The sequence below is a fragment of the Akebia trifoliata genome, chromosome 3 (genome assembly GCF_017979445.1).
Source record: "Akebia trifoliata isolate Shusen 1 chromosome 3, ASM1797944v1, whole genome shotgun sequence".
In the NCBI taxonomy this organism is placed as follows: Eukaryota; Viridiplantae; Streptophyta; class Magnoliopsida; order Ranunculales; family Lardizabalaceae; genus Akebia; species Akebia trifoliata.
In genome coordinates, this window is record NC_141377.1 from 30346954 (window position 1) to 30419042 (window position 72089).

General features: G+C 33.7%; 2 protein-coding genes and 1 non-coding gene across 16 annotated transcripts; 1 reads left to right on the forward strand and 2 right to left on the reverse strand.

Moving 5' to 3' along the window:
• Window positions 1–11429: 11429 nt before the first annotated feature.
• Window positions 11430–27179, forward strand: LOC147406332 (putative UDP-3-O-acyl-N-acetylglucosamine deacetylase 1, mitochondrial). 13 transcript variants are annotated; one of them, XM_086434284.1, is made up of 8 exons: window positions 11430–11697; window positions 11828–12124; window positions 13727–13933; window positions 20924–21025; window positions 21640–21723; window positions 22374–22527; window positions 22956–23074; window positions 23351–23489. In XM_086434284.1, the coding sequence occupies exons 1-7, from the start codon at window positions 11638–11640 to the stop codon at window positions 23072–23074; spliced, it is 1023 nt and encodes a 340-aa protein (XP_086290410.1). In that variant the 5' UTR covers window positions 11430–11637; the 3' UTR covers window positions 23351–23489. The 13 variants fall into 13 exon arrangements, 6 of the variants coding, with proteins under 6 accessions (XP_086290410.1, XP_086290409.1, XP_086290412.1 ...); XM_086434283.1 differs by lacking the exons at window positions 22374–22527; window positions 22956–23074 and adding exons at window positions 21974–22116; window positions 26941–27179 and having other exon boundaries at window positions 11431–11697; window positions 23351–23495; XR_015176412.1 differs by lacking the exon at window positions 22956–23074 and adding an exon at window positions 26941–27179 and having other exon boundaries at window positions 11433–11697; window positions 23351–23495.
• TRNAF-GAA (transfer RNA phenylalanine (anticodon GAA)) lies at window positions 17418–17490 on the reverse strand. Its single transcript has one exon. It is a non-coding gene; the product is annotated as a tRNA-Phe (tRNA).
• Window positions 27180–32207: 5028 nt separating the features above from the next.
• LOC147406334 (E3 ubiquitin protein ligase RIE1-like) lies at window positions 32208–58536 on the reverse strand. 2 transcript variants are annotated; one of them, XM_086434290.1, is made up of 5 exons: window positions 57902–58536; window positions 50051–50172; window positions 36428–36560; window positions 36163–36324; window positions 32208–32751 (listed from the first exon to the last, which is right to left on the reverse strand). In XM_086434290.1, the coding sequence occupies exons 1-5, from the start codon at window positions 58373–58375 to the stop codon at window positions 32587–32589; spliced, it is 1056 nt and encodes a 351-aa protein (XP_086290416.1). In that variant the 5' UTR covers window positions 58376–58536; the 3' UTR covers window positions 32208–32586. The 2 variants fall into 2 exon arrangements, with proteins under 2 accessions (XP_086290416.1, XP_086290415.1); XM_086434289.1 differs by having other exon boundaries at window positions 50051–50169; window positions 57899–58536.
• Window positions 58537–72089: the final 13553 nt, after the last annotated feature.

Genomic DNA, 72089 nt, shown 5'->3' on the forward strand with positions numbered 1-72089 from the left:
TTTACATTTGAAAATTTTTATCTTCTAACAAATAAATTTCTCAACTAAAAATTATCACTACCCACAGTTACATGATGATGTCATCTTAAATTAACTATTCATATTGTCACTAAGAAAATATATTTTTTTTACAAATGTAGTGCAAGTTGAAACCCAACATTACATTTGAAGAAAAAACATTAAATGAGAAAATACCTAAAAATAAACAAAAACATATTATAAGAAGCCATAAATGAAAAGAAACTTGACAAGTGAAAAATTGCACATTACACATTACATAGACAAAAAAAAATTATATGGATAAAAAAATTTAGAATAAATTTTTAAAAAATTGATAAATCCCTATTTATAAAAAAAATACCCTAAACCCTAACCCATCTCACATATTCATCTACTTTACCTATCATTTTCAATGTTGAAACCCATCCAAATATAAAATAATTTTCACTTTTTAACCATTACAAATTAAAAGTTAATATAAATATTAGAAGTTAATACATATTACACAAAATATTGAAAAGAATAAAAAATTAGAGAAAAAATAAATCTCATACTCTATTAAGGAAGAAGCTAAATCTTACTTGATTTTGAGAAAAATGAAGTAAATCCACCTTTTACTTCGATTTCTTATTGAATCGGATGAAGAAGATAATTTTTTTTCCAAAACCTTGACTTTTTTTTTCTTCACTTGTTGGTGAAGATGAAGAAAAAATATAGGAAAATTGATTTGAGGGGTGAAATAATAGAGGATTGATGCTTAACTTAGTGGAGAAAATGAAGTTTTCTCCCAAAATCTTACATTCTTTTGTTCACTTGGTGGAGAAGATGAAGAAATAATGGAGGAAAATCAATTTGAGGGTGAAATAATTGAGGATTGAGGTAAAACTCGATTATCTCGGTTAAATCGAACGAGATTCTGAAAATCTCGTCCGATACAACTTGTTTGTCTCACGAGTTAACATAATATATGCATTGTATCATAAATCTCGTTCGTATCCCCTGAGTTTTGTGAAAATATCGTCCGAGACGACTCGTTTATCTCACGATTCGCGGTTGTCTCATGACATATTGTGAGTTGGTCTCGTTAGGCTGTGATACCGAGTTAACTCGGGCGATACGTCTCGGTCTCGGACGAGTTTAAAAATCATGTTTAGAAATGCCTATGTTTTCTTCAATATTAAATATACGTCCCTGTTTTGACAAAATTATGACAGTAAATTAATTTACATAATGCCCTCATTTTTCAATCTCTATAAGAAAACCCCATTGACAACTTTATGGTAAACTTCTTCAACCTCTAAACTTCAACAATAAAATATAATTTTTGAGAAATATAAGATGGATTTTCCCAGGACCCATTATAGTCAACCTCTTGGATAAAATATTTTACCCTTGTCTTTAACTTGAAAATTCCACCTTCTTCATTATATAAATCTCAATAATGAGATATGATTTTTTTAGTGAAGTAGAAAGCAATGACTAGTTTTTTATACAAATATGTTTAATAAAACATAATAGTGTAGAGCTTGAAGATTACTGGACTTTTTGTGTTGAGAGTTGAGTAGGTTGAGACGTTCTTTTTTTAAATTAGGAGAGATGAGACTTGAGAGAACTTTTAGAGTTAAGAAAGATGAGAGTTTAATGATGAGAGAATTGAAAGTTGATATGGGGTTCAAGTCTTAGGGGTTTGTGAGAATAGGGGGATTTATAGGATTTTTAGGTGACTTTTAGGGTAAGATAAGGTGAAAGTATGAATAATGAAGAATGGCATGAGACTTATGCGTGAGGTGTAGGAGATTTAAGATTAAGGGAGAGGTATATATGAAAAATAGTGTAAATGGATTATTTTTTACCCGAGTAAGTTGAATCTTTCAACCCATATGGGTTGAATGTTAAGTAGGATTAAGTGGTGTGCATATTGATTAGAATAATGGTTATGTAAGGGGGTAGTTATTGATATTTTTTTGAGGATGGGGGAGATGGTGAGACATGGCAAAAGTGGTATGAGTATGTGTATTAGGTGAGTTTATTAAACAGAAGGGTGAGGGGTATGAAAATAGCTTGCGGAGTGTTTTGAGGAGAATGTGATGGGGTTAGATGTAGGAATGATGATGATGATGGGGGTGATCTCTGTTAAGAAGTGGATTGTGGTGGTGACATATGTCATCTTTTATGAGCATGGAATTTTTAAGTTATGTGGACTTTAATTGGGTTCTTAGAATGATGATGGGCTTGGGTAGGTTTTTGTATCTGGGATTGGGTTTGAAATTAGGTAAGATATGTCTTAAAAAGGGTTTAGGGTTATAAAGTGATGAGAATGGGCATTAGATTAGTAAGGTTTTGAGTAGACATTGGACTCAGGGATTTTAGGTTTTGAGGGTTTTAGGTTAGGGATTGAATTTGAATGAAGGTGAGATCAAGATAGGATTTGGGTTTAGATTTAACGGGCTTAAGGTTTTGGTAGGCTTTTTAGGAAAGGGTTTGAATGATGATAGATTGATAAAATTATTAGGTTTAGGAATTAGGTAAGTCTTATTGTGGGTCCATATAACTATTGAGAGTCTTAGGACCTTTGATTTGAACAAAAGTATTGAATTTTGAAGATATGAGTCCTTAGGCCCGTTGATGATTTTTTGATAAAAATATCTTTTTGAGCAATTTTTTTTTTTTTTTTTTTTTGGGGGGGGGGGGGGGGCATTCAAATTGGAGTGCCTGCATGTGTCATGTGTAAACTCCCAAACTCTTCAATTCCATTTGAACAAAAAATTTTAATCTTATGATTCAAGAAATTATCAATATGAGATTTAAATGAATTAAACACATCATAAACATCAGAGTATTGAGTTAGAGGAAATAACTAGTAATAATATGAATAATCATTAATTATATAATACTTGAAATCACTTATTGAAGATTTTGTTAGTACCATGTTTTGTCAATTACAAGGATAGTCGTGTGATGTCATGATGTAACTTCTAGAAACATTGTTGTACGCTCATAACTCAACGACAAATCCAAAATATATCAAAACCAATCAAGGTCAAGGGACATCATCTCCCGTGGAGCATCAGAACAGGTATATCTCAAGGGGATCAGAAGCTGTCGGCAGGAGTAAAGGATCCACCGCCAGCCACCGACCGAATATTTCGAGATATCTTCTATCGGTGGCAGAAGCTCTAATCTGTCGGTCCCACCGATATAATATTCATCGGTCCCACCGATGAAGATCTTAACGGGTCCACCGTTAGCCACCGACAAATTAACATGGGATACCTTCTATCGGTGGCAGAAGAACAATCCTGCCGGTCCCACCGACATTTTAGGCATCGGTTCCACCGAAGAACACTTTATCGGTCCCACCGTCATCCACCGCTAGAACTAATGAAGGAGTTTTCATTCGGTGGCAGAAACATACTCTTGACGGTTCCACCGTAAAAGTACTCATCGGTCCCACCGATGAAGCTTAGAGGTTCCACCGTCAGTACTGCCAAAAATGCAAAACGGTAAGATTTTCGACCGTTATGATTGGTCGGTGCCACCGTTGGAATTTAGGTGCCACCGACAGAAAGCCGTTAAGAGCTCTTCCTATAAAAGAAAAGCACTCGGCCTCTTCTTATGTTGATCAACAACTTCGAAGTTCAGCCCAAGCCAATAAGCATACTTAAAAGGCTTAACGAAGGAAGAAGAGTCGTGAAGGGTAATCAAAACCATGCATACCAAACCATCACGTCTTAGTTGATCAAGCTCTACTTACTCCATCCTTCGAGAGTTGCAGTCTAACATCGAGCGAGGCAAGAAGCCATTGTTGAAGGGAGTAATGAAGAACCGAAGAACAACACACTCATTTCAATTGTCATAACTGTGAGTTTGATTGTTCGTATCTTAAATTCTGAAAATACACTTGTAATAGTTCACTTGATTTCTTCTTCAAAATCAAGCATTTGATTGAGTTGCAGACTCAAGTTGAGTGACAAAGGTTACTGAGTTCCTAAGTATAAAACTCAAGGATTGTGAGTGGATGTGGTCCATTCAATTGTAGGGTTGCGGAATTAACCCGAAAATTCTGTGTGCGGTTTAAGGTGAACCAAAAACCTCAGCATTAGTGAATACCAAGAACCATCAATTTGGGTTCTCTTGGGAGTGGATGTAGGCACGGGTGCTGAACCACTATAAATCGTGTGTATCATTTTTGTCTCAGATTCTCTTATCTTTATGTCAATTTGGATGCATATCATGACTGATCATATCTTGCATGAATATCTTGTTACATGAATGTTTTAGTGGATGCTCCCTGACATTAAAATTTATTCACATCCCAACATTCACATTCAGTAGAATTTTAAATTAGTCCTATTCACCCCCCTCTAGGTCATCATCTTGTCAAAGCTGGTAATTTCAGATTTAAGAGTCGATCCTTATACGTTACTATGAATTAATTCAAGTGGATGGGTAATAAATGCAGTATAAAGAGAAAATGACAACTTATCTTCTTTTTTCAAATTGACAAGAATGACATGGAAGGGTAGAAGTAGATAATCTATTATGTGGAAGAGTGGACTTTGAAAAAGTAGTACACAATACTAACGAAGAAATATGGTATGCCTTCGATTTACGATCTAAATTTCTCAAATCTTGAGTGTGAAAAAAAATTCAAATCTTCAAATTTTAAATATGATATGAATTTCTTCCAAATAATTTCGATAGAGTTTCTCTTAAAAATTGAACTTATGAAAAATTTTACTTGCATATAAATATTTGTATAATTAAAATTCATATATCCATCGCACATTAACATACATATATATATATACATCAACTACGCATATCCCACATTAGTTGTCGGCTACCTACATCATAAACACTGACTCTCACTCTTTGGACATATTCATGTAAGAAGACACATCACACATGGTTCAAATATATATCGAAGAAAACCCAAAAATATAAAAAATAGTTTTATCTAAACTCCAATTGCAACTCACATATAACAAAAGCAGTATCGATCATCCTGATTTGCGATCCCTTTATATATTATTCTTCGCAGGAACAAACATTTTGATAATTTTTTTTTTTTTTGTAACCGAGGGAGTATCCCATCAACACTCTCAAGTAAGCGTGACAGACTAATCTCCCTTGGGGGCCCCGCATGACCAACCCCATACGAGTTTTAAGGGGACGAACCCAAACCCATTAAGTGCCACACATGGTGGTGGGAAGGGGATTCGAAGACATCTATAATATTTTGTTGATAGGATGAGTAACATGAGTTATCTAATAGTAAACTCACAATTCAAATTAATAGTCTTGATATAAATAATTAAATAAGTTAATTTATTACAAATAATACATGTTTTTAAATAATACGAATAAAATTAGAAATATATTAATTATTAATGAATAATCTTTTATCTTATAATAAAATAAAATAAATATAAATATATCATAAGTATACTATCATGATAGTGCATTTTATAAGAACGACGAGGTACATGACTAATACAAAAGTATCGATATGTATGTTGAAGATACAATATTTAATTGATGTGGAACCTATTATTAATTCTTGATTTTATGATCAATTAGAGAATTTACTATAATTGGATGATCGTGTTATCCGACTCAAATTGACTGTTGATCCTAATAGAGATCAATCATTTGACTACTATACACTGTAAATGATTATTTGACAAATTAGTTTCATTGTATCATTGTGGTATGCATGTATTATCAATCAACCTAATGATCTACTAACTATATTTATCTTTACATTATAAATTGTTATGAACTTTTCGAATAGTAAATACAATAGTATTATCATATGGTATACCATATTATAGTAAAAAATAATCAAACCCCTATTATTTTAGATTAATTGATTACTTTCAGATAGAACTACCAATTAATCACGTAAGTATTAATTATTCTTTTAATGAATAACAAAAACAATAGTATAAATTTTCTCAAAATCCATTTGAAACAAATTAAGACAAACAACGAGTATGATAATCTTTCTAGTTATTATAGAATTTTAAATATATAACAAGATACGAAAAGTAGTAAATGTGCAGATATATTGTCCCATGACTACCAAAATAATTGCATTTTATGCATCTATTAAACAGTGCTTTTAAAACACTCTAAACTAGAAAATTCATTAACACAAGCACATACAACTGAAAATCTCATCCTTGATTTTAATCAGTTGAGATTTTCATTATCGATTTTAACTAAAATTTAAAATTTTCATTTATTATTTTTTAAATTATCATTCATTTAAAATACACTTTTAAAATAGAATGTCTTAATAATTTTTGAAATAAATATTATAAAAAATAATTTATCTTAAATTGATTTTCTAGTTAAACTCATCAAATTCATTTATTTTTATTCCACAATATTAATATATCATAAAAAATATATAAAACAAATTATTCTACAATTTATGCATAAATTTTAAATTTAAATTATAATAGAACTTGAAATTAATTATCAAAATTATAAATAAAATATATTTAATTGAAAATTATATTACGAAATTGAAATTACAAATTTTCTACCTTTGTAGTTAAGTTGTATGCGTCCTTATAAGATTATAATAATTTTTTTAACTAATTTTCTCGACAAATTGGTAAAATATTTTGATGACTTTCTAAACTTTGACGTCGTGAGTATTTTGTTATTCGATGTCAAGTCATAATTACATCATAAATATGTCAAAATTGAAGTTGAAGGTGATGTATACGTACCACTTACGTTTAAATCAAAATCAGATCATTTTTATTTCAATGCTCTCGACACAAATGGGTTTCAACCCATTAAATTAAAGACATTAATATATTATTATAAAATATAATATAATATCTATGTAATAAAACACAATTGAGTTAGAACAATTGTGTGGCACAAATATCCAATCATGTATAATGTTGTAGGAGACAAATCCAACTATAAACCTCTCATCATTTATAGTTTTTTGAGTTAAATATCCCATCAAGCTATAGTGTCATGAGACCCACTTTATTTTCTTTATTTTTCATCTCATTTAATTTTACTATATTTTCTCTTCTACCCCTTAGTCTTAATTTTTTTAATAATACATCTCTAATTATATTATTTTTCACTTTTACCCCTTTAACCTTAAAGAAATGCCTCATCCTCTAATTTTAATATATTTTCTCTTTTATCCCTTTAATCTACTTTATTATTTTTTTTATTTTTTACCATTTTAATCTCAATTTTTTTAATAATCTCCCTTCCATCAAACTATAGTTTCTTGAGACCTATTTTATTTCATTTATTATTCATACCTTAACTTTACTATATTTCTCTTTTACCCTTTAATCTCAACTTTTTTTTAATAATACAGCTTCCATCAAACTATAGTTTTTTGGGATCCACTTCATTTCATTTATTATTCACCCCCTAACTTTATTATATGTCCTATTTTACTCTTTTAATCCACTTTATTTTTTCACATTTTATCTCTTTAATCTCACTTTTTTTATTATAATTTTTTGTTTTTTTTTTTTTTGTTTTTACCCCCATTATCTCGAAAGGGGAGGCATTTGTGAACTCTAGTAATATAATAATATATTATATAAATGGTTAGACACATGAGTTGCCAACTTCCTCATACGTATTTATATACTACTAGTTAAGGCAGCACGTGCCCAATTTTGATTAAATTAAATTTGATTACTTTTTTTATTAAATTTTGTTCTTATTCTTATTTGCTGACCATTACAATTTAGTTGAATGAACCACTTATGTATAATATCAACTATGAATCATTCATATTGTCCAAAGGTTTTAATAGAAAATCGACATTTTTTTATAAAAATAAAAATCATGCCAAAGTTGTAGCATAGAAAAATAAAAATAAAAATAAATTTTTTTTAAATATACACTACAATAAAATTGTGAATTAAAAACAAAGGTCTAAAACAGTATTTAACCGTTTTAAAATAAAAACAGGCTTGGGCCATTTTATTGTTGAAAATCGTTTCTACATGTGATTTTATATTAATTTAATTTCTATTTTTAATTTTTAAGACATATGCGAGTTTATATCACACATTTCAAACGAGAACAAAAATATAAATGAGAATGAAAGCTCGAGAAATTCAATGAAACCCTTGTTCATCTTGATTTATTTCTTCTTACATCTTTGCTTTCTTCGATTACTAATCTTCATATAAACATCCTCATGAAACCCTACTCTTTATTTCATATTTGATCTTCTCAATTTTGAGAACAAATTGAATTTGAACATACCCTAAATATTCAATCTTAGAAAACCTATAGTATTAAATGAGCTTATAGTTTAAACGTTTGAAATCCAACTTCTTTAAAGGCGTGTCTTATTTAAACACTCGTAATCTGAAATCCGGTCTTATTTACCCTAATTTTTTTGCTCCAACTTACTCACATGAAAATCAAATCCTTCATTCCTCTCTATCTCACTAAAATAGAACATAAGATATCTTGAAATTTCGCTCTAATTATATTGATTTAATACAAAACAACTCAAATAAAAAATAATTGAGTTTTTGAATTTGGTCAATTTAAACTTTAGGGTTCTACATTAAGAATTGAGCTCAATAAGACTTTAAGAATCTGATCTTTCGGTGATTAAACGTCTAAACGTCTAAATTTTGTAAAATTCAATTTTATGATGAAAATATCTTTGTTTGAGGGTTTTATGATTTTTTTACGTTTTGACACATAAAAAATATATGATTATTGGTTATCTAATAATTTAATTTGAATATTTTGATACAAAAATAACTGAAAATTCTTCAGTCGAAAAAGACCATTCTGATTCGGAGTTTGTGAAGAACTGTGACACCCCGCCAAAAACTAACACAAATCCCAAGCCCACCTCGACAATTCAGACATGGCTTCCCCTATCTATGTTAGCGTTCCACGGAACTCGAAAACATCGTAATCTAATATACCATAAATTCTGACCATATATAAAGGCAACACAAAAATAATAGCGGAAGACTAACAATATCTTATACATGAGTATATCAGAGTGCGGAAGTTTAACAATATAAAAGATTTCCAAAATACTCTTACTCTAATACAAACCTAACCCTCACACCAAAATCTACATACATCTTGGACGAAACTGAAATCACTAAGGGATGTTGCCCTAGTGCTCACCAAGCAATAGACTCTGATCGTCGATCTGACCGACCAGTTACTCCTCACTTAACGACTCTGCGTTTGTCTCGATAACTACAAGTGCTGAAATTAAAAAAAAATAGGAAGGAAAGGGTGAGTAACGAGAGTTACCCAGTAAGTCCACAACCAATTCCTACTAATAACCTCCCATAAATATGATCGAGTAAGCATGCTGAACAGTTTAGCATATGCAAAGTTTTATAAGAGAAATTACGATTAATTGGTACATATAGGCAGGGATGAGCAGCTAAACTATTTAAAAGCTCATATCACATCAATCATCAGTACTCATTATACATTTCTATTTTTATATAAATCTAAATAACAACATTTGAACAGTAGACATGCTTTTCAATTTATAATTTAAAATAAAGCAACAGGTACATAATACAATTGGTGGAGTATTGGAATTAAAGAGTTGGGATCATGACTGGATCACTACCAGTCGGGACATGATATTCCTCAATAACATTGTAGTTCCTGATTTTGTGGCTGGTCGCTGTTTACCACGCTTGCGGGACCATTTATCCGGCTCAGGCTGGTCGTTTGACGTGACCGTAAGCAATGGGTCTCTTTTCGATGTGTCAGAACGTTCGACTACTACTAGATTGTTAGTGATCACTAACTAATCATTTTCGGCTATGCCTATCAGGCGTGCATGTGATTCCCAAAATAACACTCCACTCGTATACGACCACGTTTACAATACACGTTTACTAGTAAAGATAAGAAAGGAATGGACCCGGATTCCAATTGTGACTCCACTCTCATACGCGTCCCATACCACGTATGAGCTTGGTGGTCCCTACCGCAAATTTCAGGATAGTACATCTCTCTGGATGATGTGATGCACTATCCCTTCAAACATTCACAGACCCTTTAACAACTCACAAAATAGTTACATATATATTATTTTTCATTTAAAACAAAAGAGAAATTAACAGAATAGGGTTGAGAAGTGCAATAATAGATAAGCAGAGACAATAGGTAGCCTGTTGTAAAGACAATAACTTATTTTGTGATATTGTGAAAGCGATATTGAAGGAACTTCCTTTTTTAGATGGGAGAGATTGGGTTTGTTTTTTTTCTTTAACATTCAATATTACTGAGTGGATCACACTATTTTTATCGCGACTTTGGAGTGGTGGCTCCCGCAAATGCACACGTTACACTTTCTTGACATGAAGCTTAGGATCCAACCATCAAGTTTTGTTTCCATCATTGATCTTTCCATTAAGGGGACCCATTGGAGCTGCTGTTGATGATTGATATTGGTGAGCTGTTAGGTATGGACCCTATCACAGTGAGAGATGAGATGTCTTGATTTTTATTTGCTATAAATCTTTTTTTTCTTCCAAATATATGTTTTTCTAAAATATTGCTAGCGATGATGCACAATGCCCTGTGGTACTTCAAATGCTCATTTTTGTATATTTGGGGCTCGTTTCTTTATTGAGGACAATACTTTGATTTTGACCTTATTCCTTGTTACCATCTAGGCTCCTTCCATAGTTAACTCATGATTGGGTTGACCTCATATTCGGGACCATTCTCAAGAGGTATGATTCGGGCATCTATCAGGTGGTGAGCTCGGTTGGTCAATCTACTTTTGCTTGTTCTTCTACCCTTTTTTGGATGAGAGCCTATAATATTTATCATTTTTTTTCGCGTTCACGATCTTGCTTCTTATCTAATTATTTTGCATACTTGTGAGCTTTCCTTTATTCGTATTTCTGTTATTTTTTTTTCTACTATGCTCCCTTGCTAGATTGTCCCAACTAAACTTTAGGTAGCCGATTGTTTGTTCTTGTGGAGAAGAGGTGCCTGCTTATTGCCTAAACTCACCATGATCATATATTTTCCCCAAAAATAATTTTTTTTTTCTAAAATGATTTTTTTGTCTAAAATGATTTTTCCCTTAAATGGGAAAAATATTTTCCCATCTCCTGAAGTTTTCTATCCCTGTGAATCCCAAAATAAAAAACCAACAACTCTTGCTGACATTTTCCTACTGCAATCAAACATTATGATTCATTTTTTCAATGAAATTTTATTCCTATGACCATTTTTTCAAAGAATTCATTTTTCCTCAGAAAATTGTTTTGTCTACAATCGCACATATACAAATGACAAATACCTTCCGAAAAAATAAAAATAAATTACATAATACAAATACTCGGTATTAGGTGTATAGTGACTCTTTTACAATTGTACTACTATCGCCAACCGATCAAAATTTTATATTCAGCCCTGCTTGGTTTCCCGCAAAAAACAGGAAACTGCTAAACTTTGCATTTTCTATCTATCACAACTATTTGCGATTGAAGTGATGGTAAAATTTTGAAATTCCGGGTCTTTACGGTGATTTCCGTTGGTACCGGGGCCCCATTCTCTGTAGGCTGTAGTTGTGCGACATGTGACCGTTGTCATTTCGACCCTCTGTACAACATGTCTTCATCACGCTTCATCAACGCCCTTCGATCTTCATCTTTAGTCTCATGGAAACCTGTAATCACTCTCTCTCACACACACAGACACACACGAATCTTCAGTCTTCAATTCATGGAAATCTGTAATCTCTCTCTCTCACACACACACACACGATTATAAGTTTGATCGGTTTCGGATTCGATTGCAGACAGGTAGGCTTCAGCAAACCCTAGTGTCTGGAATCGAGAGGTCGGGAACAGGACTCCATTCGGGCACATCTTCTAGGGCAAAGCTGTTTCCAGCTATGGCGGGTGAAGGGAGATTCTTCGTTTGTGGTGATCAACGGTTGAGAATTCCTGCATCTATCGATTTCGTTAGTGAAACATTTCTCTGCACAACATTGTGCAGAGATGGAACTAGGGTTCGAACCGTAGAGCACTTACTTTCAGCTCTGGAGGCCTCTGGGGTTGATAATTGCCGAATTGAGATCATAGGAACCGACGAGGTAAGCAAAGCATTCTAATTTATTTGCTCTTGAATGCAATATAATCTCATCCATGGATGTGAACAAGAATTTTTATAAAATTATTTATCTTTATGTTCAAATAATTGTATTTTTATTTTTATTTTTAAATAAGGTGGATTCGAAGATGGTCGGTCATCTAGTCGCAAGTTCACATTTCTATTTAGATACAACTATTTAACTCATAAAAAATTAGTTATTTAATCAAAAAATACAAAAACCCAAATAAAATTCGGCTGATATTTTCTAAAGTTGGACAAATCATATTGGATCTCGGAAGAGTAAGTGTGAAGGATGATTTCACATTGAAAATCTCACTCATTCATGAACAAGACTGAGAGGTCTCTGACAATTTTTAGAACCGTGCTTCCAATTGTTGCAAACCATGTTTGAGTTGACTTGACCTACAAACTAGTTTGAACCAATTCAAGGATTCAACTCAAAAACTCGTTGGAGTGAACTTGGAAATGCACCAAAGTCAGATTAGAAACCCAACTAAGTTATGGGGTTATATTTAATGTTCTTTTGTTGGAAAAAATAAATATAATTGTTAATTTTAAGTTTTTCATTGAGTTTAATATATTTAGTTGACTCGGCTGAATCAACCAATAGTTGTCAAGTTGACTTGACGTGAAGGATATTTGAGTCAAGTTCTCTAGTTTTAAACTAGAGGTTGCAATGTATTATTTTTAAGATAGACTAGACAATAATTTGAGTTGGTTAATGGAAAATAATGTGCGAGACAAAGTGAGACAACAATGAGAAAAATTGAGACAAGCCCCCCATGCCTTGTGTTTTGGTCACCTTTATTGATATTTCTCAGCTAATACATTTGGGATGAAAAAAAATTTAAACCTTGTAGGAGACGTATTCTTTATTTATTTTTTCTAGTATTGATGCAACTTTGTTATAATCCTTTTATTTTTATTTTTTTAGTATTGTTTTGAATTTTTGATTGGTTAATCAATTTTTTTTTTCTTTTTCGCTTTGTTGAATAATATGTGACTCATTAACTCCCATCCTTCAGTGACTTGTCTACAAAATACAATTCTATAAACTATGGTCAAGAGTATTTATGATTTGTGTGTTTCAAAATATCCATTTTCGGTCTATCTTGATGGTTATTCATATGCTGTTTAAAATGAGAAAGGGAGTAGTAGACTGTGTTGGTGAACTTTAAGAAAAAAATATAAGTAATCTTGTGTTTTTTTTTTTTTCTAGAATGAACAGAGAAACAACACACCCCCCCCCCCCCCCCCCCCCCCCCCCCACTTTTCCTTCTACATGACTGTGTAATAGAACTAATCCTTTTAGTTAACAACTTTCTAGATTAAAGCCTTAGCATATGTTACCAAACCTTAGGAGAATCCCATATGAGAACCAAATTAGCTAATGTCTTTGTCAGCTGACCCCTTTTGGGATAAGCTTTTGATGATGATATCATATTGATGAAATTTGAGAACACAAACATGTATCCATTTTTAATAATGCGAAACTTAACTACAAGGATGAAAGTAAAAACTAGTCAATTTTATGGTTGGAAAGTAAATAGGAAGAATGATGGATGCCCGTGTTTATCTATAGGTTCCTTTGTTAGATGGGTCAGCCAGGGAATGGGTGGAGGCGATAGAGCAAGTTGGTTTGTGTGCGGCCAAGGACTACAATGGCAATAACATGGAGAAATTGGAACCTGTTCTTCATGAACCTGTGCATGTGTGGAGGAATGATTCTTTTATAGCGGCGTTCCCTTCTCCGAAGGTTCACATCACATATGGAATACATTTCCCACAGGTACACTTTTTCCTGAATAAACAGGTTTTTAAACTGTTGGGCTAAAATATCAAAAAATGAATTCAGTAAGCAGTTGTATTTGCTTTCCGGCATTAAATTTGTGATATTAATTGTCACCAGTGTAGTGTGCACCTCAAGGCAAGGCAAACTGAAGGCGCCTTAATACTTGTGAGGCATGACAATTTAAGTGAGGCGCACCAAGGCACGCACCTTGACTATGCCTCAGTCGAGGAACATGGTGCGCCTTCTTGGCTATGCCTCAGTCGAGGAGCATGGTGCGCCTCACTAAAATGAATTAATTTGTTTAAATAAGACACTAGTTTCATATTTTATTGTATAATCTTTTACATCAAAAATAAGATTTATTTGGAAAGTTCAAATTTTTCCATTAAAAATATTGAATTTTACATTTAGTGACTTTTACTTTTCCCAAACCTGTTAGGTTTAGTTGACTTAGGCCCAATAAGGGTATAGGGCTAGTATAAGGTTGAGCCCAGCCCACCTTTTTAGGATTTGGTTAGGGCTCAACCAAGCTTGACTTGAACTCACCCATTGATAGCGTTAGTTGTTGTTGTGTCGTAGCAGCAACAACACATGTTGTTGGTATACTTATACTTCTACTTTCACTTCTTCCCACCCCCCTCCCCTTCTTATTCTCCTTATTCCTCTCTACTTTTTCTTCTACTATTTATCGTTCTTCTTCTTGAAGTGTTGAATACTTTAACTTTGTTGGTAAAAATTCACATTTATACATGTTATAATTGTACATATCTAGAACCCATTTTAATAAAACTTTATCTTACAAAAAAATCAAGAATCCACCTTTCACTTTTTTTTTGTTAATAATTTTATTGTGCCTTAATTTACTTAGGCATGCCCCTCGCCTTGCTCCTCAGGCACTAGGAGGCCTTTGCACCTTTAGTGCACATTTCGCCCTTAACTACACTGCCTATCACAACAATATCATCAAATAGACGTTCAATATAGTTGTTGTGGTCCTTGAGTTTTTCACAAACAAGGTTTGGTCAACATGACTCGAAATATAACCTAGTTTCTGAATCGCCCCACTGAACTTCTCAAACCATGCCCTGAGAGATTGCTTGAGACTATATATAACTTTCCTCAGCTTATATACCTTTCTTTCGAAACCAGGAACTGAAAACCAAGAGGCACCTTTGTAGTATAAAATCTCGTAAATCTCCATGAAGGAAGACAATTTTTACATCCATCTAATGCAGTGAGAATCCCAAATTTGTTGTTATGTAGAGTACTACCCGAATAAAATTCATCTTGGTTACTGGAGCAAACATTTCCTAATAATCAATGCCACATGTCTAAGTGAATGCTTTTGCCACTCTCCGTGCTTTAAATTTCTCAACTGATTCGTCATCTTTGTTTTTGATCATAAACATCCACTTGAACCCCACCAACCTCTTTCCTTTGGTAAGTGTTGCCAATTCCCAAGAACCATTTTTAATGATCGCTTTCATTTCTTCTTGCATGGCTTCCTTCCATTTTAGGTCTTTATAGCTTCAGCAACACTGGATGGAATAGAAAAAAAAAGGTTTAATGGTCATATTCCAAAGGACAAATTCACTACTTGGATGGCGTTGATGGGTGGTTTGACGATGCAAGATAAGCTGATGGCATTGAGAACTATAAACATATCAAAATGTACCTTCTGTAGGGCTGATGAGGGTGTGGAGCACATGTTCTTGGGATGTCCATTTGGGTCTTAAATTTTGGATCTGTTACTTCAAAAATATATCTTCATTTGCCAACCTCTTGATTGGGAATCAAAGCTCCAATGGGTTGCTCACAGATGCAAAGGGAAGGGGCTTGATGTTAGGGTTAAAAGCTTTCATATTCTGCCATTGTCCACCATATTTAGGGCAAGCGATGTAGGCGGATCTTCTAAAATAAGTTCCTATCCTTGAGGCTATCCTCTTCAAGACTATATGGGATGTGCATGAGAAAGTTGTGGGTTTAGTGAATGATGTGATACCCCCTTTCTGAAAAAAGCTTTCATATTCTGCCATGGTCCACCATATTTAGGGCAAGCGATGTAGGCGGATCTTCTAAAATAAGTTCCTATCCTTGAGGCTATCCTCTTCAAGACTATATGGGATGTGCATGAGAAAGTTGTAGGTTTAGAAAATGATGTGATACCCCATTTCTGAAAGAGTTTTGCTCTGGTTGGGGAATCCAACCCTATTTTGTGTTGCCGATGAGAAAATCATGCTCATGGGTGCCTCCTCCAGTTGGTGCGGTAGCCCTTAACATTGATGAGTCAATCTGTGGAGATTGTTGAGGGTTTGGTGGAATGTTGCGTGACCATAATGGGAAGCCGCCCATGGCCTTGCCCGGTAAAGAGGATGAGGTTACACTCCCGATTCCTGAAATCCGAGTTATTGCTAGTGGTATTGAGTTGGTCTCTAGAATTGGGGTCAAAGAAAATGAGATTTTCATTGGACTCAAAAGTGGTGATTCAATTTTTTGCAAATGATGGGACCCTTCCTTGGCTGGCCAATTGGTTGGTATTTGAGCCTTTGAGGAATGTGTTTTTCTCCATACCAATAGGGAAACAAAGCCACCGATTTTTTAAGCTTATTTTGGTTCTTCTAAAAGATATATTGAGATGCTTCCGCATTCCTTTCCCTTGAAGCTCTCAAAAATTGTGGATGACGATTTCAAGGATTGTCTGTACAGGATTTCCTTCAACTAGGAGGAGATTGCTAATTTGATATAAACTTGAAAATAGATGGAGCACTATATTATCGCACACATGAGCATTCAAGGGTTATGCAAGAGGCGAGAAAACAAAGAGAAGCAGCTCAATCCCACCACTTCACCACAACTCATGTTTTTTCGTTTAAAAAGTCTTCAATGCCTTCAACTTGGATATGAATTGAGTGAGTTATGACCACAATACAAACTTAGTAAGGTTCATTGAGAGGTAAACTGTAGTTGGACATACAACTTGGTAAAGGTTCAAGACCATCAAATTCAAGAAGCTCAATGCGCCTATTTGATTTCAAATGGATACAGATTCAACAATTTCTTTATCTAATGGGAAGAAAGTTCAGAGTAGTAAACAAAGCAGAAGATCACCTCCATCTGAAAAAAAAAATCGAGTCATGGTCAATGGATTTTTGTTGAGAAATACAGGACCTATTAGAGTCAAGGGCAACAATTAGAAATGAGGAAGAGCTACTCTTAAGATGAGGTGATGGATTTTATTGTTGCAAACTTATAGAGGCTTTGGCTCTCCTAGAAAGATGCGTCTTTTATTTTTCGGCAGCAGCTTTGAAGTGGGGGAGATCATTTTATATCATCTTGGAGGTGATCTTAATGCCCCTAGAGGATTGCCAACTTGTTGATTACATTGTAGATTTTTTTATTGTGTTTTTCTTCTTTAGATGTAGTTTTAGAAGCACCAACGAGGATGCGAAAGCCCGTTTGAGTTTACATTTATTTAACCACATGCCAGGAACCAGATTTGAACTGGTGACACGAGGATTTTCAGTCCTCTGCTCTACCAGCTGAGCTATCCCGACCTTTCCCGATGCATCATCTCTATACTACTAGAGGGCTTGAGTTTTTATATGAAAAACGGAAGAATTATTGTGAATCAATTTCAAGTTGAAGGAAAAATCGAATATTCACTGATCAAATCAGTCATTCCATAGTCTGATAGATCTTTTGAAGAACTGACTAATCGGACGAGAATAAAGATAGAGTCCCATTCTACATGTCAATACCGACAATAATGAAATTTATAGTAAGAGGAAAATCCGTCGACTTTAGAAATCGTGAGGGTTCAAGTCCCTCTATCCCCAAGAAAAAGGCCCGTTTTACTCCTTAACTATACTATGTTATCCTTTTTTTGTCAGCGGTTCCAAATTCGCTAAGTTTCTCATTCACTCCACTCTTTCACAAATGGATCGGAGCATAAATGTTTCTCTCTTATCAAAACTATTTTCCTTGATCCTTCGTTCTTTTTTCTATCCTATAGTGGTGTTACATTCAAGTGCTTTTTAGAGTAGACCGTTGCTTGACAGTTGTATGAAGGCCTTTCGTTTCTCTCTAGAGTTCCACTCAAGCTTCAACTTATTAGTAAATTTATTGCCAAACAGAAACAAGTGAACAATAGAACTTCCAATACACAAATATACAACATTTTATACCAGCCAAATTCTTTAGAGTTGTTGTAGTTTTTATTGGAAGAGCTCCCTTAAGCTGATCAAAAGAATTTTCCACATAGTTTATGGAACAATTTGAATCATGAATTGCTCTCCACTTACTTAAACCTTGTGAAGTAGTGTACAAAAATATCCTTACGATGGATCAATTGCGAATAATGGGCTTTTGTGGTCCTAACCAGGGTTACCAAATTCGTTGGTAGAGAACCGAACCGCTAACCGGTTCGAACAGAAACAGTTTGAGTTACAGTTCCCTCTCGGTTCATCAAAAGCAACGAATTAAAAAAAAATTGCTTAACCTTTTGTTTTCTACAGTCCCCCTCCAAATGTTTTATAATATTAGAGATATCTCCCCAAAATTTCAAATTAATAGTATGCCCCTCTGACCATGGTCTTTCTTAAAAGACTGATGAAAAATGACCAAATACCCTCATCTTCAACTAATAATTAAAATTAAAAAAATTGATTCCTCCCCCCCCCCCCCCCCCCAAAAAAAAAAAAAAAAACACCATCTTCAATCTCTTTTTTACCATACTCATCACTTCAACCTTCAAAATCCCTCGTCTCTACCCCTACGAACCGGGTTCATTCTTGAGTGGCAGACCACAAACCCGAATTCGAACTGAGGGAACCCACAAATCAGGTAACGTAAGTCCTAACCATTGTAGCATGTGTTGTTCAAATGAGGAGACTAGTAACTATTTGCTTCTACATTGTGCGACGGCAAGGGAGGTGTGGGATCTTTTTCTAGCACGGTTTGGCATAGATTGTTGCATCCCGAGTACTTTAAGAGGTGCCTTTGAAGAATGGTTTCATTTAGGGTCAAGCTTCCGTTTCTTGAAGCATTTGATTTGGAGTATTACACCATTCGCGATTACTTGGGGCATTTGGAAGGAAAGAAATGGTAAAATCTTTGAAGGAATCGTTCACTCTACTAATGAGATCTTCATCTCAATCCTTGGCTCTTATTCTTTTGGTGTAAGATCTTCAAAGAATTAAAATGGGTGTTTTTGAGGACTTTCTAGTCCGGTGGGATAGAGTTTGAAATATTTTTGAGATCTAGTTGGTGTTTTTTCTCTTTTCCGGGGGTGTCATCTTGACCTCCCTTTTAGTTAGTTAGTTTGTTTGTTGTATTTTCCTTTTGTCAATAAAAAATAAAGAAAGATGAAGGAACAAATAAAGGAATTTCAGAAGGCCATTTCACATGGTTATTTATGATCATATTTGGACCATTTATGTCAAATTTGGCTCCATTCTGAGCAACTCTTGTACTTGGAGGTTTCATGAGCTAGGAAGAACTTCTTAGTCATTTGGGTTACCAAATGGAATGTTCTTTGGAAGCCATTTGTCATAGAGCCTTTGGACCCGTTTGGCACATGCAATTTCAATATTGACACAACAAAGTGAAACTTTTATATCTGGTGGTTAGGATGGCAGGCACATGGCAGACATAGTCTTCACATTTTGAGTTTTTGGAGAACCAAAATTTGAAAATATCCAATGCCACTTAAGGGAAGCACTAATGAAGTAATTTGGCAGTTGTAGTTCAAAGATGGTCAAATTCTAAGTTCTTTTTATGGGTGGTGGTTTGGCACTTGGGTAACTTTATTTTTCCAATTCTCATATCAAATCTCAATATTTTGTCAAGCCCTTCTAGATGGTATCTTTTGGGGATGATTTGGCAAATGTGTTCTAATATTGACATGGTAAATGTATGTTTTTATGGTTGGCGAATGGAGGTGCTTAGAGAGTTGATTTACACAATTGGGCAACAAAACAAGTTCATTTTGAGAGGCCACTTGCATGTAAATTCTTAGGATTTCACTTCGAGCATGTGAATCCAATTTGGGAACATTCTGAATACTTTTTTGATGGCTGGCAGTTTGGCTAGTTATTGTACATTCTGTATTTTTTTTAAGTTATGGGCTCAAGCATGTTGGACTTTTCTTTGTTTTGAGCTTTTTTTTTTCTTTTTCTTTTGATTGTTGAGTCTTAATTATCTGTAAACCATGCCACATAAGCATGAGGATAAACATGAAAATAATTTTAAACTGGTAGGACTACTCTCTTTTGTTTGGCTATAAATATAAATAGAGCATTCCTCATGAGGAGGGGATTGGCCAAGATTAAAGGAGGTTCTCCAAAGTTTTCAACTCTTTTCACCTTCTCTCTAAGACATCAATAAAAAGGTAGGTTTCGACCCTTTTGCATGGCGCACCCCTTGTTCTTGTATTTTCTTTCCCCTAAACCCCACAATCACCCTAGATCGGCTTGCCATGGGGGCCAAATCTCCAAACCTGCTCATGGTAGGGGGGCATGGGATCCTTAGTACTCATAGATGTGATGATGTAACTAAAACCTCCAGGACAATTAGAAATGAACATTTTCCCAAGAACTAGAAAGCTGGAGTGCTTGCACAATCTTTTAGGCCACCCAAACTTGTTCATACTTCATAGTGTCAACTGACAACAGACTTGACTTTTGTTGAGTGGAAAAAAGATGTGTTTTTGAAAGCAATCTGATAGTTAAATGCATTAATGAATTGCCTAATTGATTGATTCTTTTATTTGTGCAACTTTTTATTCAATATTTTTGTAATTGCACCTCATCTTGCTGTGGAAGTATTCTGCTGTTAATTTTTATATCACATATTGGAATTGTCGGAAAATCACTTAAGATTTTTGCCATGACTTGTATTTATTTTTGATATGATTAGTATAATTACTTGGGTATAAGATAATAACGCAGGTTAAAATTCTAATCATATTCAAACACCTTCATTGTATAGGTGCCAGCTATCGGTTGCCAATGGTTCTCTTCTGTCCCCATGGACGATTCTTTCTATGTGAAGGAAATTGCTTCTTCAAGAACCTTCTGCATTTATGAAGAGGTCAATGTCTAAGTTTTTCCATCAATAAGATTGGTGATTCATATAATTGTTATTAATGGTTTGCTGTTTGTGGTCGAAGTTAAATGCTATACTTATTTTTAATACTCCATAATTTTCTTGATAATATAATAATGGTCTCTTACGTTTATGGTCTATTATCTCCTTGTATTTTTTAACATATTTCAGAGCTTATTAACGTCTACAAGTGTGATATATTTAACATAAATTGTTGTAAGATTCATTTTATGACGAATGTATTTTTTTAACAATATTTTCACCAAAATACTTGATTTGATTAATATTTTGTCTCGGAGAATTTTTCAGTTATTTCGTTTTGACCGAAACATTCCTTCAAAACAAAATTTTGAACCATGCCCCGAAGCATCAATGTAAAGATTTTATCGCTCATCAACAAGAATCTTGAATATGTTAATAGGAATCTTGAACTTTTTATTTGGGTTCCTATGACCATTATTCCTTATCGGTGTGCTTCTACACAGTGAATTCATGTGTTGGGAGTGACAAGTAGTTTCCCATCCACGACTAACTCTGTGGTTGTCCTTCTGATCATGTCTATAGCTAATCCTTGAGGCCATGTGACAAATTTCTTGCAGGTGGAGAGATTGCGGAATTCTGGACTCATTCAAGGTGGGTCAGCCGAAAATGCCATTGTTTGTAGGTTAGACGCTCCAACTCCTGTATGACATCATCTGCTTTTTTTTTTCATGATGTAATTTACTAATTTTATGGATGAAATATTTTCTTATTTTTTCCCTTATGATTCCTGCTAGTAAACAATGAATAAATGGTTTGCTTTTCCATATTCATAACATGTACATCTGATTCAACCCGACTTTTCAATTTCTACAGTTACGCAGTCAAACCCCGATTCCTGTTAGTGATTCTCTTAATTTGTACTTTGTTTTCGATGGATGTTTTTCTATGCAGAAGTGCCTTCTTTTTGTAATAATGAAAGTGCCACCGAAATTGTTTCTTTTAGTGGCCAATTACGGGAAAAATGAAATAAGAATCTCAGGGCAGTCAGTCATCTCACATCTCCAGATTGGAAGGATTGAGTGGTCTTCATGTTCGTAATTCTTTAAAAGGGATAAGATGGACATAATTCTTACAAGCCTTTCAGGCTGATACAACATTTACATGGCTCTTGACATCTTATATCCCATGTTCGCACGCATTACATGCATTGATGCATGTGCATCGACGTTTAACATTACGAACCAAGTAATTTGGGTTGCTTAGCTTTACAGCTTGGTTTTTTCGATTTCCTTTATTTTTGTTGCTTCTTAATGGAAATTCAATCTTTTACCAATTAACATGCAAAATACAGCTGAGCAGATCTTCTTCATGCATGACATGCACAAATTATGTGAATGAACTCCCTTATCACTGCCAGCTTGGGATTTCAAAGGTTGCTTCCATGAAAGTTGAATTTAATTGTCTTTTGGGTCCTTCCAAACAAACTAACCAGCTTTGCTTCACAGGTACTAAGATTATATTGTTACAATTGTAATGTAAATTTAAAGGGTTGAAATGCTTTAAGACGAGAGCCCATTCTATCTTTAACCTTGAAACTAAGCAACAAAGGACCAAATAGTTTATGGGAAAATTGGATTTTCTTGATGTTGTATAGGCTGGTTCATGCCATAGGGTTGGGGACTAACTGATTAACCCTTGAACAAATACAAAACATTTATTCAGTTGAAAACCATTGATGTTCCAAAGCCTTATTATTTCCCACAACTTTGGAGCATATCCCCATGGGAGAGTCCTCATAAGAAATTGTAATAACCTTCCATCAAAACAATGACATTGAATTACAAAGACTTATATACCTTGTAGGAAGAATACATTCATGCTGCTGTTCTTAACATAAATTTTTTGACGTTTAAGTAATTATGTATTTTTTCAGAGTGCATGGGTTTTTTTTTTTTGTGGGGGATCTACTTGAAAATTGTCCATTTGGAGGGGAAGTACTTTAGTGAGTCAATCTACTTGTTGGATTGCTGCTTTGTTATCTGTGGTACCTAGGTAGGTTATCTCAGCCTCTTAGGTGAGTTCCCTGGATTTGCTTCATTCATCCTTTATAAAGATATTCTTTTAGAAGAAGAATATGTTCTTTTACATCCTTGTAATTGAGTCATATGGGTTGTATTACTTTTTTTTAAAATTCATTTTTGCTAGAAATGATTGCTTAGGTTTTTATCTTTGACCAGTAAATTCTTGTTTATTAGGAATTCAATTATCTTTGATTATTCAGTTCATACTCATGTATGATTATTTGATTTTGATGTTATATTTTGGCAGTGCGAGTAAAGGTTGGTTGAATCCACCATTACGTTTCCAAGATGAACCTTGCCGCCATAAGGTTTTAGATCTTGTGGGGGATCTTTCTCTTCTTGCAAAAAATGGTAGTCAAGGACTTCCGGTTGCACACATAATTTCCTACAAGGTTATGTTTCCTTCCTCTTTTTATGTGTTCTATATATTGTAACTCCTACATATAGGATTGAGGGGATCAGCCTCACAAAAAATCAGCTCATTCTGAAATTTCTAGCCTTAGTTTACAAGTTGAAGAATTGTGGACCATCAATTTTTACCGTTAGTTTGTTTCCACTTTTCATGGGTTAGAAGTTTCGGAATGGGTTGATTTTTTTGTGAAGATGATCTCCTCACCATAGAGACCATCCTTACAAAAAAAAAAAAAAGAACAGTCTATTCTGTAACTTTTTTGCCATATAGGACAAAATTGTCTACCAACACCGTCCATACATACATACATCTATATATAATACAACTAAGTTGGAACAATTTTGTGGGACACCTATCAACTACAGTGTTGTTGGAGACAAACCTCCCATCAAGCTAGTGTCATGGGACCCACTTTATTTCCTTTATTCTCTACCTCCTCTAATTTTACTATATTTTCTCTTCTACCCCTTTAATCCATTTTATTATATTTCATTTTTTACCCTTTTAATCTCAATTTTTTTTTTAATAATTCCCCTCTAACTCTATATTTTTTCATTTTTACCCCCTTAACTTGAAAGAGCATCTCCTCTAACTTTACTATATTTTCTCTTTTACCCTTTTAATCCACTTTATTATTATTTTTCATCTTTTGCCCCCATAAATTTCAATTTTTTTAATAATAATCCTTCCATCTAGCTATAGTTTATTAGGTGCCACTTTATTTCATTTATTCTTCACCTCCCCTAATTTTATTATATTTTCTCTTTTACCCCTTTAATCCACTTTATTGTTTTTAATCTTTTACCCCTTTAATTTCAATTTTTTTATAATAATAATACCTCTCCAATTTTATTTTTTCGCTTTTACCCTTTTAACCCGAGAGAGGATGGATGCGGCACAGGTGAACGCTAGCATATATATATATATATGGGTCAGGATCCCTTGACTCCTAAGAATGACTCATGAAAAAAACACATGATCCCAACCCTTTAAATGCAAAATACAATGGTTGAGATTTATCCTTAGGATAAGTATCTCTGAGATTTGTGTTATCAAGATACTCATAAATCTCAACTATTGGATTTTGTGTTTACAGGGTTTGGATCACGTGTTTTTTTCACGAGTCATTCTTAGAAGTCAATGGATCCCAACCATATATATATAGGGTCGGGTTCCGTGGACAAAGTTCTAGACAAAGTGTTTTTCCCTATATGGGCTAAAAGTTTCGAAATGACCTGATTTTTTGTTAGGATGATCTCTATGGTAAGGAAATCATCCTCACAAAAAATCAGCCAATTCTGAAATTTCTAGCCTCGATTTACAAGTTGAAGAATCGTGGACTGTCAATTTTTATCGTTAGTTTGTACCCAGTATTCATTGGGTTAGAAGTTTCGGAATGGGCTGATTTTTTGTGAGGATGATCTCCTCACCCCATTCCGAAACTTGTTAGTCATATAAGACAACTTTGTTGAGAATGTTGTTTACAATTTTGTCTACCGAATGCTGTTATATATATATGGGTAGCGTTCAATGGCCAACTTTTTGGCAAAACATTTTTCAAAACATGAGTTAGAAGTTTTGGAATGGGCTGATTTTTGGTGAGGATGATCTCTACGGTGAGGAGATCATCCTCACCAAAAATCAGCCCATTCCAAAACTTCTAACCCATGTTTACAAGTTGAAAAATCGTGGACCGTCCATTTTTTGTAAACTGTTTTTGATGGGGTTAGAAGTTTTGGAATGGGCTGATTTTTGGTGATGATGATCTCCTCACCGTAGAGATCATCCTCACCAAAAATCAGCCCATTCCAAAACTTCTAACTCATGTTTTGAAAAATGTTTTGCCAAAAAGTTTGCTAAAAAGTTTGCCATTGAACGTGACCCTATATATATATAGGATTAGGATCCGTATACACATAAAGCTACATAAAGCTACAACGTGTTTTGTCTTATATGGGCAAAAATGTTTGGAATAGGCTGATTTTTTGTAAGGATGATTTCTATGGTGAGGAGATCATCCTTGCCAAAAATCAGCCTATTATGAAACTTCTAACTCCATGTTTACAAGTTGAAAAGTTGTAGACCGTCCAATTTTTGTAAATCAGTTTTGATGGGGTTAGAAGTTTTGGAATGAGATAATTTTTTGCAAGGATGATCCCCTCACCATAGAGATCATCCTCACAAAAAATCAGCCTATTCTGAATCTTTTTAACCATATAAGACAAAAGCATTGTAACTTTATGAGTAGCTTTATGTGTCTACGGAACCTGACCCATATATATATATATATATATATATATATATATATATATATATATATATATATAATCATTAATAAAAATGACACTTGAATTAGAAGACATAGTAGACAAAATATCAACTAAGAGAGAGTTAAAACGCATGGTCAAAGATTTCTACTTGGTAGCTCCAAGGTTAAAAAATTGTTCACCATGTTGAACTGTCATGTCCAGGTCTTTTTTTTTTTTCCCTCTTCCTCTTCTTCTGTCCTGCTTTTTTTGTTTTCCTGTCTCTTGCTTCTGTTATTCTTATTTTTCTTCACTTTCCTCCTTTTCTTCTTTAATGACGCTAATTTTTTATCCTGCTGTAAGCTTGCAGCGGCGACCTTTAGTTTTGCATAATTTTGTTGCAGCAAAAGTTGTTAAAATTACGTATTAATATGTTTGCCTGAGACATTACAGTTTCAGTTGAGACTTGAACGAGACATTGATCCTGAAATATTAAAAAACATTCAATGTTTCAGTTGGTCTTGGAATGTCTCAGTTTTTCTTCTGAGCGAGGCATTGCCTCAAGATGAAATTTTAAATTTTGGTTACCACATCACTAAGTTGACATAACAAGATGTATGGTACAAACAATACGATAAGATATGATGTACTACTTGAAGACTAACACTAAACTATTTTTTATGCTTAGGTAAGCTACAAATACGGTATTTAATGAAACGATACTACTTTTTATAACACCTTTTCTATATAGAAAATACAATTAATTTTTCAGTTTTGAAATTATTATATTCATTACCTTTATTACTATCTTCTCCAGATTCTTTTCACTGCTTTGCTGGAAATTAGTTTTCTTGCTGGACACAGTTTGTAATGCACATAGCCTAGATTCTTATATTTAAATTCCCAATTAAGAACTCCAAGTCTTTGAGAAACTCCCCAATTTTCTTTATCAATTTAGCTGAATCTAAGAAAATTTTGATTTTTTTTTTTAAAATACGGCTTATTGAAATTATTACCCTGTTGCCGCAAGTAACATTTCTTCACTATTACCTTTATAAACATGAAGCTTCCGGTTTCTAAATTTATTTTTGTCAAATGAAAACTATTCTTCTTGTGATAATAACTTCTAATTACTTGACAATTTGTGGAGAAAAGTGCTAAATAGACTCAATGATACAGGGTGGGCATTCGCTGCACGTAGACTTTGCTCGACACCTATCAGGCTTTCTATCAAAAGGAGATGTGGAACCTTTGCTTGTATAACATCTGGGATTCTTAGGCCTTTTCTTTTGGTTTTTAGGAGCGAGTTTTTTTTTACTTTTTCTACTTTTAAGTCTAATAAATGATTCGTTTGGGCTTTTTGGCTCCCACGGATTTCAATTGAAATTCAAAAATAGTTCCTAAAAGAAGTTGTTCAAGAGAGGTTTTTTCAAATGACTTTTACGGAAAGTCAAAAACGTTAAATTGCTTAAGTGTAATTACCAAAATACCCTCATCTTTAATCAAATTTTCAATCAAATTTAACGTTAAAAAATAAAATTACTAAAATGCCCTTCATCTTTCAAAATACACTTCATTTTTATCAAAATACCTTTCATCTTTAATCAAATTTTCAACTTCATGTAACCCGTAAAAAATAAAAAGGAATTACCTAAATATCATTCATCTTTATCAAAATACTCTTCATCTTTAATCAAATTTTCAACTAAACTTAACCTTAAAAAAATAAAATGGAATTACTAAAATACCTTTCATCTTTCAAAATACCTTTTATTTTTACCAAAATATCCTTCATCTTTAATCAAATTTTCAATCAAACTAGACCTTCAAAAATAAAAGGGAATTATCAAAATACCCTTCATCTTCCAAAATACTTTTTATTTTCATCAAAATACTCATTTTTATTAATGATCAAAAATATCTTTAATCAAATTTTCAATCAAACTTAATCTTAAAAAATAAAAAAGGAATTACCAAAATACCATTCGTCTTTGCTATTAAAATCAAAAGTAATTCATCATCACTACTTTATTATTAAAATGCCTTTCATTTACATGTGGATGTTGGATTGTATATTATGCAGGTAATTTATTTATCATATGTTCATTTTTAAGAGATGTTGTCGAAATTTCAATAAAAGTATAAAATTTATAAATTTATTTAAATTGAAAATAATTATTTTTATAATTTTTTAATATAAATTTATTTTATTTATAAATATTTAGTGTAATTATATATTTATTAAGGTATTTTGTTAATTTTTAGTGCATTCTAGGTGCATTATTAATATTAAGGGTATTCTGGTTATTTTTTAGAATCCAGCAATAAAAAATCAAATGAACATCAATTTTTGGTTTATGTATTTCTGTAACGAACAATTTTTACTAGATGTGATTTTCAGGTTCCAGGCTTTTGTTTCTTCCAGAAGTCAATTTTTAGAGTTAGAGCTGACTTCTATAAAGAAGAGACCCTTATATTAACTCAGACTTGAAGGTTGAGATCTTGAGGTCTTGCCTAGTCCGCATGGTTTGTTCACAAAGGCCCGGAATGTGAGCTTTTTTTTTCTTAGGTGGTCAATAGTGATCCAGGACATAGGACACACTCGCACCTTGGGGAGTCTAAAATCTATGACCCATAAGAGGATGGTGCACATCAAACACCCAAACAAACACGCATTAATTTTTTTTAACAAATGTCCTTGAAATTTAAATATGAATAAAAGTGGGTGCATTTCTGATCACTCAAATTTTAGTGTTGAAGCACTTCTACTTCACCTTCTCTCATTATATTAGCGAGGATGATAAATTATAGTAGGGTCCACAGATGGGAGGAGATCCACTGTGGCACAACTTTTCTGTAGCTCCCTGTAAAAATCTCCACACTCCACACATGAGAGAGCCAAAAAGAGAGATTTACGGGTTGACCTATCTGTTCCAATTTTATTTTAAAAACTCCCTTACTTTATCAAGTTTGGTAATAAACCAAACTTTACTTTATAAATCAGGCTAACATGACTACTTAGTAAGATTTCAAATCTTACTAAGGTTTGTTGGGCATGCATGGATTATCAAATTGGCAACCCACGGACATTTTGCATTTCTTGGAAAAACCTAGATTAAAAAGAAAAAAAAAATCAATTTTTTTGGGAAACTTGATCAAAGTTATTAAAAGAGGATGGCTATGAACTCTTAAATTTAAAAATAAAATTCAACCGTTAAAATTAACTCTTTTTTTTTTTTTCCTTTCAAAATACTTAAAATTTTGTCTTTATAACCATGAGTCATGTGTCATTAGATCACGTTTTTGGATACCACAAATTGATTTGGCTAGGATCCACTCCAAGGCATGTCAAGTAACAAATTAACCTACTAATTTGTATTTTATGAGGTGTATCCCGTTCAAAGGTTTACTGGGTAACAAACTTGATAACGTAAGTTTTGGTGGGTAATAAATTTCATAAAGTAAGGATCCTTAGAGTTGTCTGAACTCTAAGGGAGTGTTTTTTGGCAACAGAAATGCAACAGTTAGCTTTGACGAATAAATCATTTGAACTAAAAAGTAATTATAAAAGCATCCCACTAATTAATAAGGGCAACCCACACCGTAGCCGAATTATTGTCTTATATGGGTTAAAAGTTTTGGAATAAACTGATTTTTGGTGAAGATGATCTCTATAATGAGATCATCCTAACCAAAAATCAGCTTATTCCAAAAATTTTAACCCACGTAAGATGAAACAAGTCCGCTATGGTGTGGGTTGCCCTTATTAATTCATGGGATACTTATATAATTATCCTGAAAAAAAAAAATAGCTCAACCCTCTCGAAGTGGATCCTTTGTGCTAGACTTTTTTGTAATACAAGTAACACGTTTGGATGAGTCCGAGTCCAACTTTGGAGCAGGCAGGCCGTTTCAAAATTTTGAAGAAACCCTCCTCCTTACAAGACACATGGCTTTTTGAATTTATTTCATACCCTTACATTTTTACCAAATTTTGGAATACCTCCTTGAAAGTGCCACTTGTAAACCAATAGATAGGGTTCCTTCAAAATTTTGAAAGCAGGATAATCGCTTCAAATTTTTTTCCAGAGCATCATTTTCAAAGACTTGGATCAAGAACAAAATAGGTAATGATTATTTGCATTTCATGGAAAAATTTAGATTAAAAAGAAAAAAAAAATCAATTTTTTTGGGGGAAACTTGATCAAAGGTATTAAAAGAGGATGGCTACGAACTCCCAAATTTAAAAATAAAATTCAATCGTTAAAAATAAATTTTTTTTTTCCTTCCAAAGTTCTTAAAATTTTGTCTTTATGATCATGTGTCATTAGATTATGTTTTTGGATACCTCAAATTGATGTGGTTAGGATCCTCTCCAAGGTATGTTAATTAACAAATTAACCCACTAATTTGAATTTTATAAGGTGTATTCCATTCAAAGGTTTCCTAGGTAACAAACTTGACAAAGCAAGGTTCCCTTGGAGTTGTCAGAACTAGAAGGGACTTTTTTTAAATAATAAAAATGTGTCTGTCGAATAAATCACTCGAAAAAAAAAAAGATAATTATAAAGCACCCCAAGAATTAAAATATCCTTAAAAAGTTTCACACTTGTCTTCTAATAAATAAATAAAAACAAATTTTACTCCTTGTTCTGAGGTGGGTTTAATATATTTCTTTCATAAACATCCCTAAAAAGAGTTCATGAAAAAAGAAATAAATTTTTTTTATAATAGTGGTTTTAACAAATTTCTTTCATAAATATCCCTCAAAAGCTTCATATTTTATGTTTTAATGAAAAAAAAAAAAAAACAATTTTTTTTTTATAGTAATTGTTCAAGGGTAGTTTTGCAAAATTATCAATCTAACAAAACTCTGTTTAAAAAGAATCGTTCTAAACTGACTCCTTACGGCACAGTTCTAGACACTTGGCTGATGTGGCATTGTACACAAACCCATAGTTTTTCTTCGAGATACAACCAAAACATCAATGGTTTTGTGCACAAGGACACATCAGCTGAGTGTTGAGCAGAGTGTCAATGGAGTCCGTTCAGCATTTTTATTTAAAAAAATATACTTTAGTTTATAGTACTTATTCTTCTTTTTTTCCCGTACAACTACGTTACTTTCATAAATATCAGTGGAAACCATGCAGTCTTGGAAATTAGCATATTATCCCTTGCAAAAATTTTAAATCAATTCTAAAAATGTAAAGTTGTAAATCAGGTTTAAAATTTGGTAAGTTCACCTCATAGACCATTAAGAGTGTGTTTAATTGCAGAGAAAAATATTTGCTCAACAAATCATTTGTGAGTCAAATCCTTTTCATCTGTTTGAATACATCATGAAAAAACATGGGAAAATCTTTTTGTACTATTTTATTTTAATTGTTTTTTTTTTTTCCGAGATTAAATCTAGTCTTACTAACTTGATTAGATTTCAAATCTTAGAAGGGTTGTTGAGCTTACCTTGTGGCATCCAAAAAGATGATCCAATGCCACAGGGATCTATGAACTTATCTTTCATAATAAAAAACAGACTTAAAAAAAGTTATTTTTCACCGTTAAATTTAAATTTTAAATTTGAGAATTCAATGGGAGTTCAATAACTATCCATTTTCAAAACCTAGGATAAAGTATTATCTTCATCGGATATGAGTTTTAAATGAAATCTTGGGGGCTATGGTGTTTGATTGCCAAACTTGGTAATCCATTTGAGCTCAACAACATTCTAAGTGAGGAAAGTGTTTCTCTTTTTTAATTAAATTAGAAAGCACTATGAGAAATCGTACATATATCAAAAAGGTTTATTTGTAATTTAGAATTATAATTAAATGATTTTTAAAGATTATATAATAAAAGAAATAATACTTTAATAATTTTGAAAACTAATCACCATGATTATAGGCCTAGTTGTTGCAATTTTAAATGATATTTCATAGATCAAATTTAAACATGAAAAATGAGGGTATTTATGAGATCCAAATTTTTTGCCGGGTGGCAAATCATCTTCTTAGGGGAGATTTGCCACCTCAAGAGGCAAATTACATGCGGAAAAATATTATTCTTGTTCTTTGTACTTGTTTTGCACTTAAACACCATTAAATTGAAGTTTCCCATGGCAAACAATTTTCCTTAAAGTTTGCCGAACAATCATACATGCCCTAAAAGTTCAAACGGTAATAAAGAAAATAAATAAAAAAAATAATGACCGCACATAAAGCGATCATGTTTTTCATAAATAACAGCCATGCCATAATGGCAGAAAGGTCATCGTTTAACAAAACTTATGGATGACAATACCATCGATTTAATTTCAAGTCCCACCATCACCAAGTTACTGGTCTCATTAAAAACAGACTTTTTGATATTAAAAAAAGGTTTGAGACCATTATTTCTAAATCATGCTGCATATTAGCTTCACAAAAATCTATTCTAAAAGATGGGCATTTGCAACGAGAAACAACACATCATAATTGCATTATCACGTCTAAGGAAAACAGTCTGTCGTCATAGATAATCATCCAACAATAAACGAGTGCTATTTATGTGATATTAACAGACTAGCCCTTTAAAAATGCTAAGTATTACAACAAAATAATTACATTTTATTATAAAGATTAAGAAAAGAAATAGACATTTCATGCACTTAATCAAAGCTTTGCTGCAGCTAAATAAGTCAAGTGCTGCAATTCTTCGAAGAACCTCTGATAAATTAAAAAAAAACTCGAGTGACAGAATCATGATGTATCTTATATTTAATGTTTCTTTTATATGAATATACATGCTGAGGGCAGAGTGGCTGACCGCTTGAAGCTTTTTTTCCCTTTAAACTTGTTCATGGTTTCCCTTGAGAATATTGTACTTACAGAGGGGGCAGGAAGCATTAATCTTGAGCCATTTTACAACGCATGTCGCATGGAAATGATGGCTGCATGGAAGGACATGGAGCTCTGCCCCGTCTTCGTAGGAGTTCAGACAGATACAACATTCCTGGAATATTAAAAAAAGAAAAAAGAAGAAGAAGCTATAGTTTCAAAATTGAGAAAGGAAAGGGAAACATTGCCTATCAATTCATGTTTTTCATGAATCTCATAGGTTGATAAAGAAACTTTCCATGTCCCCTAAGAAATGTAAATCCATTAAAAAACAGAACCAAGAAGTCTATGAACAACATCTTATGAATTTCTAGTACATAAACGGCATTGCTTTACATGCAGAACAGATGCAAGATGGTGCGAGTCATTTCGTGATACCTAAAATGGAATTCCCCAAATGCGAACAGCCCAATTTAATGAGTAATACCACCAAGGCAAAAACAATGTTGATATTTCTCAAAAAATACAAGAGAACAGACGGTTAAAGTCACCCAATAAGTCTAATTTTTAACCAACATGATTTCCTGGGAGCCACACGTCAGTCCAGTCTCCTTGCAAGTAGGTCATGTGCAGGACAGTGTCATTTACCTTAAAAAAAATTCCAAGAAAGAGAACATGTAATAATGGATTCTGATAAAAAATCAATATGCACCAGTGTGGAATGAAGTCTCTAGCAATTGTGTATTTTTCGTTCCAGCACCAAATTAAGGGAACATTGTGCGGGACAGCAAGTTATAGAAATAGGCTACACAAACATATGGTTCATTAAAGATATGGAGGTCTCAAAGAGAGACTCTCAGCGACCACTAGAAATTCAATAGAACCATAGAAGTTAGAAATGTCTTTGATATTTTAAAAAGTTGTCTATAACAGTGTTTAAAAAGGAATATGTGGCTTATTGTCAAAGGCACTTCTTCAAATGCCTTGTCATTTATTAGAAAAGTGTAAAAGCTCATGAGACATGGCTTATCCCATGAAATTTTAGAAAAGGTGAAGACTCCTTGCGCCTTCTACACTTTTTTTTTTTTTTTTAATTTATTAATGCCCAATTTCATAGGGGTGTAACTTGTGCATTCTTTTGGTGGCAAGTGAAGTAGCTTAAGGCAGACCCCCTACCAGGATTAAATGGAATTGAAGTCTTACATAGGAGTGCCCTCTCGCATCCACTTCAAAAATTCATACAAGATCATCTGAAAATTCAGTTTTATATCCTCCACCACCTTATTGAACACCTCCTAGGGAGGAAGGAAATTGTTTGCAAAGATCCTTCTACACCTCTCAGTCCAAACATGGTAAATAAAAACATTGAATGCCATTGGTATATTATTTCTCTACTAATTACTATTAAAAAGAATAAGAAAGCTTTCCAGAAAAGAAAAAAAAAAAAAAGGAAAAAAAGAAAGAAAAGAAAATGCAAACTCTTTCTCCCATATAAAGAGGATCAACATTTTTTTGTATTTCGTGTTAGATTTCTCTTATTTACTAAATTTAGACTACAACAACAAAACCTTATCCCAGAGATTTGAACTCTGTTTTCACTAGCTCATCCACATTCTTTTGAGTCTACTTTTTTGCTCTTATAGTACCCTAAACTTGAATATTCTTCTATCTATGGTTGTAATCAGCCTTCATTGAACATGCAAAACCACTAAATCAACTTTATCTTTCCTAAGCTTTCCACTCATCCTTTTCAACATCCTCATCTCTACTATGCTCAATTTATTAACATGATGCTTCTTGACTGCCTAACATTTAGCTCCATAAAGCATAAACCGATCTTGCTACCATCTTACAAATTTTTTCATTAGTTTGTTTGGTATGTTTGTCTCATAGCATTCCAGAAGTGCATCTCCACCTTAAACATCCAACTCTGACTCATGGGCAATATTTCCCTCAATCTCTTCATTTTTATGTATAATAGACCCGAGACAACAAATGTGTTCGCTCCGGGGTATTTCTAGACCATCAATTTTTGGACATTCCTCCTAGGTGTTAGTACTAAATTTACAACCTATATACTCAACCTGGTCTTGGTTCTACCATTTTTAAAGCCCTTGATCTCAAACATCTCTTTCCATAATTCTAGTTGTGTCGATTCCCTCCCTAGTCTCATCAACTAATACTACATCATTTGCAAATAACATACACTAAAGTATGTTATGTACCGGAATTATATCAAAACTATTTGCGTACTGCATTTTCGTTGTCTTTTGTGTTTTGCCAAATTTTTTGGACAAAGTATTGAACATTTATTCTTGATCATACCCAAATTAATCACAAAAAGAATTTCTTGGTACATCGAAGTGCAAGCTATTATTATTCATAAGATAAAAATTGAGCACCACAGAATTTGGGCTTATGTCCACTCAAAATAATAATTCACTAAAAGCACTTAGAAGCAACCAACTGGTCAGTTTAGAACAAGCTTCATGGGCATCCCAATGCCTACCATCATCCTCCAAAATTCAACTCCATCTCCAAACTTAAAATCTACTACACCTCTAGAAGTTCCCCATGGTCCCTATCCAAACCCCAATATTGTAGAACAAAGCTAATTTCACACCATCTCAACCAAAATTATGAAGGACAAAGTTACTAGATATGACAGTAAGCATAAGAGGCCTCCTTTCCCACTCAAACCCATGCATTTTTTTACAAATAAACTTCATTCATCATTCTCAAAACTTTTGCACACTTATACCGTATCACTTCAAACCTAATGCACCTCTTGAAGTTTTATAAGCTCTCCTCGATGTCAATAACTATAGAGCAAAGCTAATTCCCAAGGGGCTCTACAAGGATAAGGGAAAGTTGATAGAAATGGGTTGGATTACACTACAAAATCTGATGATGGCAACACTAAGAATGAACATACATCTAATAGGGTGCAAAGAAGGATGAAAAAGGTAAGACTTGAGTTAGAAAGGACCTGAAGATGCACACTATAAAAAAAGAGATAAATCTCCCGATATAAATGAATGGAGAAAAAAATATTATACAAACTAAATCAAATAGTTGGAACTTAGAATAAGGTTTTGATAAGGACGATGAAAAGGCTTTCTGGAGTGAGAATCCAGTGCAGTTGCCACCAGATGGGCTAATGGCCAAGCTAGACCTTCCATTTGATTTACAACTAACTTAACTGGCCATGTGAATAGTGTCCATGTCATGTCTATACCCACCCAGTATTTACTTTTGCAAACAAATTGCACCAATGGAATTTCAAAAAAAAAAAAAAAAAAAGGCCGGAGGTGGCTTTTTATTGGTGGTTCAAGAGTTCAATTTCCATTTTTTTTTCTTCCCAAAGTAAAATCTTCTCCATCTTTGTCAAAGCCTTATCAGAAAAACCAAATTGTCTGATTTGTTTCTTCTAAAAGTTGTCCCTTTACTTAATAGTGTTAGTATTAGATTGTAGGTTGTATTTACTTATCAAATCAAAAAAAGATTGCGGTGTATTTGAGTAATATATATCATGGAATTTGACACCAAAATCAGTTTGATTTCCCATGCTAAAACAAACAATTACCGCATCCTCAGGTAAAATAACATGTTCATCTGGTAAGTCTCCACTGCTCGTCTCTATGGGAACCATTGATCCTGCTCCTGCACTAGGCTTCTCCTCATTGCTATAATTTTTTTTGTAGCTGTATTTCGGAAGAAACTTGATATCAGATTCTGTTGCACCTTCCTGTTTATTCATGGCAGGAATATAGGAAAGATCAGCTGTTGAAAGGCCCATAAGCTCTTAAAACCTCTGTTTACATTATGGATTGCCATTCTTTAATTCATACCTGGTCTGCCATGGCATAAAGAATTGCAATAATGCAAGGCAAGCAGCAACAGAGAGCAATCCCAATCATACATGCCAGCAAAACACAGACCATGGCAAAAAATACATCAAATGCCAGAAATATCACAGCCAACCTGCACAAATTCATTATGAAAAAGATATAAAGCAACTGAAAATTTGTTTCACTTATTGCGTTAAAAGAAATACATACGAATATACTTATCATCAGTCGGGTACCAAAAAAGAATTTATGGGTCAAACAGTGGCAGAGACAAATTTAAGCAAAATATATATATATATATAATCTACTGCTAGCAAATCAGGGAAGATTAGGCCGCCTTTTACTAATTAAAGAACAACACAATTATAATAGTAAAAGAAATTTCTGAACATTTTTAAATACATGGATGTAGCTTGCAAAGCAATCAAGGGTCTTAATAACTAGGGGCCAAGGATCCCTGGAGCCAGGCTGCACCCAGGAGATAATTTATTTGTTTACACAAAAATTAAAGAAAAAATACTGACATTATAAAAAACTGCTTATTAATTTGGAAGGTATGGAACCTACAAGTGTATGGGCTTTAAGTACCGATTTGGATGACCGAATCAACTGTATTTTTATAAAATTTTACAGAGGGTAAGAAAAGAAAATCTACTTTCAAATTTAAGAAGTTAAGCAAATTGAAAAGCACTCATATTGTAAGACTGCATATAGTCACCACATATACAAAAGTCTACTGTGAAATAGGAGAGAATAAAAAAGAAATAAAATAGTGAAAGAAGGGAAGGAGAGTGAGAGAGACGGAGGAGAAGAAGAAATAATGTCTGTTTGCATAGGTGTGTGTGTATAATGTCACGCCCTGTGTATAATGTCACGCCCTAATCCACGATCCGATCCATGGGCTGACCAGTGACTTAGGACCAGGGGTGATGAAAATTAACAAGAAAGTTCAATTAATACCATCTATTTACTTATAAGCTCAAAATTTTGTAACATTAGTCAAATGACATCTTCTTGTCAAGCTTAAACGGTCAACACATCGATGTTCAAAAATTCATACATCCAAGATTTTTACTTTGAATTCAAAGAATCATACTAATCTAGAAAGGTAATTCAATATGGAAAACTCAAAAATTATAAAATTGGTTTTATTAAAGACTTTAGTATTCATTAACGAGGCATGAAGCTAAAATTTCTAAACAGATACACTACCTACAAATTCGACCCATCTGCACTCTCAGAATTTTAATAAATTCATTTTTCGTCATATTTGAACGTACTATATATGGTTGAAAAGCTAACTCAATAAGCTAACAAAATATATATATTTTTATTAAATATAGTTTTGTTAAAGAGTCGTGCTATTGGCACCCACCATATACGCTCTCCGCGCTCACTTAAGTTTAAAAAAAAAAATAGGAAGTTACATTTTTACCCTTCTCCATACACCCACCATCTTCTCCATCTATAGATTGAAAAACCCAAACTATCTTCTCTATCCATTCTCTCTTTCTTCTCCACCATTTACTTCTCTTCCTCAATCTTCTCATTCTTTTTCTTCATATTCATCTCCTTTTGAGTTTGTGAGAGGTTGAATCAATGGAGATTAGGTTTTATGGTCTTTTTTTTTTTTTTTAATCATTTTTTTATGGTCTGAACCTACTGAACAAAATTGAAAGAAAAAAAAAATCCGAGTTCTTCGATTCGAATTCTTCGTTTTTGAAGATTTTAATGGTGGTTTTTCCTTCTTCTTTGATGATTAAATGTAAAAAGAAAAGAAAAAAAAAAAAACCCTAAAACCTAATCTCCATGGATTCAACAACCTCACAAAAAACTCAAAAGGAGATAAATATGAGAGAGAGAGAGAGAGGAAGAGGAAGAAGAAGGAGGAGGAGAAGAAGGCTTTTTTTTGTTCGATGGGTTGTGAAGAAGATGGTGGGTGTCAAGAGTAATTCGATGAGGGTATTAATGTAATTTCCTCTCTTGTTTTACTTTAAAAAAAAACTTAAGTGGGCACGAAGAGCGTATATGGTGGGAGCCAGTAGCACGACTCTTTGTTACATTTTCTAGAAAAAAAGGGGCTCAGACTCACATTTTTTTTGCTACCAATAAATCTGCAGGCAGCTTGACATTTCAGCACTAAATAAATAATAAAAAAATCGTTCCAAGTCCAAACAATTGAACTTAATTTTCAATGAAAGTTTACTTAAATATTTAACATTTTCATGAAGGGTGAAACCATTAGTTATATATAACTTTGAAAAGAAAACAGACCTACAAAACAGAGGAACAAAATTCTAATTATGAAAATGTGCAAAATTTTCTTTGATACAAATTGTAAACGTAAATATTTTTTGACTAAACCTTTTCTTGAAGTTCACACTATGAGATTCAAATCTAAGTTAAAAGGATTAATTTGATTCACTATCTGAAAGAAGGTTTGGTGAATATTCTCCCAAAACAAGTCTAGATTTACAACAAAATAAATATTTTTTCACTATTTTACCTCATTGTAATTGAAGGAAGGTTCCCAAACCTTGAACAAAAATATTAATTAAAGCAATAAAAATCAACAATCCCATGGTCCTTTCAACAAGATCACTCATATTAACTATATTTATTGTAAACAACTAAAGAAATAAACTGTCACATGGCCTAATAACTAACATAAAATCAAATAAATCTATTAAATCTTCGGTTGAACTTCATGTCATCCTCATCAATGTTTTGGATCTCTCGCTAGATCTTAAATGGTTTAATAAACCAAATGAGCCGTGAAGCCCAAGTAAATCCTACTAATTACTTTTTTTAATTAAAATATTAATAAATAAAATGACATGCATAAAAAATCATGATCAACAATTTTTGCAAAGTAACTTAAAATAACATGTCAATTCCTTGTATCGAAATATAAATTTCCTAGGGACTCGCACCTACAAAATTTTGATTGTCGTTATATCCTTATCGCGAGATCTTCCTTGAGGGACTTTCACCCAAGGATCCATGATCCTAACTTGTTATTTTAAAGATTCTTCTCAATGACTCAATGCATAAATCACATTTATTTTCATCATACATTTTATCTTATTTCTCCATGATAAACATGCACAATTTCCTATGTTATTGGTATGTATAGGACGTGTGGGGGCAAACTGATCTTTTCCAGATCCACACGTCCCACTTAGTGTAGCCCTAATTCTCTTATATAAATATAAGAGAGGAGGCTCATAGAATATGAATTTTTTCTATTGAGTTTCTCTCAAAGCTTCTTCTCTAAATCTCTCTCTCTCTTCTAAACAGTGACATGGTATCAGAGCAAGGTTTAGATCTTGAAGTTACTCTTCTCTTCCTATTTCCCTTTCTTCTTCTTTGATCTATTTGGTATTAAAATCTTAGGCTTTTGATTACAACTTAGGGTTTTAACCTTCTAGTTGGTGAATACTCTCACAGTATGTGAGTATGCTTGAAGTTGGTGTTTTGTAGTTTGGTGGTGAAAGTTGTGGTTTGGTGGTGTGTTTTTCCCTACGAGATTCATATCTACTTTCTGAATATACACGATTTAGTCATCTGTGATTTGATCTGTAAGTACATAGACCATATTTAATCAGATCTGGTTATTGCGATTTGGTTTGTGAATCAAATCTACTATATATTAAATATTTAAAAAAAAAAACATATCTGATGGGTATTTCAGATTTGGTTTATTTGGTGCGATCTGTTTACTGTGGAGTGATTTATGATGGAGATAAAGTCCAACGTTTTATCTCCTCTTGAGTTCTTTAATCTTCAAATGATCTCAATCAAATTAAATAGAGATAATTTTATCCCATCTGTTGAGGTGTTCCTTACTGCCAAGGGAAAGTTGAAGTATCTGAAAGATGATCCATCTAAGATTGATGATCCTCACTACTCTAAGTGGGTTCAGGAAAATGCTCAGATTATGACATGGTTGTGAAATTGTATGGATTCCACCATTGGTGTTAACTTAATGTTCCTATCTTCTGCCAAGGAGACTTGGATTCAGGTTGGCAAGATGTATTCTGGAACAAATAATATTTCTCAGATTTATTAGTTAGTTGAAGAATTCTTTTCCATTTAGCAAGGTGACCAAAGTTTACCAGCATATTACTCTCGCCTTCAAAATATACAGAACGAGCTCAGTGTATATCAACCCCTTACTACTGATTTGACCGTACTATGTTGACAACGGCAAGAGATGGATGTTGTTCGTTTTCTTTCTAGTTTGAAATCTGAGTCTAATTATGTTAAATCTCAGATTTTGACCAGTAAAGAGTTGCCTTCACTTATTGAAGTTTTTTCTCGCCTTCAGAGAGTTTCTATTGGTGGTTCTGGTGCTACATAATTGGTGTTTGAATCTGACCAATCAACATTGATTGTTTCTGGAAATACAGATTGTGGTCGTAGTATTGGCCGTGGTGGTGGTCGTGAGTATCGTGGTAGCCGTGGAGGAGGCCGTGGTGGGAGTCGTGATTCTAGTGGGGCCGTGGTCGTGGTGTACCAGGAAGTGTACCTATTGTGGACTTGATAGTAATTATGTGGATTTCTGTTGAGATTTACATGGTCAGCCTACAAAATGGGCCAATCAGGCTATTTCTAGTGACATTAATGGTAGTGGTTCTGTTGATCATCCTCATCAAGTAGCTTTCTATGCAGATATGGTTACTATCTCTCATGATGAGTATTCCAAGTTACTTTATCCTCCTCAGCCTAGCGCCCGTCCTCCAACACTGCAACTCTAGCTTATTTAGGTATATCTTGTCTTGCTTCATCTTCATCCCCTTGGGTCATTGATTCAGGGACGTCAGATCACATGATCGGTCATTAGGTGTGTTTTCATCCATTCAACATTATTCATCTTCATCTCAGTTTGTCACTCTTGTTGATGGAACGACTTCTAGGGTTTATGGTATTGGAACTGATGTTCCTTATTCTACTCTTTCTTTATCTTCTGAACTATGTTCCTAAATTTTATTTAGTTTAATGTTCATCAGTAAGTTAACTCAATTTCTTCATTGTTCCATGACATTTTACCCCTCATATTGTATTTTTCAGGATCTAAAGACGAAGAAGACGATTGGTAGGGGATATGAATCTGGAGGTCTCTACTATTTAGATGGTGCTGGAGGTTTGCTTGCTCTTATGCCACAATTCTCTGCAACAATGGCATTGTTGACTTGGTCATCCTTCATTCAATTCTTTAAAAAAAAATAGTTCCCACTTTGAGTCATATTTCTGTTTTAGATTGTGAGTCATGTTAGTTAGCTAAACATCATCGTGTTTCTTATCCATCTAGGTCTGTTATTAGAGTATCGAGCCAGTTTAATTTATTTCATTATGATATTTGAGGTCCTTATAGGATTGTTTCCTGTTATGGGTTTCGAAATTTTGTTACTTTTGTAGATGATTTTTCAAGAATGACATGACTTTATTTAATGAAAAATCGTTAATAATCATTTCTATTGTTAAATTGTTTCATACTGAAATTCAAACTCAGTTTGGTGTGCAAATCAAGTTGTTTCGTAGTGATAATGCTAAAGAATATGATTCTGGACCTTGAATGACTATCTTTTATCCTTTGGTATTATTCATCAAACTTCTTGTACACATACCCTTCAACAAAATAGTGTTGCAAACGTAAAAATCAGCACCTTCTTCAAGTTGCATGTTCTTTGATGTTTCAGATATAAGTTCCCAAATCTTATTGGGGGGATGCGATTCTTACAATATGTTATTTGATAAATCATATGCCTATGTCTGTTCTTGATGGTTAATTTCCTTATTCGGTTCTATTTTTTTCGAGTCCTTTATTTTCCTTACCTCCACAGACCTTTAGTTGTGTCTCGTTTGTTAATCAGTCGTCTCTTGATTTTGATAAGTTTGATCCACGTTCGGTGAAGTGTATTTCTGGCTACTCTCGTACCCAGAAAGGTTATCGTTGCTATGATCTTTCAGCCCGTCATGTTTATGTAAGTGCAGATATTACAATTTTTTATTCTGTATCATATTTTACAGATCCAGTACAGTATGATGATCTTTTGTTCGCTCATCCTCTTCCTGTGATCGATTTATCCCCCACTGTTCCATTTCCACTCACTTATGTTCGTAGAAAGAAATTGACAACTTCAGATTCCCTTCCTCTTCCAGATGTAGATACCTTACCATCATCTTCACAGTTTGCAAATCAAGTATCTAGTAATTCTTCTGATTTTGATCTCTTATTGCACAAAAGAGTGAGGCACTCGTCATTGTACTAAGCACCCCATTTCTAAGTTTGTTTTTTTATTTCATCTGTCTGCTTCGTATCGTGATTTCGTTTCTGCTATTTCTTCTGTGTCTATTCCTAATAGTGTACAGGATGTTTTGTCTCATTTAGGTTGGAGACAAGCTATGGAGGTTGAGATGGATGTTTTTCATCACAATGATACTTGCGACTTAGTCTCCTTACCTGCTGGTATACGCACTGTTGGTAGTTGTTGGGTGTATGTGGTGAAGTATTTGCTTGATGGTCTATTAAACGGTTGAAGGCCCACCTCGTGGCCAAAGGCTATACTCAAGACTTATGGTATGGACTACTTAGAAACTTTTTCTCCTGTGGCAAAAATGACCTATGTTCGTATTGTTATTTCTCTTGCTACCTACTTTCAGTTGCCCTTATGTCAGCTGGATGTTAAGAATGCATTTTTAAATGGTGATTTGGAGGAGGACAAGTACATGGAACAACCTCTTGGTTTTGTTGCTTAAGGGGAGTCTGATATGGTGTGTAAGTTGAAAAAGTCCATTTATGGCCTAAAATAACTTCCACGAGCTTGGTTTGGGAGATTCAGTGAGGACGATGGTAAGGTGTCTGCATCTAAAGGAGGATGGGGATCAGAAGTTGTCAGTTGCTTTCTACGAACATAAGTGAGTGAAAATGGAACAATGGGAGATAAATCAGCCATAGAAAGAGGAAGAAGAGTAAACAAAAGATCATCATATTGTACTGGATTTGTAAAATATGACACAGAATAAAAAAAATGTAACATCTGCACTGACATAAACATGACGGGCTGAAAGATCATAGCAACGATAACCTTTCTGGGTACGAGAGTAGTCCAAAAACACACACTTCACGTACGTGGATCAAACTTATCAAAACCAAGAAATGATTGATGAACAAACGAGACACAACCAAAAGTCCATGGAGGTGTACGGAAAATAAAGGACTTGAAGGAAACAAAACAGAATGAGAAAACTGACTATCAAGAACAGACACAGGCATACGATTAATCATATAACATGCTGTAAAAATCACATCCCCCCAGTAAGATTAGGGAACTTGCATCTGAAACATCAAAGAACGTGCAACTTCAAGCAGGTGCTGATTTTTACGTTAGCAACGCCATTTTGTTGAAGGGTGTGTGTACAAGAAGTTTGATGAATAATACCAAAGGATAAAATATAGTCATTCAAAGATCTAGAATCATATTCTTTAGCATTATCACTACGAAACAACTTGATTTGCACACCAGACTAAGTTTGAATTTCAATATGAAACAATTTAACAATAGAAAATAACTCATAACGATCTTTCATTAAATAAAACCATATCATTCTTGAAAAATCATCTACAAAAGTAACAAAATACCGAAACCCACAACGAGAAACAATCCTATAAGAACCCCAAATATCATAATGAACTAAGATTAAACTGACTTGATACTCTAATAACAGACCTAGATGGATAAGAAACACGATGATGTTTAGCTAATTGACATGACTCACAATCTACAACAGAAATATGATTCAAAGTGGGAACCATCTTCTTTAAAGAACAGAGTGAAGAATGACCAAGTCGACAATGCCATTGTTGCAGAGTGATTGTGGCATAAAGAGCAGGCGAACCTCCACCACCATCCAAATAGTAAAGACCCCATATCCCCCACCAATCGTCCTCTTCATCTTTAGATCCTGAAAAACACAATGAGGGGTAAAACGTCACGGAATAATGAAGAGACTGAATTAACTTACTGATGGACATTAAACTGAAAGGAAATTTAGGACATATAGTATAGAAGATAAAGAAAGAGTAGAACAGTGAACGACAATTCCAATACCAGAAACCCTAAAAGTAGTTCCATCAGTAAGAATGACAAATTGAGACGAAAAGAAGAATGTTGAATGGATGAAAACACACCTAATGACCCAGTCATGTGATCTAACGCCCCGAATCAATGACCTAAGGGGATGAAAATGAAGCAAGACAGGATATACCTGAGTGAGCTAGAATCGTAGTGTTAGAAGATGAGGCACCAGATTGAGGAGGATAAAGTAACTTGGAATACTCATCACGAGAGATAATAACCATATTTGCATGGGAAGCAACCTGATAAGGAGGATCAACAGAACAAACCACCACCATTAATGTCACTAGAAATGGCCAGATTTGCCCAATTTGTGAGTTGACCATGTAAATCCCAACAAAAATCCACAGAGTGACCATCAAGTCCACAATGGGTACACTTCCTGGGTGCACAACGACCACAACCCCCACTAGAATCACGACTCCCTCCACGGTTACCATGATACCCACGACCAGGCCAATACTACGGCCACAATCACGATCTATACTTCTAGAAATAGTCAATGTTGATCTATCAGATTCATACACCAATTATGTAATACCAAAACCACCAACAGAAACTCTTTGAAGGCGAGAAAAAACTTTAGTAAGTGAAGACAACTCTTTACTTAGTCAAAATATGAGATTTAACATAATTATACTTAGATTTTAAACCAAAAAGAAAACGAACAACATCCATATCTTCCCGCTGTCGACGTAGTACGGGGTTGATATACACTGAGCTTGTTCCGTATATTTTGAAGATGAGAGCAATATACTGGTAAACTTTGGTCACCTTGCTGAATGGAAAAGAATTCTTCAGCCAATTGATAAATCTGAGAAATATTATTCGCTCCAGAATACATCTTGCCAACCTAAATCCAAATCTCCTTGGCAGAAGATAGGAACATTAACTTGATAGAAATGGTGGAATCCATACAATTCCACAATCATGCCATAATCTGAGCATTTCCTAAACCCACTCAAAGTAGTGAGGATCGTCGGTCTTAGGAGGATCATCTTTTAGATACTTCAACTTTTCCTTGGCAGTAAGGAACACCTCAACAAATTTCGACCAAGAGATAAAATTATCTCCATTTAATTTGATCGAAGTCATCTGAAGATTAAAGAACTCAGGAGGAAATAAAACATTGGACTTCCATCTCCATCAGAAATCACTCCATAATAAACAGATCGCACCAAATAAACCAGATCTGAAATACCAATCAGATATGTTTTTATTTATTTATTTATATTTAATCTATAGCAAATCTGATTCACAAACCAGATCGCAATAACCAGATCTAATCGAATATAATCTATGTACTTACAGATCAAATCACAAATGACTAAATCGTGGATATTTGGAAAGTAGATCTAAACCTCCTAGGGAAAAACACACCACCAAACCACAACACACCAACTTCAAACATACTCACATGTGAGTATTCACCAACCAGAAGATTAAAACCCTAGGTTGTAATCAGAAGTCTAAGATTTTAATAACATGTAGATCAAAGAAGAAGAAGAAAGAGAAATAGGAAGAGAAGAGTAGGTTCTCAAACTTCAAGATCTAAACCTTGCTTTGATACCATGTCACTAGTTAGAAGAGAGAGAGATTTAGAGGAAAAGCTTTGAGAGAGACTCAATAGAAAAAATTCATATTCTATGAGCCTCCTCTCTTATATTTATATAAGAGAATTAGGGTTACACTAAGTGGGACGTGTGGAACTGGAAAAAACCAGTATGCCCCCACACGTCCTATACATACCAATAACACTACATATCATTCCATTAAAAATTAAGGAAACAAGAACTTACTCGTTTCTGGATTTTTGATTCCCTAATGACCTTCAAGCTTGATTCCCTTCTTGATCTCCTCAGGAATCATCCCAAAATTCTAAGCAAGTGATGAGAAATATTATTTTTTTTATTTAGATAATTAATTGAGGCCGATCTTCTACGAATCACAAATAACCCTAAAAATTAGGTTTTTATGCAAACTAGGGTTCCGATTCTTTTCCAACGATTTGAGCTTTGAGCGAGGTCCATGTGATGCTCATATTCCTTCCTTCCAAACGCAAGTGTGCCTCTTTCAACTCTTAGATCTCTTCATAATTTTTTTATTTGATTTTATCTCAAGAAGTCCACATGAATTCATCCTATTAATCCAACAAAGCCCTAATATTTTCACCTAATAATATAGTGTTATATATATATAAAAGATTTTAGTGATTACAATGAGATCTTAATAAAGATTCTCATACTTTTCAAAAAAATTAAAAGACCTTCCCCTAGGGCTTTCACATGACTTGGCAAGGGTGGAAATTTTATTTCAAATTTTAGAACTTATCTTTATCCCAACATTTTAGGATGCAAAATTTTGGGAGAATCGATCCCCCCCCCCCTTCTCTTAAACCTACATGGGATGATTCCCAAAACCCTAATGTGATAAAATTATTGTTGACTAAAAAGTCCTTAATTAAATAATTCTTTTGAAACCTTAATTCAAATTTTGGATAAAATTACCATACTAATCTTCACAAAACATAAAATTTTTATAAAATAAACTTAAACAATAGTGTATTAATATCCACCCCCCTTAAAAGAAATTTTGTCCCTGAAATTTAAAGGCATGCCTCAAATGAAGAGATCTAGATACTTGTTGTGAATCTTAGACTCTAATTCTCAAGTCGCTCCTTTTGCATCGCAACATTGCCACAACATTTTGACCAAAGATATGGTTTTTGAATGTAAAACCTACTCCTTGGTGTCTAGAATCTTGATTGATCTCACCTCATTGGTTGCATCTTCCCGAATTTCTAAGTCGTCTCATTCAATAATATGCGATGGAGCTAGTATATATTTTTGAACAATCGATCATGAAATACGTTGTACACTTTTGATAGCTGATGCGACAGTACAAACTAATAAGCTACTGGTCCCACTCTCTGAAGGATTTCAAATGATTCAATGAATCTTGGTGCTAGCTTCCCTTTCCACCCTAATAAGTCATATGAAAGCCCTAGGGTTGGGGTCTTCTAAATTTTTAGAAAAAATAAGAGTCTTTAATAAGATCTCATTGTTATTTATGAAATGTTTTATATACACATAACACTATACTATTACGCGAAAATATTAAGATTTTGTTGGATTAATAGGATGGATCCATGTGGCATATTTGGGATAAAATAAAAAATAATAATAATAAAAAGATCTAAGAGTTGAAAGAGGAATTCATGGGTTCAAAAATAGGGAATATTTTGATTCCCTCAAAGCTCAAATCGTTAGAAAAGATCGGAACACTAGTTCGTATAAAAACTTAATTTTTAGGATTATTTGAGATTTGTAGAAGATTAGCCTCAATTAATTCTCTAGAGAGAAAAAAAATATTCTCATCCTTTGCTTCATATTTGGGACAATTTCAGAAGGAGATCAAGCTTTAAAGGTCATTAGGGAATCAAAAATCTAGAAACGAGTAAGTTCTTTTTTTCTTATTTTAATTGGAATGATATTGTATGAAATGATGCATGTTCATCATGGAGAAATAGAATGAATACAATGTATCATGAAAATAAAAGTGATTTATGTATTGATGAAGGGTATCAAGTCCTTGAGAAGAATCTCTAAAGAAACAAGTTAGGATCATGGATCCTTGAGATGAATCTCTAATAGTTTTATTTGATTTTATATTAGTTATTCGGACATGTGATGATTTATTTCTTTAGTACTTAGGAGTTTACAATAAATGTAGCTAATATGAGTGATCTTGTTTGAAGGACCATGTAGTTAAAATTTTTTTATTAATAAATATGGATTGTTGATTTTTATTGTTTCAATTAATATTTAAAAAAAAAAAATCAAGTTTTGGGAACCTTCCTTCAATTACAATGAGGTAAAATAGTGGAAAAAAATTCTTATAAATCTAGACTTGTTTGGGGAGAATATTCATCAAACCTTCTTCCGGATAGTGAATGAAATGAATCCTTCTATATTAGATTTAAATTTTATAGTGTGAACCTTCTAGAAAAGGTCTAAGACAAAAATATTTACGTTTGCTATTTTTCTCAGAATTTTTATCGAAGAAATTTTTGCTCATTTTAATAATTTGAATTTTGTTCCTCTATTTTCTTTAAAAAGTTGCATATAACTAATGGTTTCACCCTTCATGAAAAAGTTAGATATTTTAGTTAGCTTTCATTGAAAGTTGAGTTCAATCAATTTGAATTTAAAACGAATTTTTAATGATTTATTTACTGTTGAAATGTCAAGTTGTCTTTAGAATTACTGGTATGAGAAAGCATGAACTTGAACCCGTTTTTCTTTAAAAAATTTAACAAAACTACATTTAATAAAAATTATATTCTGGTAGCTTATTGAGTCAGCTTTCCAACAATATATAGTATGCTCAAATACGATGAAAAATGAATTTATTAAAATTTTGAGAGTGCAGATGGGTCGAATCTGTTGGTAGTGTTTCCGTTTAGAAACTTTAGCTTCATGCCTCGTTAACGAATACTAAAGTCTTTAATTTAGACCAATTTTATAAATTTTTTACTTTTCCTTATTAAATTACCTTTCTAGATTTGTATGATTCTTGAATTCGGAGTAAGGATCTTGGAGGCATGAATTGAACATTGGTGTGTTGAGCAATTAAGCTTGTCAAGGAGATGTCATTGACTAACATTATAAAATTTTGAGTTAATAACTAAATAAATGGTATTTATTTTAACTTTCTTGTTAATTTTCATCACCTTGGGTCCTAAGTCATGGGTCGGCCCAAAGATCAAGGATGGGATCGCGGATTTTGAGGATCAGGTGTGACATGTAATGTGCTAGCTAACCACTGTTGTACTAGTGCCTGCCCAGTTTCTGTTTTAGTAGCCAAGGGTCCCCGGTTACTTGGAGGTGAAGCACTGAATAAATGAGTAGTTTGAATGGACTGACTCCAAAAGTCAAGCAAAATACACTAAAACATATAAGAAACTGAGGTATTGCTGTAAATTTGAAATTAATCAAATCGTACACTAGGATGAGTAAAATTAAGAAATGAAGACCTTTTTTAGGATTTTTACCATTAAACATGGATATAATTTCACAATCCATAAAATATCAAAGGTTATTTTTGCCATTTTCAGAAGGAACTTCTGATCTCGGACAGTATCTAAGAATTGTTGCATCACTCAATCTTTGAAAGCTAATGACATCCGCTATGGATCAAAAGAAACTCTGTTAATCTTTGGAAATCTGATATAGTTCAAGCTCATTCAATGTAGATCACTTCATTATTTTGAAAATTTTAAACTTCATCCATTGTTAGAAAAGATTCAAGCATTTGATTGATTTACAAAAACATATAAAGACAGCATAATATGTCTGAAAGCAGCCCAAATCCAGGATTCTTCAAGTGGAAACTTCAATACACCCAATAATGAAATCCACTGAATCAAATGAAAATGGATCAAATGACATTCCTTACAAAAAGAAATAAGTTCAAGGCATACCAGTACAAATGTGGAGCATTTTGCGAAAGGATTTCACCACCAGAGACTACCCAGTAGAATCCAAGTATCCACCAAAGAAAGGACGCCACTGTATTAACAGACTTGCATCGCTTGGCAACACTAAGCCAATCACCACGATTTAAGTCAGAAACAGGATGACCAAATGAAACCATTAACTCCACTTGGTAAAAGTATCACATAACAAAACGTGTCAAGGACTCGATTCAATGAAGATCATGGTTTATGATTTAAATATCAGACTATGTTTGGAGCCTAAAGGACAGGGCAACTATCATGGAAACATTATGAAAGCAGTGAGAAAATGCATTGGTGTTCTAAAAAATAATAAAACAATTAGAAAGACACAAACCACATATTAGAGAGTGTCTAAGAGTTGGAACTGTGCCAAAAGGACCATTTGAAATTTTTTTTTAAGCAAGTCGTAGTGTGCATAACACAATCACATGTATCTGAAAATAAGGGAGTTAGACTTAAGTCTTGCATATATCAATACATGTATGACAACAAATAGCTCCCCACTTCCACTCGAATCCCTTCGGCAAATTCTTTATAAAATTTGAAAATATCTTTCTCGACACACATAACATAAGAAGACTTGATGATATTGCAAACCCAATCAAAATTGTTGCTACATACATTCCAACACTGATCTCTCTCCAAAAATTCTCTGCACTTCTCCAAATATCCATAAAAACTTGCCTGAAAAAGTCTTGTTAGTTTCTTTGAGTGGCCAAATAGTGGCACCCTGGTTTTGTTATAAAGACCTTTCTCCAATCAAAGATACCACTTTTGAATGAATCATTCCTTCTGTTCCATAGAAAGTTCCTTTTTCAGTTTCTCAATACAGCAAGCAACAGAGCAAGGAATGATGAATAGAGAAAGAAAGTACATCAAAAGAGATGAATGCAAACTCTTATAGTAAAATAACTTTTCGCCTTTGGATAAATCCTAAATTCTTAAGGGCTAATCTCCTTCTAAATCTCTCCAGAACTAAATCCTAAATTACTTATGACCTTATGTAACTGGCTACACCTCCAATTCTAAATACCACACTTTTGGCTCGGTTATATGAGGACCAAAAAGCAATTAAAAGTATCTTTGAATGCAACTTATTACAATGATTGCTTGAGAAAGGCATAGCATGGAAATATAGTTTCATCAACAAACTAAAGTTAGGGATTAAACGTCATTTTCCCTCATTGAAAATCCCTCAATTGTACATTCTAATTCTGCCTTGAAGGTTAACTGACTCATAACTTACACCATTAAGATAGAGAAAGGGGAAATTCTAAAATAAAATAATAAAAAAACTAAACTAATTAAATTAATATTTGTCAAAAAGGTAACATTTTTTTTCGAAATTATCAAGAACTTAAAACGCCACTTGAAGTGGCGCTTTTTCAAGAATAACTAAATTAACCACAAAAAAATGCCACTTCAAGTGGCGTTTTTTAGTGTTATTGTCTTCCTCCCCTTTCCCTTCCTCCTTGTCCTTCCTAGGCCTCACCGAGAAAAGGGGAGGAAGATGATAAGACTAAAACACGCAACTTCAAGTGGCGTTTTAAGTTCCTCTTGATAATTTCGAAAAAAAATGTTACCTTTTTGACAAATATTAATTTAATTAGTTTTTTTTTTTAAATTTCCCCTAAAACCAAACCAAATCTTAATCAACACCTAATCAAGGAAATCCAAACTTCTAAGTTTTTTGCCATGTACACTTTCTACAAAATGCCTAGAATGTGTTTGTGTGAAGTCTAGTATCCAGAAAATAATTTGCAATTTGAACACTACCCTATATCTGGCACTCCATGACAACAATTCCCTTGAAAATGAGAATATTATAGCCAAAAACATTTCAATCTAGTATCCTAGATATAATACAAATGGTCGATAACAATGTTTTGGCCTCCATGACAACAATTCCCTTGAAAAGGAGAAATATTATAGCCAAGCACATTTTCAATCTAGTATTCACATATAATACATGTGGCAAATAAACATGTATGTGTGGGCAAGGTGCTTCAATGGCCAAAAGCATGGGTATAAACCTCTAGGTGAGGGGAGAAGGACCCACAAACACATCTTTTTAAAGGAACACTAAAAGTGTTGAATAACAAATATTAGAAAAAAAAATTCATAGAAAGGAGGAATTTAGAAAACAATCATGAGAAAAAAGAAGAAAAAAAACTAGTAATTTCATACGGGGCTTCTTCCATTCCTCCCATCTTTCAAGACCTTAGAGGAAAGGTTACTAGCATGACACGCCGAATGTATTGAGGAGTTGGAGATCCACTTTCAGAATGAGGGAATGGATGTAAAGCACCTCCTTGGTTTTTTGCCCACTTCCCCACCTTCGAGCCAACTCTGTCCTTGAAGCAAAATGCCTTTTTTGAAACCATCTGCTCTTAGACTGCCTAATACGAGGTGCCAACGTCTGCCACACGTAAGCCCGGCTTGCCTCCTTCGAGGCCACTTGTGTCTTTGTCGACGTCGTAAAGTCAAAAATGGCTATAATTAATGTTAAATAGGGGGCTTGGGGACAAAAACAAAAAAAATAAGACGATTTGTTTAAGCAGCTACAATCTGACGCAACTAGCATATGAATGTGGAGTATACACCGGTAACACAAGGTGTAAAAGGCATCAATATTTTTCAAAGCCGTAGTGGATGAGTTGTAGGACTCTTGTACTTTGAGGATAGTTTAATCAGATGCAGGATGTTTTGGGGGAGCCCCACCATGAGGCGAGCCTCAAGGCATAAGCCTCAAAAGCCTTCTAAAACAATGGTTGATAATCCTTTAAATCTATAGGTACATCCTTCTTTTTGGAATTAGAAGAATAAGGGTACAATTTAAGCCTTTTTTCCAAGAGTCTCTTCTCGAATAACTCCTTGATAATACCATAAAGCCTGCCTTGATACTATTCCAACACTTCCTCAAGAATGCCGAATGGCTAAGACAACCACCCCCTTCCACCTCAATGGTGTCTCCAACCAAACCCAACACCCTCAACAAACCTAACAAACTCTCAGTCCATCCAGAGATGGTATAAACACTTTGATTCCTCATAAAGCTTCTGAAAATTATCCAATATAGCTTACTTAATTCTTCTCCTCTACTATCTCCCTTCCCACTATAAAGTGAGACATCGTTGCACCTTCTCATATCACATATTTGTGGAACAATTTTGTGTTTTATTATTAGAGTAGTAGTTATGTAGTAACTTATTAAAGTGTGTCGAGATACAACAAATCATATTGGTGTTGCAGTTACGATAGTTATGCAATTATGTTAACCGAATCTATGTAACCATTATGATAATTATGCGGTTATGTTAACCGAATTTATGTAACCATTATCTATCAAATAGAATCGTCACCGGAGATCAATCTATCGGGGAATTTCAAATTATCTAAAACAGTCTCTTAAGTTGTTCGGTTGTTTTGAGAGCTTTATCATGGTATCAGAGCCATGGTCGGTCTCAATTTTAAGATCTGACCGGCCATGATCCTGATTTCTTTCCTGGATCTTAGCCCATTATCCTTCCATTTTCATATTCTTCTAATCAAATTCTGTCTGACAAGCATTTTGGCAAACAGAATATGTTTTGACCCATGGTCACCAATCTCAACATCATCATTGTTGATCCTACATCCACATTTTATTGAGAGATTTGTTCCCAAACACTTGTATGGCATTGCTTCACTGTATTGAAGATCTCATCACTGCTCCCATATCCAATCATTGGGCTCATTCAACAAACACCTTCCATGCATTTTTAAAACCTTCCATCTTCGTGAACATGTTGCACAATACCTTAAAAAAAAGAGAGGAAAGAAATAAAGAGGAAGAAAGACAAAAGAAACTAAGCATCTTTGTTGTTGCCTTTCTTCCACTTCTCATATGGTGACCATCGTTGTTGTAACTGTCATTGTAATCTTTTTCCTCAAAACCTTTTGTATGCCAAATCCAACATCATGCTAATCATCAATTCATTCCCGATCAAGGAGGTTCTTTCATGGGACAATGTGTGCTTTTGATAAGGTGTATCCCATCTACACCGAATCATTTTTTGTATTTGCCACTACACATCATCATCATGCCACTGCAATTGGTTTATATTCCTACAACTCTTTACTTTGAATTCAAGTTGAGATTGAAGGCCTCCCAAGTCCCAAGGTCCTTAGCCATTTCGTTTGATATTGAGTTATCTTGTTATGAAACCAAAATCCAAGTGTCCCCAACCAAGCCCAATTCAACATGGTCAACCCATTGGTTTATACTCCCTAAGCTTGAGCCCTTCTCAAGTTCACATGTTCAAAATTTACCAATCTATGTGCACAAAGCCTAGTCCAATGAGTAGTGCACCCAATGTTTAATTTGTCCCTATATTTATTTGTGTAAGACGACAAAAAAAAAAAAGTTGAATGATTTTCCACCACTTTTGCTTATAGGTACCATCAATAAGCCTAAAGCCCATCGGCTCAAGATGAGCCCATGAGAGCCTAGTTGAGGCAATTGCCAATGATCAAGCCCATGAAGGAACCAGCATTGAGCCCGTTTATTGGTCCATTGTAGACCATTTTCTTGCCTTATTACTCTTGAATTAAAATCCGTCAGTTTCGGTCTAGCCTAAACCGACAATTTCCCAATTAAGTCCCATTCGAGTTGAGTGTATCACTCCTCGTCTTTTACACAAGGGGCATATTGTTAATTATCTCTCTCAAGCAACCATCAAGTTGAATTCTTCATCTCCATCAAGGACACGAAATTGGCAATCAGATTCAACAAATTTATGACGATATCAAATGAGCACGATCGATGTTTTCAACAACCAATCCATAATCACATCATGACACAAGGACATTAATTTTATATAATCAATCGCACGTTTCTTAATCAAAGGAACATGCAATTGCGGAAGGGTATTAGAGTAGTAGTCATGTAGTAACGTATTAAAGTGTGTCAAGATACACCAAATCATATTGGTGTTCTAGTTACGATAGTTATGTGGTTATGTTAACCGAATCTATGTTACCATTATCTATTTAATAGAATCGTCACCGGAGATCAATCTATCCGGGAATTTCAAATCATCTCAAACAAGTCTCTAAGTTGTTAGGTTGTTTTGAGAGTTTTATCATTTATCCTCCCTCTTTCAACCACCTAATTTGAGGTTTAGGCATCAACCAATCTCTTCAATCCTCATCATTAAATGTATTCTCCTTAGCTTTGGATCCTATACTCTTCTTGAGGCTATGTCCAAGCAAAGAGGTCTACTTTCTCCTCTTTTTTGTATAACTTGGAAACCTCATCGAGAGAACACTCAATTTTAGGTCCACCCTTCCGAAAACTTCCTTATTCCATTCTTTAATACTTCCCTTTAGAGATTTTAGCTTCATGCAACAACTTGAATGCCACTCTATCTTTGAAAAGACCATAAAGGAGATTGAATGAAGATACACTCAGTGATCCACAACCATATTTGTTGGGGATGAATTTTCTTTAACAGGAATGAGAACATGCATTAACACTAAACATGGCGAGATTGGGACTGGAACTAAGTCCTAAACTAAGGTTTATTATAGTTGGGAACAATGTAAATGCAAAAAAGGAAAAAAAAAAAAAAAATAGGACATACTAGAAAAAAAAAATAGGCTTCAAAGTAAGAAGGCAAAACTCCATGAAAGGTCTCACCATGTAATTCAAATCATTCCAAGGGACAATAAACATATCTTCAAGAGGTTCTATTTTCAACTTAAAATAATGTGCAAATTGAGCTCAAGTTAGGGATATTTGGCAAGTAAAGGAACAAGAAGAAGGTAGGGATTTAAGCTTAGAAAATAGGAATCATTAGTAAGTCATTTGGGCCTCTTAAGTGGATTAGCTAGTTGCGCCCTTTAGCATGCTTCAAGTGCATTCTAGCTTGGGAATGTAGTTAGCATTAAGAAAGCTTCTAGTTGGTCGTTCGGAATGCTAGAAAGCCAACCCCCCCCCCCCCCCCCCTTTTCCCTGGAAAAGAAATGAAGGATAAAAAGTCAAAGGAATTAAAGGTTGGGGGTTTCAATAAATAGAAGCTACAAATGTAGGAAGGTAACAACTTGGTGATGTTCATTAATTATTTACTTTTTAGTCTGCTTGTTATTTATTCATAGGGTTGGCATTTTATCTTGTTGGGAGGGGGTACATTTATCCTTCGTGCTTACTTTTTTTTTCACTACAATTTATCTTGGATGAGAAAAGACGAAACAGATTTTTTGCTCTTAAAAGAAAAATAGATGGAAAAGAAAATAAAAATAACAAAGAAAATAAACTATGAGATGGAGTCACTTATGTACACCAAAAGCAAGGAATCTTGACAAATCTCCAACAATGAGCAAATAGAAAAATCTCCCAAAGGATGCTTCCTTTCCTCCCAAAGGCTCATTTGACCGAGAGGCAAAATCAATTATATCTCAAGGAGACCCATGAAATGTTGAAAAGTGTAAAGAAGAAAGTCAAGTCACCCAAGCTAGGTCACTTAATTAAGGATCCCAAAGGATTTTTTACAAAAAATTTAAAGCAGGTTGTAATCAGAAAAACCAAAAATGTCTTTTACTGACAAAAATAAAGAACAAAAGCTATAATCAAATTAAGTATGGTGCAAAGTCAGTCAAGATGGATCGATCACGTGCAACAAAGACCAATGACAACCCAAGTTATACGGAACATGCTGATTAAATGTTCTACAAAAGCAAGAAGAATACAAAAAAGGACATGGACTGAGGTAGTGAGTAGATATGAAGACAATGAATTAACAAATGGATTTAAAAAAATTAAATGGAGAAATATAACTCATTCAACCGACCCCAGATATTTGGCACAAGGCTTTGATGCTAATGATGATGATAGCTATACATCAAGTATGTAGCAATATAGTAGCATTCCTTGCTCTTCTATATATTTGGAGGATCAGGAGATGGCTCTTTATTGGAAGGTTTATGTTGCTCCATCCAATTAGAGTAGAGATGTTTGCGTGGCCCTCAATGAAGGGGAAACACAAGAACATTTTCAACTTGATAAAATCTTATAGGCTTAACAAAGTGAAAGCTAAATGTAAATAAGACCTCCATTTACTTCTCATTTGAGCATGGTAAAGGAAAAAAAATTTAAAGATTTTTAAGGATATGAAGGCATCCAATAGATCCATTTTATACAGTATAACATGTTTTTTTTTTCTTTGTGACTTGTCTAAGGAATTCCTCATGTGGAAACCACAAATGCATGGTTGATCGAGAGTTTCTTTTTTTCCTAATTCTATTTTCTATTTTTCATTTTAATGGGAAACCATATTATTATGAAGGTAAAAATGAAAAAAAAAAAAAAAAGTTACATAGAGGATTCCAAATTCTAAAAGAACATATATTTAATTATTTACATTAATTCTATTTAAGGCTTAGGGAGTAAGCTTAGTCAGTCATTTGCACTCTTTAGAGGACGATAGAAAATAATGATCCATCCTTTTGTCATTTCCATAATGATCTTCACGAGATTACCAATCTCTATTATATTCTCAGATTAGCTCTACCAACAAGAAAATATCAAATTTGCTGATTTCGAGGAACAATCAAGGAATCTAGAAAAGGTTTCTAATCTTTAATCAAGATATAAACCAAACAAACCATGACATTACCTTCATGGATTGAAGAAATATAAATTTTTCGACTCAATTGGCGCAAATTCTCTCAAACATGTCAAGAAATTATACAGTGGAATTGGATTTAGTTCCATTATTCAGGGGTTAATAGAAAAAAAAACAACAACTATTGGATTTGAACTCAAATCAGCTTACCCCATCGATTCCCAATTCGATATCCCCCACCATCATCCTCGCTATCATCCAAATCTGAATCAGATGATTCAATCCCATCTTCGATACTCTGATTCCTCCTCATAGTCCTCCTCCTATACTCCAACCAGACCAAAATCGCATGAACTAAGCACTGAAGGGCGTATCCACACAACCAAACCCTAATTGGAGTGTTAGGTCTCTCTTTGAAGGTGGAAGCGAGCAACACAACAGAGACATCAGTGGAAGCGAGGTTCCAAGCTATATCGATGGCGACGACGGGCTTCGAGTATCCCCAATCGGCGCGCCGCTCATCGAGCTGTAGCGCCGCCGTTTCGCGAACCAGATTAGATGGTCCGCGATGGCCCGTTGCCCGGCCCAGTAAGAGGGAGATGGTGTTGGACCGGGCGGTCGAACCCTGACTCGGTAGAAGCAGAGGTGCGGAAGAATCGGAGACATTTGTTGATGTTTCCGCCATTAATAGTACGGAATGTTACAGAGAAGAAAATTAAGCTAAGAAGAGGAGAGTACCATAATAGCTGTGATTTAGGGTTTGGGGAACTCTCTCTCTCTCTGTCTCTGTGCTTCAAAGCGTTGAAAGATATACGGATAGGAGAGAGCAGAGAAGACGACTAGTTAGTCGTTAGTTGTTACTTGTAACAGGCGAACAGGTATTTTTTTGGCTTACCTCCCTAGATAATCATATATATTTTTCATAGCTCTCTCATATTTAAATAATTATGAGACGCCTCCTTCATCAACAATACTTTGGGGGGGGGGGGGTTTGATTGACCAAAACATGTACTGAAAATTGAAAAATTATCAAAATATCACATTGTTCATTTTAATTTTGAAATTGATAACTTATCATTTTCAAAATTAAAATATTTTTCATTAAAGTGAGGAAAAAAATTTCCTATTTTATAAAATAGAAAAAAAAAAATTAACTATTTTACTGGAACTAAAACAGGAGAAGTATTTACTGTGTTATAGAATAGGAAAAAATATTTACTATAAATTTCACAAATTAATTGTTTTGGTAAAAAATTTAATTTCAAAAATAGTAATTTATCGCTTTTGAAATTAAAATGAATAGTGTGCTATTTTGATAATTTTTCAATTTTAGTGTGTTGTTTTAGTAATTTTCTAACAATTTGATTAGGAGAAAAGTCTTGGATGATCTCTAATGTTGTGTTTGGATTGAGAGAAATGGAGAAGTGAAAAAGAGAAGAGAAAATAAATGAGTTTCTCTCCATTTCTCCTGTTTGGATTGTTAAGTGGAAAAATAAGAGAAAATGATTAGAAAGAAAAAAAAATGTGAGTTTTCTTTCTCAGAAAAAGTGGAGAGAAGATGAGAGAAATTCTTTTAAAAATTTTATAATGCCTAACTCTGCCCCTGTATCTATTTTAAGTTATTTTAAAATTTCAAAGTTGTCCCAAGTTCTCTCCTGTCGATCCAAACATAGTGGAGCGAAATTGAGTTTCTCTTCTCTCCACTTCTCTCAATCCAAACACAGCCTAAGGGTTGCACTCCACATGTTGTCCCCCACTACAAGTATCATATATTATGCTTTGCTGATAATTTAATGATTTTTTCAGAGGCGATGTATCAACCTTGGGGGAGGTGCTAGGTAAGTTTGAGAATGTTATAGGCTTCATATGAATGTGGATAAAAGTAAACTCTTATTGACTAGAGTAGACATCTATTCAAAAAGAAAATTTTAGAGTGTGGTGAAGCTAATCTTCCTATCAAGTATTTGGGATTGCCATTTATTCCTTCGGACTTGAGTATAAAGAACATGCCAATCTTGGAAAGGAAGATTCTTGTGTTATATTGGAAGGCTTGAGCTCGTCAAAATCGTCCTTGAAAAGATTCAAGATAAACTGAACTTCCCAAATCATGTTGATCTTGGTCAGATTCTATTAAATAGATAAATAGTTAAAGTTACAAGACTGTAAGTTACATAATTATTCTAACCAACATAACTGATTGATCAAAGATAATGATCTAGTGTATCAAATATGTAGAAGCCTATGGGCTTAATTCATTCTCAAATATGTAGAAGCCCCAGTTTTATATATAGCCCAAGGTCCTGATGCCTAGGCAACGTGGGACTATCGCTCACAAAATATACACTTTAATACAATACAACATATTATACTCTCTAATAATCCTCATTAGCATGCATATATATTGGTGGAATTGGTCGAGTTACTTTCTTTTTTATAAGCGAGTTATTAAGATTGTAGAGTGAATTTGTTCAAAATTCTTATGGGCTAGTCCTAAAATGACTTTGAATCATATGTAGTGAATTGGCAAAGAATGTGGTATCAAGAAGAAAGGACTGGGAATCAAAGATGAGTCTTATGGAATAGGGCTACTATTACTCGATTTGTTTGACACCTAGTGTATAAATTGGAAAGGCCCATGTGTGGAATGGGTCTAACAAACCTTTGAAGGTTAAAAAAGAACTTTTGGACTGGGCCTGTTTCCTTGGAGTGGCTGTGGGCTTGGAAGAAAATCCTTAAGGCTATAAAGCGTAAATAAAGAGGATTCTCAATCCCTTATATCCCATGTATACTCAATGAAAATTCAACAGGAATTTCTAAAAGCTTATTCCAAGAGGAATTGTGAGAGGATGTCTCATTCACCACCTTTTATTTCGACATGGAAGATGTGTGTGTCATCCCTATAATAATCAGAAATGGATTTATTTGGCGAGCTCTCGTAGACATGGACATAAATACAATTTGGGAAGATGAGATTGTTTAGACGCCCATGCCAGCCCTGCGGGTATTTTTTATGTTGCCTCGGCTTATGCTAGCATTAGAGACGGAGCTAGGATTTTCTTCTAGTTAATGGTAAGGTTGAGGAGCTTGAAGATGACTGATTTTGGAGAGAAAATTCAAGAGTTTTTTTGGTGGTGGTGTTGTTAGATGTTGAAGAAAAAGGGACATTTTTGTCATTTCTTGTTACTCTATGAGAGAAGACCGAAGTCAATGCGGACAATGTCATCAATTTAAAAACATCAAATATTTCAAGTATTTACCAAAACCAACATGCCCCTATTGACTTCAGTCTTCTCTAAAACACCAATGCCACCTCATTACTTTCGTCTTCAACTTGAATATATTTTAATTTAATATAGAGATTGAAAAAACTTGAAAATGAGTAGAATTATGAAGAAGAAATTCAGGGTTTTTGGTTGAAGTGTATTTCTATTATCTTTTGTTAGTCAACAAAGGAAGACAAGGTCAAAGAGGGCAGTTGCCCCCTCTCTGCCTTTCTTGGCTAGAAAAAAAAAAGGGAAAATTGGGATGAAATTGTTTGGTATGATAAAGTCACTATTACAAAGAATAGTTTCATGTTAGTTGGAGGTTTTAAAACCCAAGCCCATCAGTACCCTAACATGTTTTCTACAAGTCGGTCAAGCTTAGAAAAATGAAGTCCATGTATTTATGGGGTGCTCATATGCCAAAGAGATGTAGGGTAGCATCCTTCATTGCTCTCTTTATTGACTATGAATATGAGCTTCAAAAGGGAAATTTATTCACAAGGTGGAGGACTCGTCCAATACGTCTCGGTATCGTCCACCAACGAGACGGATAGACAAGTCAAATGTATCAGACGAGATTTAAAATCACAGTTCATTTTTCTCATTATTGAACAAGACGACTCAAAAGTATCAGAAAACTCGTTCAAGACGACTCGGTCTCGTTCATGGACAAAACGAGATGTCAAAACGAGTTTTAAAATCATGTTGTAGAATCAATGAGATGGTAGTTGGAAATATATTCATTGTAATGATATATGTAATTATTCTTCTTAATCATGGTGTGTCTTCCCTTGTTGTTTCTATAAACCAATAATCAGCTTGATCTATAATCTAAAGCCATTATATTTGAACAGTTTTGGGTTTGGGCATTTTTTCAGGTTCTTGGATGTAAAGGTGGTCAGCGGATAATGTAGGTCCATCAAGAGATGGGCCAAAGGTTCATGGGGTCAGTAAGCCCTAAATACAAGGCATCTTGACGGGTTACATCTTTGGTCACCACCTCTTTGTTCCTTTGTGGGAAGTGGGAAGCATGAAAGGGTAGATGTAGGTAGATATCACCAAAGTATAAAATCTTGTTTCGATGAAATATTAAAATAGAAGTAATATATATCTCAAACAAAACATTTTGACATATTTCAAAATATTAAGTGGCTCAACGTCCATATTTCATTTTGGTTTCAATCGAGATCTAAATATTTTCCCAAAAATATTACTATACGTCAAACAATGGAAGTGACGATTGAAATACATTTAACATCATTGAATAAATTAAATGCTGTAGTAAAGGCATATGCCAGTTAGCTTAGTTGGTAAAGTCTTTGAATGATTATACCAGGTATGATATCAGATACTTGGATTCAAATCCCTTCATCACTGAATTACAACTCATTAAAAACAGGCTTAGTGATTTAAAAAAATAAGAAGAATCGTGATAATCTGACTTACTCACATGATATACTCAATTGACACCCCTGATGTGATAGGTGTGGGAGTCATAGATCTGCTCTCCTCTGTATGCAGAACTATTGTTCCCCATAAAAAAGTGCAGTTGTGTATACTGAGGAAACAAATCTACGAATTTCGAGTCTATCACGTCAGGGGTGTCAATAGAGTAGGCCAGGTGGATAAGTCAGATTATCACGACTCAAATAAAAATAGTAAGGTGTGTTGTTACATGTCTGACACGTGGGTACAAAAAGTGTCCAACACAACAAATTCTAAGAAATGGAGTGTCCATGTTATATAGGTATTGACCCCACCTTGCCATGGGTACAAAGCCAACAATGAGCAACATAAGATCATACAAATTGATGAATTAGTCTCTTCAAACTTCTTTAATTTCATAATTCTCACAAACTTCAAACTTCAAAACGATGATTGTTAGCTTCATCATTGTGTGGTCAATATTTGTCAAAGTGACAACTCAAAGGGGTAACTCTGATGTTCAATGCAGTCAAATATAATGCAACACACTAATGATTAATGATGGAGGCAAGTTGAATTAACTTTTATATTTCCTAAGAACAGAAAAAAAAAAAAAAAATTTGACTTTATTGATAAGAATCACATGCAAGAAAGTGTTTTTATAAGTGTTAATTTGGAAAAAAATTTCTAAACAGTCACGGCCGAAATGTGTTAATTTGTTTGGCTTATATAAAAATGGCAACTTTTATTAAATTGGCTGTTGGCTTCACATTAAAGCATGGTTTTGAAAATTGTTAGGTTGAGATGACTCGCTCAAGTTATTTGGGTGACGTTCATGTAAGAACGAGATTTTCAATGTGAAACATCATTCATATAGACTTGTCCGACATCGAATATGACTCTATTTTGAAAATATTGGCCAAATCAATAAAACTCTACCAAGTCAACTTGATTTTTCTTTTTCTTTTTTTTAATGTTGTGAATATTTATATAATCTAAATAGTAACATGATTACGGATCATGTTACTTGGGTGAGTCAACTCAGTATCGTAAATACCGAGTTTTTAAACCATGCATGAAAGTTCTTAAATTGAAAAGTAAATCACAAAATGTTTCCAGTTCACAAAATAGAAGAAGATTATTGATAAGGTTAATTTATATATGTTAATTTGATTTGACTTTTGTTTTTTTTTTTTTGAACTATTTGTGGTTCATAGCTGAGATGGTAAGAAGTGATTTATATATGCGTTTTCTCTATTTTACTCTCTTTGGCCTCTGATCATACACTCTCTCTCTCTCTCTCTCAACCAACAAATTGACTCAATCCTAATCAGGATTATTAAATAGGTCAAGCATGAGTTGGGTTTCAAGGCCTGATTAAAAATTGTCTCGTTTAAGATTCTATTAAAGCCTATGTTACTTGGTTTGTGGATTCGAATTTAGATTTAGAGTTTGTCGTTTGCCAATCTAAAATGAACCTGGTTTGTAGGGGTAGGTAGAAAAAAATCATTTTTGGGTTCGCGTTGGTTTCCTAGTTCGATTCGCAAGCTTCATTCGCTTGTGCAAATATATAATTCAAGTATAAAAGTTATAATTAAAATTATAATATTAATTTTTTTAAGTTAAATAGAGAAAAATTAATAAAATAATTTAAATTTTAAATATAAACAATAAAAATTAATTAAAAAATATTTGATTCACTGAATCAAATTGGTGGGTTTGTGGTTTGCTTGATTTTACAAAACGAATTGTACCGTGAACAGATTCGCTTCGTACTGGTAGAGAGAAAATGTCGTGAGAAAATTTTGGAGCAATTTAACCTTATTTTAGTAATTTTTCAATACACATGACGATGTCATGTCGTTGGTTCATCAACTTAGCAAATGAATTTCAAAATAGCAAATCTCTATTCATGTTTATTATAGGAGTCTAATGTGATTATGCAATGTGGTCCGGTTCAAATCGAGAATCGAACCAAATTGATAGCTTTGGGTTGGTTTGGGACAAGTTGCGGTTCAGTTTTGGATTTAGAAAATAGAGAACCGATCAATTTGGTTCGATTCCGGTTCAAGACTTGTATAGAACCTAACCGTGTAAAGAAAGAAATAAATTTATTTAATTATATGAATTATTTTAGGAGTTAAGACATAGTTTAATTATTTCTTTAAGGATAGATTAATGATTTTCTATTTATAAATAGATTAATGATTTATTATATTATTATTATTTTTATTTTTATTAAAAATATGTCATTTCCAACTGAGTTTATAGGATATTGGTAACCCATGGAACCAAACCGACCTTAATTTGATTTGGGTTGATTCGGTATATTTATTTTATTGAAATTTCATTTTTAAAATAGAAGCCCAAAGAAGTGAATATGGTGTCCAAATAATGAGAGATATGTAAAAAAGCAGATCTGATTATCCTATTCCTAAATGTGATTTGGACTCAAAACCTCTCCTCTTTTGAAAAGAAGTTTTGACTACTACATCTAAAACTCATTTATAGATGAACGATAAATTAAAAAAATATATAAAAATATAACATACAATATATAACACAATATATATCATTCGAATATAAGGATGGGTTTGTATCCGACTCAGGTCAAGGGACATCAACCCATATTCGACGCATATTTTAATTCGAATACACTTGAAAAAATCAAATCTGTTAAAAATTAGATTCAATTCACTAAAATTTCAAATAAAATCCGATCCATTTTAAGGCCTATTTAGACTCCCTAACTATCTGGTACTAGTTAGGGCTTGGCGAATTTAGAGTTTGGTAAGACCCAGTCAACTAACGTAATTGATAAACTTAATTTTAAAGAGCAAATAATTATACATTTTGCATGACTAAGATACTCATCAACTTAGAAAAAGAAAAGAAAAAAAAAATACTAACCCCACCGAGGGATTTCTTTCTAAACACTCCTAACTTTTTCACGATAATTTGTTAGTCCATTTAATTAACTCTTATCTTTCTTAATGTCCAAGCACTCTACTTTTTAATTCATGTGATCGATGATTCAAATTGTGAAGGTCGACCTTTTACAATAAATGAAATCTACGATTATAAATCATCGATTTTCACGTTTGAACATGAATCATTGAAATGACCTATTTGAATCCTCATTATAGAGGGCGTATGTAAGTGAGGTGCATTTTAATATTTTTTTCTAAAAAAGCACAAAAGTAAATTAAAAATAAAAAGTTAAAGTGAGAGCTAAAGACGCGCTCCCCATCTCTCCGCCATCACTTTGTCACATAGTATTCCTCCCACTACGCGTCATCTCCATCTCTCCATTTATAGATGTCCATATTTTCTACTCATAGTCAAAGTCTTTCAATCACAAATTATTTCCCACTTTTAACTAAACTTTTAATCAAAACATGGTGGGCCAATGACATTGAAAATAAAATTGGTATTTTACAAATACCCCTTGTTAAATTAGTGATAATAGCTTTACCCCCTTGCAAGATATAAAATTAGATTTATTCCTTATTTTCTTGATGATTTAATTGTAAAATTTTAGAATTTTTTATTTTTTTAAATTTCACTGTTAAAACATCAATTTAATATTACAAATTTATAAGGGGTGTTTTTAAAATATTCAAAATAAAAGTGGGAGAAAGTTAAATAAAAAAATACAGGACTTTCTTGCAGGAGACAGTATCTGAATCAACAAACGGATACAAAGTTTTTCTTTTTTGAAGTAATTGTGGGCCACATATCAGGCCCTGTAGAGAAAGTTGAGTGAGAGACAAAAACAAAAGACAACCGAAAAAAGATAAAAGATAAAAGATTAAAGATAAAAGAATAACAGTCTTGCACCGTAATTAATGGGCTTTTTGGCGTCTTTATTGCGCACTTAACGCCGTTAATTTTGCAATCAGTACCGTTAAAGTGAAGAGATAACACACTAACTGCCTAACACCGTAAGTAACGGCGTAATTTCCCACATCAATGGTGGACCCCACGTATCACGCGTAGATATGAGAAAGTTTTTTTTTTTTTTTAACTTACGATTCTCGGGAGTTACGCTTCTGTTTGTGGAAAATGGAGACACGACCGTTCTGAACGTTGCCGTTAATGTTTATTTAGGTGTAGGTTAGCCACGAAGTGTTGTGTATATCTATCATGCGCATGGAGGTGCTTACACTTTGCATTGAAAACGAAGGAAATTTGATGATTCCAAGGAACATCGAAGATGACGTTTTAACTCGTACCATGCACGTGAGTTGCAGATACAATGGCACATATACTTCGAATCTAGTGGGTTCATCCCAATACTATAGAACATCGAAACAATCTTAGCCATCCATTTATACCTCAAAGCATAGATTGCTTTATATCGAATCACAAATATATTTTTTCTGAAGGTTAAATCACAAATACTTTACTATAAAGTTTCCAACCTAAGTTCATTATCAGACTTTAATGGATACGTACTTTATCTAATCCAATTAGACAGGTACTTTAAAAAAGATTATATTGGCACACCAACTTTTATCTATGACACACCAACCTTTTGAGATTAAAGGATTGTTGTTTATTGAGATTTTTTCCAAAATATATGCGACTTTTGCAAGAATTCTGATTTTGGTACAATGTTCAAGCGAGTTGGCTAGTAGGTATTCTAATTTAAAGTGACAATCTTGACGATAGAAAAGTGATGAGTTTCCTGGTAAATTTAAAGAAAAAAAATCTTTGATTTTAAAATGATGATCTCACTGATAAAAAGTGATGATATCGTTGATAAATAAAATGACCATCTTGCTGGTAAATATCTTTTTTTTTTTAAAAATAATGAGATCACTGGTAATTATTACTGAATTTGTCAATTTTTATCAACGAGATCGTCACTTTAAATTATAATACCTACCAACAAACTTGTTGGAAACCATATTTTGGGAATTAAAATGAATAGTGCACCAACATCGAAATTTTGTCATATTCAACACACGAAATAGTAATTTGCCCTTGTTTATATGTAAATTAGTGTGTTAATACTTAATAGAAATTCTCCTTTAAAAAGATGCTTCATTAGTGGTGACCATCTTCAATTTCTTCCATAGATTTAAAACTCGTGGACTTGACTTACTGGTATGGTTTTAAATCTCGTTCAAGATTGAGATGACTCGCTTGAGTAATCTTGGTCTTGTTCATGAACGAGTGAGATAATCATGTTTTTAAATCTTGTCTGAGATTGAGATGATTCACCCAAGTCAGTCATCTTGGTCTCGTTCATGAACAAGTGAGATAGTCGATGTGAATCATCATTCACATAATATCATTTGAGATATGAGATAGCTTGGCAAAGATTTTGCAAATATCTGAAATCTGCCTATGTTTGAAAGAGAGATGGGCTTGAAATAAAAATCAAAAAGTAGGGAAAAAAACCTAGATGAAAAATCATTCAAAGTCACAGATGTTGAGGAAGACAAATCATCTTTCCCTATTTTTTTAGATTTATTTTTTCAAGTTTATACTGTTTTTGTTTTTATAAAATTGATCCTCCATTGTCTTCTCCTAGACCAAGATGACTCGTTCCAGATAACTTAATCTCGCCCATGACTGAGACAAGACATAATATCGAGACTAAAAACCATGCTTGTTGGATTTTGAAATGACTAAGATCCAAAAATCAATGAAATTGATTTAATGATATCACTAGATAAAGAGATGAAATTGATATTGCAAGAAACCTATTGATGTTTTCATGAGCAGTAAAAATTGAAAGCAAGACTGACAAGGACTTAAAAATTGTTCAAAGGCTAAAAAAAGAGATCATTTGTGATTTTAAAAATCATGAGGCAAGTTTAATCAAACTTTAAATAGTCGCAATCCCAATAGAAAAAAGAAACTTTTGCAAAAAATAAATTTTATTAAGCCTAAATGTCAATGATCCCAAGAGGAAAGAAAACTTTTCGAAATATAAAGATAAAAAAATCTATAAATAAGAAGAGAATTCAAATTTTGCTTATTAAATACTTTGTCATTGTGTTTTACTTGATCATCAGAGTGTCATTGGAAGGATAATCCAACTGGTGAAAAAGAAAATTGGGAGAAAAATGATTTATAATACATATCTTAAACAATGCGATTCCCAAAAATCTCTCTACATAATTAAAGTGGATTGTACATTATTTCTAGTTATATGGGATGCATTAACTCCCAGGACGTTTTAGTGGTGAAAGGAAATGTATAAGAGACAATCATACCCATCTCTAAAAGTTTTTAAATTCTATGAAACATAATCATCTAAATGAATAGAAAGAAAGAAAAATCATCTATTTTTTTTTTCTTCCTTTAAGTTTTAAGTTCATTTTAGTCATTCGTGAAAAATAAATGAATAGGAAGAAAAAAAAACTCATGATTGCCACATAGATGCTATAAATAGAAGTCTTCGCTAGTGCCACTTATATGAGATTGATTCTCAATCACACTTATGCCTCCAACCTTTGGACCACTAACATTTGAAGCCATGTTATTATTATCAGCACATTTCTTGCAAAATGAATAAGAACAAGGCATTTTGAATAATTTTTTATAACTAAGCTAACAAGTTGAGTGGTCAGTAATTAGAAGGTGAAGGTGGTTTTCGAACCTAGATTGTGATATCAGTTCTCAAAATAACTTATTTGATTTAACATATCTCATATATATGACACACAATATTCTGCCTAAGCTCCCAACCATTGCTATGCCTGCAATTCATTAGATAAGTGGCGGTGCCAGGGTTGGAGAGATAGTTGAACTAGTCTTGGCAATATGGGGGAATTGTAGCTCACCATAGTGATGGAACGTAACAATTTGGCTCGACCAAACTATCAAAGGGAAATCACAAAATTAAAAATGGTAAATTACACAAAAATGGGATCTATGACTTGATGAGTGAGTCATAGCTAGAGAAGATGTGTTCAATAGAAGGAAAAAAATAATGTAAAGGAAAAAATCTCAAACTAGTAGATAATATGTTTATTAAGAAAAAAATGATAAGAATCTCAAAAATATCACCCATAAGAAGTGAGGGCAGATTGCAAGCTAGACATCATGGTGATAATTTGTAGAGGTGGCATATAAAGAACCATGAGAGGTAATGACGTGGCTAGCATTGTTTTGAAAAGGTATGAAGGTAGTTAGAATTGATGCATGGGTATTCAACGGTCTAGAGTTCCCAAACTCCTTCCACCATCCCCAGTGAGGGTAATTGTATCGACAAATAATTAAGTGATATCATAGTTGTACACATGACATATTGATATCCATCTTACATAAAAGCATAGGGTTCAAGTATTCTTGAACTCCTGATAGCATGTGATGGGATAAGGTCGTACCTTACCCCTTCTGAAGTTCAGATGTTAGCATGAGAGAAATGTCATGATACTAAAACTGGGATCCCAACCCCAAATACATATTGTATGACTAGGAATGTCATGTGAGCATGTTATTGAAGATCAAGAAAAACATTCTAATGTTCAAAACCAAACTCAGATTGAAAGGTTCGTGATGAAGTTTTGTGGACTAAAAACAAAATATTCTCCTAAATTCATTATTGAGAGAGGCCTACAATAAAATGGGTGGAAGGGATTTTGTGGAGACACCCCCAATTTGATTGAATAAGCTTGAGAACTCTTCAAATCTATACATTGATGATCAAATCGAGAGAATTTCTATCAAAAGTGAGACTCACTTGAACCAATCAAAGATGATCATTAAAAAATTAATTTTTGTTTGGCCATATAGTCTGTACGGCCAAACATAACTTTGCCTAACCGTACAGATCATATGGCCAATTCATTTTTTGTACTAACTTTACCTTTGTGAATTGTTAGCTTAAAATTGCACTAACCTTACCTCAAGTAAAGTCAGACTTTATTTCTTTTGGCCGTACCTATCATACATCCAATTCAGTTAAATAGTTAGAGAGCTTATGTATGCATGAGATTCTCAATAGAAAATGATCTCACTCACCCTTTTAAATACGATTTTTCCATATTGACTATCTTCCAATGCTTATGACCATGTCGTCATTACTAAGAGAATTCTTTAGAATTTCTACCTAATAACCAACCTAACCCTAATTTGTTGGAGACTCTATCAAGAAAGTGACCAAAGAGGCCAAAAACCTATTACTAATTTACATTCCACTTGGCTTGGTTATTTCACAATTGATCAAAATCATAAGGTTTAGGATTGTTATACCCTTCACAAGAATTCTCTAGAGATTTGAGTGCAAAGACGGTCCTAACTCTTGATGATAAAGATTGGTGTGACTCTACAAGAGGTTAAAAACCATCAAGGCCAATGTTAAAAGGTGAAATTGATATTTTTTATGAAGGTTTTTCTTAAAATATTTGGGTAATGAAGGTTTTAGGATCCTTAAGGGTCTTTCAAAATTCTATAAATAAGAGATCCTTCCAAGGTAAAAAAAAAGAGGAACTCATTTGGTAATTTAAAATTTTGCCAAAAAATCCCCTTAACCTCTTCAAGCCTTCCTATTCTCTCAAACCTTTTTCAAAATCCCTAGAAGAGAAATCCAAGAAAAAGAAGAAGATAGAGGAAGAAGAAGACCAAAGTAGGGTTTAAACCCTTCATTACTTCCATCTAATCTCTTTACTCTCATTCTACCTCTTCTCTTTACTTTCAAGCTCTCTTCGTATTTGCAAGTTTATTTTCATGCTTTCCTATGTAGTTATTTAATTTTCTAGTTAAAGGCTTGGGGGGAGAGATAATAAGTAGGTAATTTTCTCCAATAAGTTCTCAGTAAATTCCTTGAGAGTATTGAATTATGTTGCTTTACATTCTTTATTTCCATGCAATTTAAATTTTATAATATAGATGATTTACTTTCTTTACTTTTCTTATACTTTAAGTTTCCTAGAATAATAGTTATTTGTTTTATTTTCCTTAGATGACGATAGAGTTAGAGAGTAAACCCTCTTAGGAGGTAATCTTCTCTTGCGAAGTCCATCTCATACATACACTTTGTACATATCCAATTCTAAAATGACAACAAACAAGAGTTTAAGTTCCTATAAACTTATAGTCAACATTTAGAGCCCACAAAAACATTTTAAAAATAGACCAAAATTTCATGCATAAAGTTTGGTTCCAACATGAATTGAACAGAACATGGTTCTGTTCAATCCATGAACATCACTTAAGAATCAAACTAACAAATAAGACTCCCAAGGGAGTATATAAACTTGTTTTGAAGTTTTGAGATCCCAAATGATGAAATTCATATGGATTTCCATCAAAGTCCCAAACTCACAAAAAAAATTCAACAAGCACCTACTTTTAGTAGTGGCTTGCTCATTGTCTTCATTTGTTCATTTTCCAAAATAAAATCATAGTTAATTTTCCTTAACTCTCTTTCTCTCTCTCTAATGTCCTCTATTTTCAAGCCTTAAAAAAAAGTTTTGAATGCTTCTTTGCAGTCATATTGATAACCATCGTTAGATGGGAGGGACAAGGTGCCTAACACTTTTCTTGTCCATCAACTGAACTCTCTTACCTAGAACTCTAGGTACACTATGTGAAAACTTGAAAATTCGACAGAAAAAATTGGTAGGCCAAGGCTCACGAATTTTAAAAACTGAATTTGATGGTCTGGGTCTGTCGAAATTCTAGATATTCCTAGATTTGACAGCTTAGAGCTGTTGAATTTCTCTCATCCTTCATTAATTTGACAGTTTC

What these genes read in the sequence shown, in the direction of transcription:
- LOC147406332 (XM_086434283.1), top strand. Translation starts at nt 11,638, where the DNA reads ATGTCTTCATCACGCTTCATCAACGCCCTTCGATCTTCATCTTTAGTC. An exon ending in GGTTAGACGCTCCAACTCCT is followed by an intron (nt 21,724 to 21,973) that starts GTATGACATCAT and finishes TTTTCTATGCAG; the next exon opens with AAGTGCCTTCTTTTTGTAAT. An exon ending in ATTGAGTGGTCTTCATGTTC is followed by an intron (nt 22,117 to 23,350) that starts GTAATTCTTTAA and finishes ATATTTTGGCAG; the next exon opens with TGCGAGTAAAGGTTGGTTGA.
- LOC147406334 (XM_086434290.1), bottom strand. Translation starts at nt 58,375, where the DNA reads ATGGCGGAAACATCAACAAATGTCTCCGATTCTTCCGCACCTCTGCTT. An exon ending in TTTATGCCATGGCAGACCAG is followed by an intron (nt 36,325 to 36,427) that starts GTATGAATTAAA and finishes ATGAATAAACAG; the next exon opens with GAAGGTGCAACAGAATCTGA. An exon ending in TTATTTTACCTGAGGATGCG is followed by an intron (nt 32,752 to 36,162) that starts GTAATTGTTTGT and finishes TTAATATTCCAG; the next exon opens with GAATGTTGTATCTGTCTGAA.